At 30.2% G+C, this 72,089-nt stretch overlaps 3 protein-coding genes and 1 long non-coding RNA gene across 4 annotated transcripts; 3 read left to right on the forward strand and 1 right to left on the reverse strand.

Annotated features, from left to right (window-relative positions):
* Nucleotides 1-743: 743 nt before the first annotated feature.
* LOC107445293 (U20-hexatoxin-Hi1a) lies at nucleotides 744-10,521 on the reverse strand. The gene is made up of 5 exons (XM_016059657.5): nucleotides 10,422-10,521; nucleotides 6,915-6,951; nucleotides 5,917-5,959; nucleotides 2,878-3,111; nucleotides 744-927 (listed from the first exon to the last, which is right to left on the reverse strand). Exons 2-5 carry the CDS (start codon nucleotides 6,939-6,941, stop codon nucleotides 794-796), a joined length of 438 nt encoding a protein of 145 aa, XP_015915143.1. The 5' UTR covers nucleotides 6,942-6,951; nucleotides 10,422-10,521; the 3' UTR covers nucleotides 744-793.
* Nucleotides 10,522-13,613: 3,092 nt separating this feature from the next.
* On the forward strand, nucleotides 13,614-19,745 carry LOC147804264 (uncharacterized). Its single transcript, XR_015429367.1, has 3 exons — nucleotides 13,614-13,723; nucleotides 15,640-15,866; nucleotides 19,580-19,745. It is a non-coding gene; the product is annotated as an uncharacterized LOC147804264 (long non-coding RNA).
* A 12,824-nt stretch (nucleotides 19,746-32,569) lies between these two features.
* Nucleotides 32,570-49,271, forward strand: LOC107447137 (U20-hexatoxin-Hi1a). The gene is made up of 5 exons (XM_087152208.1): nucleotides 32,570-32,599; nucleotides 38,683-38,746; nucleotides 41,829-41,871; nucleotides 45,835-46,071; nucleotides 48,976-49,271. Exons 2-5 carry the CDS (start codon nucleotides 38,726-38,728, stop codon nucleotides 49,125-49,127), a joined length of 453 nt encoding a protein of 150 aa, XP_087008334.1. The 5' UTR covers nucleotides 32,570-32,599; nucleotides 38,683-38,725; the 3' UTR covers nucleotides 49,128-49,271.
* Nucleotides 49,272-55,301: 6,030 nt separating this feature from the next.
* On the forward strand, nucleotides 55,302-71,835 carry LOC107447135 (uncharacterized). The gene is made up of 5 exons (XM_043044571.3): nucleotides 55,302-55,578; nucleotides 63,320-65,401; nucleotides 67,040-67,207; nucleotides 69,101-69,218; nucleotides 71,633-71,835. The coding sequence occupies exons 2-5, from the start codon at nucleotides 63,348-63,350 to the stop codon at nucleotides 71,720-71,722; spliced, it is 2,430 nt and encodes an 809-aa protein (XP_042900505.2). The 5' UTR covers nucleotides 55,302-55,578; nucleotides 63,320-63,347; the 3' UTR covers nucleotides 71,723-71,835.
* Nucleotides 71,836-72,089: the final 254 nt, after the last annotated feature.

Here is a 72,089-nt window from a genome sequence, read left to right on the forward strand (position 1 = left end):
AGTATAACACGAAGACTAAGCTCTGCCTTCATCCTCGCAAAACATTTTGATATTATTTATTATATTTCTCTCTTTTGACTGAATAATTTACTCTTTTTAAGATATTATGCTGTGAAAACAGCAATTTTTAAATTAAAAATAGATTGAACTAGGAAATAACTAAAGGTATAATAGCAGATGATAAATCTAAGTAAGTGACAGGAGAAAAAAAATTCACTGTTTGTGTTTGACGTGCATAAAAGATTATCTCAAATTCCACGTTTTCTCCAATTACCCTCGCACTAAAATGAACTCTGGGTCTGAGGAGGTAGAGCAAAGTGCCAACTCTTAGTGAACGAACTATTCCATCTGTTTAGCGCTACATGGCTCTCAGCTAATCACCGAAGTCAAGCATCGCTGATGTGGTCAGTGTAAGGGTGGATGACAACTTTGATCAGCTTGTGATGAGAACGAGAGTGTGCGGTATTGTTACTCGTTAAACTGTTCTACCGCGAAGTACTCGATTTCGCGAGGAAGGAGTCGGGCTATTGCAGTGGGGGTGTCCTCCTGTCTTCCAAGGATCAAATTTGTGACTGCATGTCTTTGGATAATCCTCAGGGATGCTTCCCAGACCGTCGCCAATAGCCCATTGAACAGATCTAGTGCGACATAAATAAATAACAACGACAACAGGAACTACAAAATTAACTTAATTAGTGATAAAATAGATAAAACATACACATGCAGCATTAAAGAACAGAAACTATAAAAACTCAACAACTTTTATTTAAGCATAGTTTAAACATCCAAGAATTTAGCAGTCAACGCCTCCAGTCTTAGGATCGGTGAGAACCTTTCCGTTCTTATCAACGCACCAGCATTCATCGTTGGAGCACTGTTTGCTCTGGAAATATCCGTTCTTGTCACACTTGGGGATGTAAGTGTCTCCTGTAATGTAAAATAAATAACTACATTAATCGTGTCATGAAAATGATTTACTTTGAGCTTAATAAATTTTAAGACTTAGTTTCAAATTGTTCATGAGAGCCTCTTTGGTTGAAGTTAACACGATTTTACCTATAATATGTCTTATTTCCAAAATATCTATCGTCCCGCAGTGGACTGATTGTAAAGACACGGTGCATCACTGGTTGCGGTCAGTAAGTGGTGAGTGACCACTTTGATCAGCCTGCGTAGGGATCAAGGGTGTGCGGTTTCGGTCCTCATTAAACTGTTATACAGTAAAGTTCTCGACTCCGCTCGCAGGTCGTCGGGCTACCAAAGCAGGGGAGCCAATCAACACCTCCTACAAGTAGAAAGGCCTCAGCACAGATCAATTTAGTAGTCCGATGTGACGAAGTTAACTGCGCAGTAGACGAAAAATAAGAAAGATGTCATTACGTTAGGGTTACTAAGCTGCGCAGTGGTTGAAAATACAAAGTATGTCATTACGTTTGGACTACTAAGGGATATTTATGGTAACCCGTGCTGAGGCCTGTTCTTTCTAGGAGGTGTTGAGCCAACCCTTCTGCAGAGAATCAAAATTGCGATGGTATGTGTTCGGATCATCCTCAGGGATGTTTCCCTGGCCGTCGCCAATAGCCCGTTGTGAAGTTCTAATGCGACGTCAATAAAGTACCTACCTGTATACCAAAATATATATAATTATCTATCTATCGCCTTTCTATTTTTTCCGAAATAGTTCATCAGATTTTCTAATTTAGATTAATTTATTATTCAAATGTAGGGAAGAAATGAACAGAACCGGGAACACGGACAGAACTGGGACATAGTATTTTAGACTAAGCTACAGCTGCCATCTATCATGAATAACATGAAACTAGTAGCAGATGGTCGCCATGTTATTTAAAGGTGAATGGAAGCTAGCAATTTGTTTGTCAATGTTTCAAGGCATTTGATCAGAAAAGTTTTGATCTTATTCGGTTGTAAAAATGAAGTCGGTTCTGAAAGTTTTGATTTTATAATCGATTTTATTCTTTAGTTTCCAATTGCTTGGATTTAATTTCTGAAAGTTCAACATCTAATAACAAATTTTTTAGCTATTATATTAAATTATTAAAACATATTTTACAATCATTGAAACATATTTTGCAATTAGAAAACAAATTTAAACAAGTTGAAATTTTAGAGCATATTGAACCATAATATCACCTAAATTTGTTTCGATCTAAATTTAAAGCCAAGTTTAACTATATAATCGAGCAATTTGATTCGTAATTGAACTTCATGATATGATAATATTATTCCAGTATAATGGAATCCGGGTTCGCATTCCTAATTGAGCTTTTCGTAGGTGCAGATATTACCTGAAAATTGCATGGTACAGATATCACTGACAGATTTCGGTATTCAATTATTATCAAGAGGTTTTAAGATACAGTTATTACCGACAAATTTTAAGGTACAGATATTACCTATAGATTTTAAGGTACAGATATTACCTACATATTTCAAGGTACGGATATTATTTATAGATTTCAAGGTACAGACATTACCTACAAATTTAAAGGTACAGTTATTATAAGCCACGATGGCACAATGGTTAAGGCACTAAGCTGTCTTTGTATAAGGCGGAGATTCTATCACTGGTGGCGGCTTGAAGTATACCCAGTTTTATATCAATGGATACACAATAAATGTGTGAAAGTGTAAGATGCTTGAAAATGTGCACAAAGCTGACAGCAAAGCCATCATTCTATTGTTGGTCATTAAATTGCGGAGCCAACTCTGAAGCAATTTTTCTAAGAGTCTAGTTTTGTTACTTGAATGTAAAACGAGATGCAAGTTTCGAACAAAGTTTTGAAGTTAATTTTGTTATATTACTAAAACGATTAAAAAAATTATTAATCGGATTCTTGCAGAGATATGGTTGCTTACCGGCTGTGATGGCATCATCCTTCTGTCTGACGCAATCGCAGGCCTTGATGTTCTTGGATGGGGTGTTGATGTTGTCACCATTTCTTCTGTAGCAGACACACCAGTCGTTGGCAGTGAAGCACTGGAGAGCGGCGTAGTCACCATTTTCTTCACATTCTGGGATCAAGTGCAAGATACTCTCGGTGAGGGTAGCATTCAGACGACGGGCACGATCCAACTCGCAGGCTGAAGGCTCTGCATATGAAAAAATGTTTAGAAATTGCTACACAGATTCTATGATTTACATAAGAGATTTCTAGTTATTTCTTAGGCACATAGTGGTGTTCTCTAACTATTCGTAATACATATTTTAAGAACATTTGCTGAAACTAAAATTCTTTTGATCAACATCAATGAGTGAACATAAAAGAAAAAGTTCACAAGAGTCATTGACAAAGTTATTCTCAGAAAATATATGTTTTAAGAACATTTACCCAAAAAAGAAATAAATCGGATCTAATGCTATTGAGATAATAACTGAATTATCAAGCTCTAGATAATATAAAAACAAAAAGATGATATAATGGAGTGTTTTCTGTATCCTCAAATACATAATTTAAGGATAACTGCCAAAAATGAAATTCTTTGGAGTTGTAAATAAATATTCAAATCAGAAAACAACTGCATTATAAAAACTAGAAGCATGTAAAAAGTAAGAAGGAACAGCTGAACAATTTAGCACAAGTGGATAGCGCAAAAAAGTGGAAAACGGCCACAAAAGAAGTTTAATTGAATGTCAACTGATTTAATACTTAATAAAAAAGAATTTTAATTCAAGAATTTCGTTTCTAATATGAATTGAATAATTGTATTTTTAAATATAAATTAGAAATCGCAAAATGTTTTATATGTTATTTGGTCAACTAAACTCTTGTAATTCAGCCCAGAATTTGTGGTATCAATATATTTTAAATTCATACATAACGCTATAGATTTACGTTGATAAAAACAAGTCCTTCTTTGATATGCTTAGTGTTGGGTTGTTGTTTTTAAGATAGATATCTTTACAGTTCTTTGAAGAATCGGGAAAATGAATGATTCCTATTTGTTTACTAATCTAATAACGGAATAATGATGGATTATTTGACTGTGATTCGTCCGAGGCGCTCTAATCTAAAGAGTTATAGATTTTCATATAATAGCGATATACTGAATATTGGAAATATATTCTTAGAAGCAAAAACAATTCTTAGAAGGGTTTTCTTGAAAAGTGCTCGTTTGAAAAAGAAAATTCCAATAAAACTTTAAAGCCTTAAACAAATTACAAAAAAAAAATTGCAAAAAAGTAAACTAAACATGATTATTTTAAATTTGATTTTTAAATTGGCAGAGCAGCTTCTAGAATTTTTTTTTAACGAAAAATACTAAAACATTGCAAAAAGCTAAGACTTATTTGGACTACTTTCTCAATGAATTTTAACCATTTGTAAAATGACCATAAGCTCAACCAGAGATCAGAAAGCAATGTAATGGTATGGAATGATATTCAAAAAGCAATGTAATGCTATGGAGAACTGAGCTATATATATTTAAAGATATCATATATTGTTCTGTTCCAATATAATGTTCACACTAATTTCAATACGTTAAGCTAAATTTAGTGGATATGAGAGTATATCTTGGAAAAAGCTGTAAGGAATCTTTATTTTATATCAATTCACCTAACCGAATTGACATTTCAACTAGATAGCATAGTCTTCATGATTACATTAATTATGATGAGCATTGTTACTTCTAAACATAAGTTTACAAACTTTTTCTTCATTTTTTACTCATTCGATTTCATTTATTTTTCATGTTCATTTGAAATATTTTTACATTTTCTAATTATATTTTACTTTCTAAAGTAATTTTTTATTTACTTATTTTTCACATTTCTTTACTATTTACTACTTCATTCTAGGCATTATTTTATCACAGTTTTAGTTTGTTCTTTCTCTTCAAAAAATATTTAAATTAGCTAATGTTTCTAAGAATTAAAACCAAAATCTCAAGACCCTGGATTGCATTTAACATAATATATAAACAGAAAAGGCTTTGTGAATATATTTATGAATATACTTTTAGCATTTTTAAGGCTACGACAGCCTGTTCACACCACTTTCAAGCGGTTTTATCAAATAATTTTTTTATCACTCCGTTTGGCAACTTTTTAACATTTAAAACAATTCAAATTCAATTAGAATATAGCACTATTATTTAAGAATACTTAAATGTAAAACAAAATTCCCTATTATTCTGATTCGCAAGAAGCTGTATTTCTATAGGTTTTCCAGATGGAAGAGGAGTAAATTTATACACGGAAACAATATTCTACAATCAGGATTCGTAACATAACCATAAATTGAAAAAATAATGAAATTATAGCAGTATGATTCAGCTGTTACCAGCAACTTAAAAGTACTTAAAGATCAAAATAGGCAAAAAATAGTTTAGGATAGGTTATTAAACTACGAGAATTATAAGTTTTACTTAAGAGCGTACATTGACTATTATTTAAATAACGCGCCAATTTATAAAAATCATAAAACCATAAAAAAGAGAATCATTATTATTTTATCGTCTGCTACTAGATATTTGTGAAAAGGCTTAAGAATATTTTAATTCCTAATAATTATCCAAAATTTATGAGTGAAGCATTAAACTATGATAAAATTTCCGGTAGTTTTCAAATGTATAAAAAAATATTGTATCTTTAAGGAATAAAAAGATAGAAATTTGAATTACGCAATAAAAAAAAATTCCATAGGCTTACAACAAAAATGTCCAAAAGCAACATATCAATAGTTTACCCTTACTGGTTTTTCTTTTAATTTTAACCAACTTTAATTTTAAAAAAAATTTATGATGCAAATTATTTAGCCCCTTTCTGGTTAGTTTCTCTTAAGAATAGGTTATAGAGACAATATCAATGCGAACAATTCCATAGCGACGAACTTAACATATCGTGCCGAGAATATAGTTTAGTTAGAAAAAATAACAAATATGCATTTTCCATACCTTTTTCATCATCAGCTGCAAAAGCAGTGGCGAAAAGGCAAAGCTAAAAAAATACAATAAAATATCTTAGTTATTTTGTGCACATAAACAAACTTATAGCAGAGAAAACTAAGATTCTAAAACTCCAGGGTGCGCCATCTAGAGAGACGTGATAAAACTAAATGGGAACGCGAGTTTTTGAGAAGAATTAGAAAAAATATATATGAGAATAAGGTATAGAAAAAAACTGTTAGGAAATAATAATTAAAAAAATATTTTTCATTTACCTAAAGAATATCAATAAAATACATTCTGAGATAATAAATAATAATAGACACCTTTGCTCTGATAAAGTATATCTATTGATTGTAACAGTACTGCTCAATGTATTTAATATCAATATAAAATTAAAAATAAGAATAATACTTATTTGCGAATTTCTTGGGCTTGTTTTGCAGAGCAAAGTTTTTCAAAAGAAGGTTTAATATCGGATACTACTAGGTTTAGTATATTAATTATGTTAAACCCTATAAATATATAATATTAATAGATTTTTATATAATTATTGAATCTAATAATGATTATATTAATAGTATTACAGGCTTAGAAATAGGTTTAACACGCTTTAAAGTTGCACTTAATATTAAATTTAGGGTTTGAAAAGATGCAAAATAAATATTAAAACAATTCATTAATAAATGTAACATGTAATACAAACATTTCCCCTGTGAATAAACATGTTCAAAGTTCAAAAAGAAATTTTAAAACAATTTGTTTACATTCCCTTTTTTTTTAAGAAAAGGAAAATAACCCTTTGAGACAATCAATGCTAAAATAAATGACTAAACTTTAAGCTTTGTAATACTGAGATGTCTTTGAGATGAGATTTACTTAAAGTAAACAAACTATGGAAATAAATAAACTAGTATATAAATAAATTAAAATTTGAGGTGTTTGCATTTAAATATACAAATAAATATTTTACATGTATTAATTTAATTTTTTGAAACCATACTTACAGCGAGAATTCCTACAATCTTCAACATGATGGCTTATCTGGAAAAAAAAAATTTCCTTTAATAAAATAATGGTTTACTGTTAATTTCTTTCTTAAGATTTTTAAGTTATGCATAGTTACTAAAGCATTCTTCCTTGTAATCTTTTAATTTTTATTAAAATTTCGATACAATGTTGTATTTAATTTTTTTATTTTAATTTATGAAATTTCGTTACAATTTAACTCAAAAATAAAAAATCGCTATAAAGCGTATTTTAATTTTAGAGCATTTATATAAGGAATGCCAGCCAGCCAGCCAACCAACTAACATAAAAAAACTTAAACTACTTTACAATTCAGTTATTAACGATTATAGGTTCGAAAAATATTTATTTGTGATATCTGAAAACTTAACTGCTTACTAACTGAATTGAATAAAGATTGGGAAATATTTATTTGTGAAAATACTTCTGGAGTTTATATTAAAGAGTAACACCAATTTTATCTTAAACAGAACATTATTTTAAAAATGCTTTAACATGAAGTTACACTCTACAAAATTCTGGATCAAATTCCGGTATTAAGTACCGGCATCAACCGTAAAATCTATTTTACTGCAAAATTAATTTTTTACTATAAAATACTATACCGGAATTCATCAGTTTTGCAGTAATATTGATTTAATTAGTGCGATTCGATTGTTTGATGGCAATCATTACAGTAAAAACTGCGGTATATCAGATTTTTGTTCTGTAACATGTTTCGAAAAAAAAAAATGATTTTAAGGTAGAAAATACCGGCATCCCGAGTGCCGGTATTTTTTTACCATAATTTGATTCAGAGTTTCTTACGGTCTAGATCAATAATACATTTGATGCGATTATAATACATTTTTGTTTACTTTTTAGATAAATAACACCTGAATGAAAAATAGGGCAAAGATATAAGAAAAAATTTAAAATAAACCGGATTTTCTTTTTAAACTCCAAAAAATATTTAATCTCAACATTAATATTTAATTTAATAATAACTTTTAAAAAGACTTCGCCTTATCTAAATTTTAAGCTTTAAAGTTAACTCGATGGTCTTAATTTATCAGCACTTATACATTGTTGTTCAAAATACGTTCAGAAATTTAATTAAAAATGCTTTTCTTAACACATACTGCTATCTGAAATAACTCGGTGCACTAAAAGTTCAACAGAAATTATAAATTTATTAAATTGCTTCTTTAAAAGACATTTCCTTAAAAAATATGAAATTAGTTATGAAATCATTTAATTATATAAAAGAATATTTGACATAATTTAATTATACAGAATTATTATAATGGAGAACTACGCATAGGTTGTAGTTAAAAATGGCTTTTATAATAAAAAAATAATTTTAAAATTGTCCTATTTCTAACCGTGAACAAATAATTTTCTTAAAAAATTTAATATTTTACTTTTTAGTACGTCGTGATGGTCAGATATATTTCATTAAAGAATTTTTTCTGAATTTAATGATAAAAGTATCTTTTGTATTTGTATATGAATGGAAATTTTTTTCGTTATGAAAAGTTGTGTTATGTAAGTTATTAGAAAGTTTTATTACTTTAAAAACAAATTAGAGAATTTTAAAAAAATTATACAGGCAATAGAACTATTTTTAGACAATTATCAGTATTTATTAATTTAAATTTTGTAAATGCATAATTGTAATACGCTTTTTTAAATTGTGATATTTCCACGCCTCGCAATGATTAATTAAATAGTTTAAGATAAAAGTGCAAGAATAAAAAAAAATGATAACAAATGAAAGGTAATTTACCGAACCCTATTAACTTCAGTAAAAGTTAGATTTAATGTAGGGATTAATGGCCTGGAAGTCGGAATCAGTTACACTGCTCTAAGCTCAAATGGTAGAATATTATTCGTATTAAATGAATGACACTTAGTACAGATTTACTTAAAAACAAATGGGAATAAGAGAAATCAAATTAAAAAAAAATACTAGTGTAATTTGGGATAGTGAAGCACGCTTTAGCTGGTTAAAAAAATATTAATGTGTTTAAAATAGAATATTCAGAAAAACAAAAAAAAAGTTGCGTATTTAGCAAATTAATTAATTTTCTTTAAAAAATATTTTAATTTGTTTTACACTGTTTTCTTAATCTGTTTCAGATTATAAAACATTAAATGTTTTTAAATACTTTTATATTAAAATTCTTTTAAGAATTGTTTCAAACCCCTTAGCCAAAAGGAAAATAGATCTGTTAATAAGATCTTAGAAGAGTGTTTTTTTTAAACATTTATAAACTTTAAATAAAACATTTCAAAACCTTAAAAACAGTCCAGCAATAAGATTTTAGAAGAGTACTAAAAACATTTATAAACTTTAAATAAAACATTTCAAACCTTAAATAATAGTCCTGTTCATAGGATATTAGAGGAGTTTTAAAAACATTTTAAATATTTAAATCAGACGATTCAAATCTTAAATAATAGTATCTCTATACAATGTAAAAATAAAATGTTCTAACAGTTTTTCATTGCTGTTAAGGAATTTTCATTTACCGGAAAATCACATGGTAGGATTCAGTTTTCCCATATTATTATCCGTATTTTTTATTGTCATCAGAATAGAATTAATAAAAGTTCTAAAGGCATTGTTTTCCCACAAAATAATTTAGTATCCCTAATTAAAAGGTATTTGCCAGCAATATTTATTGTTTATTTTATTTTGCACTGTTATTATAATGTTTTTGATTGTTTTCTAAATGAAGTGTACATAGCTAAAAAGTTGTTTCGTTGTTATAACGTAGTTCTACGACATTACCTTATTACGCTACATTTTAAGAAACACTCATTTGAACCAGTGTATAATTTTTTTTATCGTATTACAATTATTATTTTTTGGTGCAAATTACATAAAGATACTATTACAAATTACAGTTAAAGGAATTCGTTAAGAGATTACGAACTTAGCGATCAGCTTCATGCTCAATTCGATGCACAAATAAATTGAGTCCAGTCTATTTGGAGAACGAAAATATTAAATTACTGTTGAGAACTCACTAAATTTGTCAAAACAATGTACTTTTAATTTTGAATGTTATTAAAAAAAATATTATCGAGTAAAAGTATTTATATTCATTAATCTTAATCGAATCAAAAGGGAAATGTTTAAAAGTGAGACGGGGAGCAAAGGCGTAAGCAAATAGGATTAGTTTAGAACATAAAATTTATGCGCATAATTTTAAATTTTGCAGAAGAAACTATTTTATGCCAAAAACAAACAATCATGACTGGGTTGCGAACTTGAAACTTTGCCCCTAGATATACCTACAAAATGCTTCTACTTACAAAACTTACTTACGTTTACTTACAAAATACTTCTACATAGAACCAAATGGAAAATAACAGCTTCAAATTAAATTAAGACAACTTTATATTAAAATAAATGTAAATATGAAAATTATATTTTTTCAAAGAACTAACCCTAACTAATAATAATCTGTGAAAAGATTGTTAAAGAGATTTCTTACCTGAAACTTCTGAAAAGGTTTCTAAGTATGATAGCACCTTTTCCATCCATATATATTCAGATTCTTGCTGCACCATGTGTGAAATTTCTCACAAATGTTGAACCACATGCAGGTGTATTTAATTTTAAAATCTCGGCGTATCTCAGCCTTAGAATTAATATCCATGAAAAAGAGAAAGCATTTTGATAAAATTTAAAGATAGCTCATTCTTTGTAACATAATTATTATCTTTAGCATAAAATTTATGCAAATTAACAAAAAACAATACATTAAACCGTTTTACTTAAAGAAAGCGTTAAAAAAAATCTCTGACCTTTAAATGGTATAAAATTGCGGATAAAATTACGCTAAAAAGTACCGGCATTCATGGTACCTGTACTCCTTAATCCATTTTTATCAAAAATTTTTACGGAAAAAACTGATATACCGTACTTTTTACAGTAATATTTACTGCAGAGCTATTGAATCACTGTAATTAAAAAATATGACTGCAAAAATTACGTGACAATATTTTACGGTTAAAACCAATTTTACGGTAAGATGGGTTTTACGGATGACTCAATAATTCTGCAGTAAAAATAACTGTAAAAACTACAGTGTATCAGATTTATTTGGTAAACTTTTTCCGTAAAATTGATTTTACGGCAAAGAGTACTGGCACCATGAGTGCCGGTACTTTATACAGTAATTTGATCCGAAATTTTCTTTCAGTGTTCTTCATATTTCATGAATGACTTCGTATTAATTTACTTAACTATAATATTAATTTAAATCGGTTTGATTCTTTCATTATTGATTTTCCGTAATCAATTTTACACGCATAGTAAATGACACGCATAGTAAAAAATTCCGTATCAAATTATGGTAAAAAGTACCGGCACTCAGTATAGTAAAATGCGATAACGAAAAAGTGGATTTTATGGATCAGAGTAACAGTACTTTTTACCATAATTTGATTCCGATTTTTTTTTGCAGGTAAGATTTTTTTTTAAAGTAAAATATACCGTACTTTTTACCTTTTTTCAGTCCTTTTTTTCAGTGTTTTTTTCTTTTTGTTTGGATCCGTATCGAGATGTATTTTTTAAAAATCTTTTTGTTACAAATTAGATTTATGAAATTCTTTTTTAATTTTTCAAGCTCCACATCTAGCTGCATAGAGAAATTATTTGGTTACTCCTTTTTTTGTGAAATTTAAATTTTATGTCAAATATATTCGGCTATCTATTTAAGTACCGGCCCTTTGGCTGGTGGTACTTTTTACCGTAAAATTTATTCTTACTAAACTTCTACAGAACAAAAAATTTGATATACTGTAGTTTTTATATATACCATATTATTTGATATAAAATCACTGAATAATTGTAGTTAAATAAATATTGCTGTTAAAACTATGGTATGAAACTTTACAGTAAAAACAAATTTTACGAGTGAATTGATTTTACGGATGATGCACCCAAGGTGTCAATACATTTTCCCTCAAATTAGCCCGGAATTCCCCGACAATGTAAAAACCTTGAACATAAATATGTTTCAAAGTCACAACTAAGTGTTGTGTAATTATTATTTATTAAAGCTAAAAATAAAGATTAAAAATCATTTTCCAATCACAAAAATGTATTAACTCCGATGCCCTCTAAATGGATCATCTTTGTGCAAAACGTAAAGCAGTTTAATAAAACAGTTAATAGTTACAATTGATAAAATTAAAATGTGGGCTTTACATAACTTGTTTAGATTAAGTTTTTTCTTTCTAGGTGCAATTTAGAGCCATATGCATAAGGTTTGAAACTAAAACTAGTTGTTAACTCTCATAATTTCAGAAACGTTTTTATCATTTTAAATAAAATTTATTTTGAAATTTTTGTTTGATACCTTACGTTTTCTTGTCAATTACGATAAACTTCGAGATTTAGTTCATTAAATATTCCTTTTTATTTGTTCAAAGCAATTTGAATTGTTTTTGCAATTAAAGAAGATGCTATATAAAATAAAGTAAAAAATAAACAAATAATAAAAGAACGACTCATAATAAACGTTCTCAACATCTCTACACATGTGACTTTACTACGCACTAGCTGAAAACTACTGTTTTATATTTTACACGTGAGAACAAATTTATGCGCTCAAAAATTGGCGACCATTTTCAAGACTTGCCAGACGAGAAGAAGAAACAGAAGTGATGAAGAAGACGTTGTAAAGTATCGGCACTTTGGGGGTATCGTCTGTAAAATCCACTTTAACGTAAATCCATTTTACCGTAAAATCCATTTTTCCCATTTGTTCATCCATTATTTACCATTTACCGTTTTTCATCCGTTATAATCCATCTATTTTTACAGTAAAATCCTCTTTACTTAAAAATATTATATAGTAATTTTTACGCTAATATTTATTTAATTAGTGATACGTTAATTTTACGGTAAATATTATGGTAAAAATTATGGTAAATATTACGGTATATCAAATTTTTTTATTCCGTAGCATGTTTCGGAAAAATTAGACATTAAAAAAAATTTTACATTAAAAAGTCCGGCACCCTGAGAGTCTTTATTTTTTCCGTAAATGATTTCGAAATTTTGTGTAGAAAACTTTAATCATATCATAAAAATTATTTATAAGACCAGATAGAAAACTTGATTTCTGAAGATAATAGAAAAACATTTCAATTAATTCCCTTTCAAATCTTTTCTTTAGCATCTTTAATTTCAAATTCAAACAAGTGATTTTTATTTACATCTATTCCGATAAAGATTTACAAGTTTTTGATTATGTATGCATTTTTTTTTCATTTCAGTAGTAATTTACGATCATTGGTATAAATATTTTTATAAATTAATACTAGACAAGGATTTTAAAAATTTAAATTAAGTAAATGGCATTAAAAAAGATTATTTAGTTTTTTTTAAATTTCATTAAATATAAAACAGCTTTAATAGTTGTGTTAAAAGGGTGGCAACAAAATGTAGTGTTTTTTAGTCCAATTAACAAAAAACGCCTTCAAATATTATAAAATTCATTAATACATGATCACCATGAATTTTTGCTTAGAATAAATTAAGTAGCTCAAAACTTGAAATCAGAAAATTAATAAAATTATCTAATCTAATAATAAAATTATCTATTTTAATGTGAAAAGGGGGATTTTAATTCATGCCAAACTTTAAGCACTGACGAAAGCAACATCTGTAACTTTCAGATAAAAACTTATATTGGCTTATCTAATTTTTTTCAAGTATTTCTTCGTATGATACAGTTAAAAACAACGTATCTACTTTCAAGATGAACTTTGGCTAAATATTAAAGTAAGAAAGTTTTTTCATGTGCGACTTTTTAGAACTATTATTTAAAAAAGAACTAAATTTTTAGTGAGCAATTTTATTTTCCTTTCGTCACTGTTGAAGTTTCAACCAACGATATTGAGTTAGATATAAATTTAACTCTCATTCACGTTTATAAAATTTAATTAGTTAAAAAGGTTTATTTCCTTAACTTTAGGGAAATTTATTAGTCGAGAAAACATTAATTTATCGTATTAAAGTTATCAAACATGTTTCCACTTTAACGTTTTAAAACGTTCAACTTTACGTTATTTTTTGAAATTGCAGAGCTGAAACTATAAGACTAGGAAACTAGAAATTAAGAAGCTGTGTAGAAAATTTAATGGGAATATGATACAATAAAAATTTAACAATCCAACAATTGTCGTTCGAAAATTATTGACTGTTAAAGTTGTAAAAAATGCCATATGAGAAACTGTGCGAGCCGTATGAAATCATCTACAAAGTTGAAATTTGGCATGCGTGAAAGGACCTTTTTTGATTATGACAAAAACATGAGTTTTTTTAAAAAAAATTCCAATTTGCTTGAAAGTTAACGAAATTTTAAATGTTTTTTATGAATTTTATTTATTTTACTTTACGTTACATTTTGTTTTACTGCGAACGAGCTAGTATAAAATTTAGAAACTTGAAATTCCTATGATGGTGTGTAGAAAACTGTACTAAGAGCAAGATAAATTAAAAAAATTTCTGAAGTAAAAATGATATGCAAGCTGATCAAAAGTCTGCTACAATGCAATTACAGAGTTGAAATTTGACTTGCTGAAAGGTCACTACCTTTCAGAGAACTACCGATTTTCATTGAGAATTATTTTTCAAAATTTCTATTCGCTAAGTCTTAAGTGTTTTTTTCCTGCGATTTTTTTTCATTTAATAATGATTATTAATCCTTCGTCGTAGAAAGTTTTCTTTCTTTCTCTTCAGATTTTTTTTTATAAGCTGCTACTTTCCTTGATGCCAAAAAAAAACAACAACAAAAAAAAGTCATAAAATTGAAAATAATAGAAAGTGATTAGATGCTACCAGATAAAAAATTTGTCGAAATTTCAGAATTAATATTATTTTTAATAAAGATCCAAGATCGTTTCAAACTGTTTCTAAGTTGTGAGGGTTCATGTTAGAAGGTTAACTTAATATATTGTTAACAAGTAAAATTACTTCTCTTTCATTATTTTTTATTATATCACTCGTTCTGTATTCCCAGAATTAAATATGCAGTAAGACCTCCACTATTTAGGACCACTTTTGGATGGTACGGAATTTTTTACGTAGACTTTGTGTTGAAGAAAATATTTAGGATTGTGTTGAAGAAAATATTTAGGATGGAGACCATCTCTGAAAGAGATGGTCTCCATCCTAAATATTTCTCTGAAATCCTAATATTCCTCTAATCCTAAATATTCCTCTGAAATCCATCAAACGGAAAAGGTCAAACGAGGAAACAAGAAAAAGTATCAAAACAAAAATAATTGACAAAACGAAAAAGTAGATTAAAATATATTTAAAATATTTGTAAGAGACTGTTATTTAGAGAGCCCTTTGTGGCAATCTCTGAAAGAGATCGTCAAAACCTTATGATGCAATCAGAGTGCATTAAAGACGATGCTATCAATGATTAATTTGTATAGTTCAAAGTGAAATTTGAAAAAAAAAGTCATTTAAGAAAGAAAAAAAATTCAGCATCTTAAACAAACTAATCTCTTTTTATCTTTTAGAGCTAAATAATTTTTATGATATAAAATTAAATGCAAACTTAAAAAGCATGATTTTTTTATTTATTTAAAATAGTTTTATCATTTATAATTAGTAAATTTGTTTTAATGCATAATTATATCAGTAGGGATCATTTTTATTGACTCTAAAATTTACTTATCGATCAGGTTCTCAAGACGCCAACACAAGTAGCATATCCGCTTCAAAAAAATCACACTGATTAAAATCATTTGCGAAAACCATACCACGTACCTTCCATAACATTTTGAAGCCAATGGAGAGAGAACCTTTAAGAACGACCAACCTCCATTGTGGGCCATTTTACTGAGAGAGGTTGCTTCAGAGAGGTTTCACTGTAATGTAATTTATCCAATTATATTGTTCAATTATATAAGTAAGCATTCAGTTATATAATTAGTAAGTAGGAATATAAGTATACATTTATATAAGTAAGTGATTTATTATAAATAAATCTATTTAAGTTAACAAACATGTCGTTGTAAAAAAAACACATAATTCTAAATAATTATTGCGGAGTAGTTATTGCTTCGTCAACAAAACAAATAACATTCTATGTACGGATAGTTCAAAATAGATTTGGGAAAACGGTTAATTTTTTTTAATTTTTAAAAAAATGAATTTTTGCAACAAGTTCATATAACAGGGAACAAATTTTATTACCTGAATTTAAAGTTTTATTTCACAATGTTTTCTATTCCTATGGTGCAGCAAGTTTTTTACTTTTTTTTCGGTTGCTTTTGGTAATTTCGTTAACTGATTACAGAAAGGTGATTGCTGCAATATTTAAGCAACAAAAAATGGTAATTTTATTTTCATTCATGCTAGATTCCGAAATATTTTGATGTAAACTTTCAGTTTTTCTGTTTTGATTTACAAATTTTATTTCTTTAAAAAATTAAAATAAAATTTAAAACAATAACTAAAATTTAAAAAAAAAATTATTCTGACAATTGAACGTATGTTTTACAGATTGCTGCACGTTTCTCCCCCCCCCCCTTTAATTTACACAATTGTCCAATAATAAGTATTTGAAAACCGTCATTCTGAGTGAAGACACTGAGTAGCTAATTACGTTTGTTTCCTTACTAATCTTCACTGGTAAAAAAGTTTTTTTTTACTATTTTTTAAGTGATAAAGAGAGGATTAAATGCACTGTACCGCGTCGCCTTAACCCTAAATTGAATAAATAGTTAAAAAGCTTATAAAATATTGTTTTGAGGAAATAAAGTTTAAATTGAGCTTTTGAGGAAGGGTTAGAGGTGGGAAAAAGCATTCTGCCAAATGGGCATCTAATCAACGGTTAAGAACACAGAAATTTTAGGTATTATTACTTTATTCATTACGGAACAAAATTTTTTTATCGGGTAAATAGTTGACTTTGAGAATTTGATGTGTTTTACAACCTTTGGCTTGAACACGTAGATTAATAATAGAGAATTTGATGACAATTGTTGAAATTGAAATTGTTAGGTTTGTAAATGTATATTCAAATGAGAATAAAATAAAAACATTATAAAAAAACCAGACGCTTATAAAAATAGTAGAGAATCAATAAAGATTTTAACAAAAAAAGTGGAAATGGTTGAAAAAATTTAATTTAGCTTCAATTGATTAAACGTTTTATAAAAAAAAGTCAGTTTTTTATCAAAATGAACGAAAGGTGGGGATTAAAAACTGTGCAAGATAGTATAATCCAGTAAACTTTTCTTTTTTGTTTGGTTAATTTAATACCTGTATTTTGTGATATCAATTTCAATGTATTTAAATTCATATACACTTTTTTCATGTACTTTTGTAGAAATATGGTTTATAATGATTATAGTTAGTGTTGTGTTGTTGTTCATAAAAGGGCTATCTTTTCAGGTCATTCAAGGAGCAGGAAAATGAATGATTTCTATCTGTTTACTAATCTAATGACGGAATATTTGGCCTTGATTCGTTTGAGACACTCTAATCTAAAGAGTTTTAGATTAGACTTTTATAATAGCAATAGGAAACGCTGAAATTTGGAAATGTATTCTTAGAAGCAAAAAACATTTCTTAGAAGGGTTTTCTAATGAATGTTCACATTAAAAACAAAATTCCAATAAAAAATTTAAAGCGCATATAAGATAACTAAAAAAAGCACAATAAATTCGAATATTTGAAAACTCTAATTGTTATATCTATTAACTAAACAGTTTTTTTTTATAATTTTCTTTCAATTTACTAAATGAATTTTTAAAAATTGTTTTGCAAGACATGAAAAGGAAATCTCTAACAAATAACCTAAATTGTAAAATTCGATATCAAATTACCATAGAAAGAACCAGAACTCAGGGTGTCAGTACTTTTTTGGCAAAATGCATTTTTATAGTTAAATTTTATGTTTAAAACATCTGATGTACCATAATTTTTGCAGTAATATTTACTGTAAAATCACTGAAAAACTGTAATTAAATAGGTATTATTGTAAAAATTACAGCATAAAATCTTACAGCAAATTTTTTTTTTTCATGGATGCTGCACTCGGGGTACCAGTACTTTTTACCGTTATTTGATCCGAAATTTTTTGCAGTGCAACAAAACTACATTCCTAGAAAAATAGGTTCAGCGTTGACTCTATAATTTTATGATGATGAATGATAGCAATGTGGTCAACGTTATATCAACTTCATTTCCCAGATTAATATAGAACAAATTATCAACTTCATTTCCCAGACAACCTGGTACCCACCAATATAAAACAGCGTAGGATAAAAGCCACCACCAGGGATGGAACCCCAGTCTGACATAAAGCAGCTCAGTGCTTTAACCATCGTGCAATCGTGGCTCTTAATATCTGCTTCGTGAAATGCAATAACACGCAATTTTGTAGCTATCTCAGTCCAATGCTAATTTGAACCAGGATTCCGTTACATTTTAATCATATTATCGTATCATCATGTTCAAATTCACGGAACAAATTTTCTCTAGTACATGGTTCAAACTGTCAGTGTATTTAGATTGCAGCAAATCTGGACGATATTATGGTTCAACGTGTTCTAAGAATTTTTATCTGTTTCAATCACAACAAAATCTATTTTAGCAATGGTAAAATCTATTTCGATCATTTAAAATAATATTTGAAAGAGGTGCTATTAGATGTTGAACATAGCAAAAACGAATCTTCAAGCAATTAGAAGCTGAATAAAATTAGGGATCTAAAAACCAGAATTTTGTTAAACAGATTTTTCAAAACATCGGCGTTGACTAGCAAATAGCCTACACTGGTTTTCATTAACCTCTAAGGAACATGGTGACTATCTGCAACTAGTTTCATGTAATTTATAATAGATGGCAACAGTAGTTTTGCCAATATTGCAGGGTCCTTCATCTATCCGGCTATATTCAACTCTTCTCTATATAGGAATAAAAATATAACAGAAAATGTGATAAAATATCAAGGAAAATGGAAGAAAAACAGAAACAAAAAGCGAAAGTTACACTTACACAAATTTCAATAATAAAGTTATTCATGTTTTTTTCTTATTTTGAATAAATCAGAGAAGACAAATGTGTTTTGCCCTTGATTAAATATCTTCATTTCATTTTAATATACTTGAAGGACATCGAGCAATAAAGTAATAAGTGGCACTTTTCTAAAAGTTGACACTTTCACATCAAAGCGCTCTTAATTGCCTAATTGTTGTTTTCAGATTAGAACTTAACTAATTTCCGATTTAGCTGCGCAGTACGAAATGTCTGCACAATACATAGAAAGTACTTGCTTATGCAGAAACCATTGTACAGGGTTATTCATAATTCCCTCCGCTGTAAACGCCATTTTTCTTTACTACAACTGGCTTCAGTGGTACATTTTACTGCCATCTACCGGCAACTGCTTAAATTAAAACTTGAATACTTTCGGAATCATTTCATATGTTCTTTTTTGCCATATTCGTCTTCGTTTTTTTACTATAACGCTTTGAAACCCCGGAGGGAATTATGAATAACCCTGTATTTTAAATGGTTGACATGAACAATAAAAAAGAAATCTTCTAATTTATTTAGCCCCAAATCATTCATTTGCATGAAATCTTTAATGTTTTAATTTATTTTACATAGCAAGAGAAGTCCCTAAGTGTGACAAAGAAGCGGATGTTTTCTGAGCAGACAATGCTCCAATGATGAATACCGATGCGTTGATAAAAACGGAAATGTCTTCGCCATTCCTAAGACTGACGTTGCTTGCTAATTTCAGGGATTTTTAAAATGTGAATAAAATTTGCTGAATTTTTATAGTTCCTGTTCATTTCTACTAAATGTGAATGTATAAAAAAAAATCTGGAAAATCTTCACGAATTAAAAAAAAATAATCTCTTGAAATTTCCCGAAACGAAAATTTAGTTTTAGAAGAACAAATGTGACAAAACTGAAATGCGAATAGAAAAAAAAGATAAAATTATGATATACAGCACTTTTTTTTAAATATATACTGTAACCAGAGTTGAACAATCGATCCAACTTCGAGTTTATGATTTACAAAGTTCAATTGGGTATAATATGAAAAAAACACAACTACTTCGACTTGGTAGGAACAACATATGACGCAATGCTAAACGAATGGAATTTAGTTGTTGTTTATTTAGTTATTGTTATTAGTAGTTGTTATTATTTGTTTTAGTTGTTGTTGTTTATTTAGTTGTATTTAGTTTCTATAACTTTTCTTTATAATGCAATAAAATCTGGCGAGCAGCTATTTAAACGATCGAACACTTCGTTTGTTTATTTGTGGCTTGAAGTTAGGCTCGCAGAAAATGCCGTTCATGGGTAAAATTTAGTAGGAACAACACAACCTGTCACGTAGGCTATATTATACCCAATTCCGAAGCATTTCTAATTTTGAAACCCTAACCGGAAGAGAAGGGAACACCTGGATTACGCATTGGGACAATCAAAAGGTTCGTGGAAAAACTTTTGAGGGGACTAATCCACATTGCATTATATACAGACAAAAAAAAAAAAAAAAAAAACACGAAAACTACCCACGGTTAGACCGATTCCAAAGTGATCTAAATCCATGATCAATGAGGATATTTTACGTCTACACAGTCGTCCGTGCGAGCCGTGAGCAGAACTCGTATCCACCAGCCACCACTGGGATTCGAACCTGAGTCACCTCACTGAAAGGTGAACGTTCTCTCCTCTACTCTAAGTCACCGCTGTTCATGATATACAGTATTTTATTTTACTTTATTTTATAACCATCGTTGAACAGCCGACCCAATTTTATGGGTTTACGACTACTAATGTTCAACCCCGTAACCTAGTAATTTTGAACCCAATCCAGAAGACAACGGAACTTCTGGATCGAGTATTGGGAGAAATTTGCCTTCGTGGAGGATTTTTTGATGGAGTTAACCCGCATTTGCGTTACATGGAGAGAAAGACCACGAGAGCCTCCCCCGGTTAGCCTGACGGCAAGAGGGGAGGGGACTCTAAGCCATGATCTGTCTACCACTGAGGATATTTCACGTCAGCACTGTAGTCGGTGCAAGCCGGATGAGGAATTCGTATCATTTGGGATTCGAATCAAATTTCTTTTAAATGGGAAAATTTCTTTGAAAAAATTTTTTGCATACTGAATATCATGAGCCGCGATGACTCAGGAGATAGAGCATTCGCCTTACAATAAGTCGAACAGGAATTCGTATCAACTGGGATTCGAATCAAATTTCTTTTAAATGGGAAAATTTCTTTTAAAAAATTTTTGTATACTGAATATCATGAGCCGCGATGACTCAGGAGATAGAGCATTCGCCTTACAATAAGTCGAACAGGAATTCGTATCAACTGGGATTCGAATCAAATTTCTTTTAAATGGGAAAATTTCTTTTAAAAATGTTTTGCATACTGAATATCATGAGTCGCGATGACTCAGGAGATAGAGCATTCGCCTTCCAATAAGACTTATTGTAAGGCGAATGCTCTATCTCCTGAGTCATCGCGGCTCATAATATTCAGTATGCAAAAAATTTTTAAAAGAAATTTTTGATTTATGTGCTTTTGCCCTAGTGATTCTTTCTTTTGAAATTTTGAGCTGGTGTAAAAAGCATTACAATAATTGGAAAAAAAGCTGTAAGTACTAAATTGCAAATTCTTAGCCCATGACTTATTTATATAACTGATCGTCAAGATAGCCGAGACGCCAATGGTTTTCAAGTAAAATTTTCATCTTTAATGTTCCATAGGGCAGTAGCATCTTAGACATAAATGAATTTCTCGTTAACAAAGTTATTGTATAAAATAGCTATTTTTCTTACCATTTGGTGAGGTGATAAAATTTTTCTTGTATCAAGGCACCATTAAATTAGTAACGAAAGCTACCCACAAATTAAATAAAGTAGAAAGTTTAGTAATAAATTTAATTGTTACAAGGGTTACAAACTAAATCAATTACATAGATTGCCAATAATTTATATCAGATGCAAAAGTTGCAAACAAATTAAATCAGTTACGTAGGTTTCCAGTAAAGTTGGCAACCCAAAAAATAGCAACAGAAGTTGATAAAAAATAAGAAAAGTAGTCAGCAAATTATAAAATATTATTAAATTTTAATTTCGAAAACAAGAGTAACATTTTTACGGCTTTCACTATATCGTTCGGTTTACTTTTTTTTAAATCTCCAAGAGAGTTAATTTTTAAATTAACTACTGTATCACTGTAAAAAATTCAAAGCACTTTTGCAATAAATACAGGGAAAAACATTTTATACCGTTTAATTGAACTTTTACGTAATATGGGGGAAAAAACCTAGATTAATAGCAAAATAGATAATATCTTCTCATTAGATATGAACACCATGACTAAGTTCTTCATACATTTTATCAGATTTTTAAAACTACCTATATTACACCTGCCAGAGTGATTAAGGGACTAGTGTGTCAAAGGGATTAGTGTGTTAACTTCTTAAACAGGTTCCCCGGTTTTACATCCTGTGTTGAGGACTATGTTTCTTTACTCTTCCTTATTCATTTTTTTTCCTACCATAAATTTGTTCAGCAGACATTAAATTTACAAAAAAAAAATGCTGAAGCACTAAGTCCCCGTAGCTCTTATGGAAAGTTTCCAGTTATACTTTTTTACAGTGTATATTAGTATATAATGCAAAATATATAAGAGATTCCGTAATAATTTTTAACCTTTCATCTCACATGATATTTTTTAGAAATACAGTACAGCACCGATTAACCGAATGTGCATTTACCGGATTGTCCAATTATCCGGATCTATTAAGGATCGTGTGTTCTTCCCACCATCAAAATAAATAAATAAATAATCGCGAAAGTGTGTCTTTATTTTCAAAATGTCTGAAAGAGATAAAAAAAAAAGGCTTATTTTATCCCTCGGTGATCTTGAAAATAAACTCATGCTTTTTCCTCCCAGTTTCAATGTGGGTGGCAAGTAGTTTTTAATAACGGAACAAGTTCCCAATAAAATTTTTAAAAATTAAACTTTTAAGCACGTTATTTGTAATATGCTATATATAGGCACTATTGCAATTACTAATACTAAGTCGGAAAAAAGCACGGAAGGAAGTTACTTAAAAACATTCTCATAGCCGTTATTTAAAGTTGCCTAATTATCCGGATTTTCCGTTATCCGGATCGGGTTTGGTCTCGATTGGTCCGGATAATCGGAGCAATACTCTATTATTGAAATTTTAAAACTAAACACATTATTAAAACTTTAAACTAAGAGGAAGCTACTTAAAAACATTCTCATAGTCGTTATTTAAAGTTGCTTAATTATCCGGATTTTCCATTATCCGGATCGGCTTTGGTTCCGATTGCTCTGGATAATCAGCTCTCTAATGTATTATTAAAACTTTGCACAACATAATGCTCAGTAATATTTTAAGACATGCTATTTGAATACGATAGGAATTTTATTTTTTTCTTTAATCGATATTGTGAACAAAATCTATAAAGAAATAGAATAAATAATTTTACATGAACAAACTATTGCTATAAAGAAAAATTGCTTCCCGCATCCCAATAAAACAAATTCGTGAGTAGACACGATGAAAGGACATTAATAAATATTAAGTTCCGATAGTAGTAGCATCATAAAAATAAATGATGATCATCATTTTACGAACGTTTATACTTATGGAATCATAGCAGTTACTATGTTTCGAGCTATCTGAGTAGAATAATAAAACATGCGTTTCTTGGGGAAAGAATTACATCTGCAATTAGACAAAAACGTGCTTGAAAATGTTAAGTACTCTACACGTTCCACAATACGCGAGGTGTGATAATAAAAATATTCTTATTGAAAAAAAAGGTTTGCTCCAAAAATTCCTCCAGAAAACAGTGTCCCATAAAATATCTCCGGCCTAAAATTAATATTTGGGTGAAAGCTTATGGGTATGCGTGACTGTGGTAATGGTAGTACTCAAATAAATTACGATGATAAAACAGGAAGAGATTCCTGTAATATTATATGCTTTTAGTATTATCCAGATACTCTTTAAGAATTTTTATTAGATGTAATGAAAAAAAAGTGAAATACTTGAACTTTAAAATTCTTGATAAAAATAGTAATGATTGATATTAATGCGCTAAGGATTTCGACTTTTTTCATTTTTACTTTATTACTTGTATTTGAATTTAATGATTTTAATTTCTTAATGGGCGAATTTAGTTTCGGAAATATTTTAAAAGGTACACGATATGTAAAAAAAATGGTATATGATATAATTGTAAAATATTCATCAAATGAAAGTAAATAAATAAAGCATATTAAATTCAGGTAATCACTATTAGGTACGAATATAAAGATATTTTTTCCATGTGTTTTTAAATATTTTCTTTCGTGTATTTAATGTGTGATATTTTTTATAACGCAATTTCGTTTGTAAATGTGGTTTAAAAAGAGCATCCTTACAATTTATATATTGAGAGTACAAATTAGTTCGATCCGTTTCTAAAAGATGGCTCTGCTGTTATGAATGTTATATAGTGACAGCTTGTTTCGGTGGTTTAAGAGAGGTTAAACATCTGTCAATAATATTCAGTTTATATCGCTTTGAGTTTCATACAAAAACCCTGTTTTTTACTTTGCTGAATATGTCAAATTTTGTGGTAACGAAGCACCATTTGCAGGAGGCTTTATGTTGTTATGTTAATTGGAAGAAAAGTGCAGCTGAAGCGCATCGAATGCTTGTAGAGGTTTATGGTGACAATGCTCCAACTGATAAATCATGTAGGGAATGGTTGCGACGTTTGAAGAATGGTGAATAGTTTTGTATACTATGAGCTGCTACAACCTGGTGATTCCATTACGGGCGATCGGTATAGGCTACAATTGATTAATTTGAGCAGTGCATTACGAGAAAAAAGACTGGTATACGAGCAAAGACATGACAAAGTTATTCTTCTCAGTCTGCCTGATGTCTCAAAAGTCGTAAGAAATTATTTCGAAACGCTCAAGTGGGATATTTTACCCCACCCACTGTATTAGCTGGACATTGCTCCTTCTGATTACTGGTTATTTCGATGGAAACAGCATGATTTGGCAGGTCACCAGTTCACTTCTTCCGCAGAAATTGAAAATTGGCTCCTAACCTGGATCGCCTCAAAAGACGAGAAATTTTTTCGAGATGGAATTCGAAAATTGCCTGAGAGGTGGGAAAAAGTAGTAGCCAGCGATGAAAATACTTTTATTAATCTGTTCATTCATTTTGTTCTGAATTAAATGCATTTTTGACCACACAAAAAATGACTGAACTAATTTGTACTCCCAATAGTTATACTGAAATGTGGGGAAAATAAATGTTCTTTAGTAAAATATGTATCCTTCAGGACACTGCACACAGATTTATATATAAACTCACGATTAAAATTTTCATTCCAAAATTACGGTAAAGTCACCGGCAACGGTCTGTCCATCCAATTAACTATATAGTCTATAGTTAGGAGAATTTCCTCAACTTCTTAGGTTCCAAACCGTTAACAACTTGTATGGTTAAAAAACCGTGGATACAAAACTTGATGGTTTTGTAACCATTTACAACTGGCATGGTTTCAAAACTGTAAAAATAGTTTTACTAGTTTTTGGAGTTAGGCTATGTTTGCATGGCTTTTCGTTGGTTAGTGGACAGTGAAGTTAGTTTGTGGTTGAGTTGACTTGTGTTTTGCCAAGAGAATTACGGAATGTGATTTAACAATCTATTGGTGCCATCTGGAGAGAGGAAAAAACCAGATTTTGTTTTGTTTTGCTAAGCAGCCCAGCCGTGCTGCCATCTAGGCTAGAATGAGAGTTTCGTATTCCAAAAGAGCAGAGTCATCAATTGAGGAAAGCAGGACACTGGAAAATCCTCATGCATTGAATGAAGTAAAGAAATATTGCGGTGTCAACGTTGGGATTTGAATCTCCGTTCAGGCGGTAATGCGATTATCTGATTAGCTCTTTCGGCTAAAGTATGTATAGTAGGTGAAAAAAAATCATTGAAACTCCTTGAATAACTTTTGATCTAATGATTGGATTCTCTTCTGCTAGGATTTAATCTTAATGGTTCGAGGGGGCTACTGAATTGACAGTTTCGAATTCAAGTCTAATCAATCGACAATCAAAGTTTTGCAAAAAATTATATAATTCGTCTAGAAAAAATGAATTCAATGCTAAAAATATTTTTAAATAATCATTTATTATTTTTTATTATTTTATTTAGTAATAACTGAATAATTTGTGAATTGCATGGTATACAAACTTTTACATAATTTCAAAAAATGTAATTTTATATGGAAAAATACGAAATTTAAACGGAATTGGTCTAATAGTTCCTGAGAAATCGAATTTCAAAAATCTGACTTTGACAGAATTCCATATTTTTGGAACTATTATACGAATTCTGTAAAAAATTGGTATTTTCCTATGTAAATTACATTCTTTAAAATGATGTAAAAATTTGTTTACCCTTCAACTGAAAAATGTTTTCGACTGTTACTAAAAAATTATTAAAAAAAATAGCAAAAAAAAATATGCTGCAAATTATTTTCTGGCTTAAATTATTTTTGGATAAACGATATTTATAATTGCGTGCAAAATTTCTTCAATTCGCTTAAAAAAATTCTCGTGACATGGCAAAATACGCATTAAGTAAAATTAACATTAAGAGGTCCAAACTTTCAACCGCTCTCTTGACCAAACTATTAGATCCATCTTTCCCAGTAGGGGAAAAAAGAGCGCTGCACCATACTTTAACGCTTAGTGACCTCCCTTACTATAGTTCTATGGGATGAGCGATTCATCCCACTACGGATCGACCACCTCTCGTCTATAGGATGAGTGCTACACCCCACTTCCTCAGTATGGTTGAGAGTTCAACCACACTGATAAACTCTTAGTAGTGATGATGTAGCATGGATTGAACTAAACAAATTCTTTTTAAAAGTATTTTAGTATTTACTTCGTTACAAATATGGGTATATTTGAAAAATTTGACGCTTTGCTTGTAATCTAAAGCGAGTTCAAAGTGAATTTTTCATTTGAAAAAATTACCAAAAATTCGAGAAATGCCCTCTATTTTTAGTTGCATGCTCTTAACGTAGTATTGTTTGGAATGAAAATTACTTCTTAAAAATTCTGAGTTCATATTTTTTGATATTCATTAAAATGGATATTTCTTCCTAAAATGTGTAAGATTTTAGTAAAAGAAATAAAAATATCAGATTTTACCTTCGCAAAAAAATACATATTTTAATACATATTTGAATGCATTTTATCGCATATGCTAGCTTTATGACAGTGGTTCTCAATTAGTTGTCCAAAGTGGTTCCAAGTGTTCCCCTCTCCAAAAGCATATTATTAGTAAAAATATCAAAAATTTGTTTAGTTCCAATTTTGAATTTCAGTTTGAACACTAAGTTTTTAAAAGAAAGATAGAAAAAAAAGAGTTTTTTCTGTAATAAAAAATGTTACAATCTGGCGTGCAAAATAGCAACAAATAGTGTATTTATCAACAAATAGTGTATAATAGTATATCAAGCTTTTCTTTTAAAACATCAGTTTGGTGAGAGTGAGCAGTCGCCGAAGAGCAGGGAAATATTTTTCCCACACATAAATATCAAATAGGGTTATATTTTGAATGAAAACCAATGATTTTTGTAATTTTATGCAATTCTGTCCAACTCGGAATTGGGTTGACTGTTCAAAGCCGGTTAAAAAATAAAATACATTCAACAAATTGATAATACATGCAGCTCTAGATAGTTGAAAATTCTAACTATGGTACTAACGGAATTGTATCCTGAATGCGGATCACGAAGCATTAAACACGGAATTGAACATTAAAAGCCGTTAACTCGGAATTGGGTTGACTGTTCAACGCCGGTTACAAAATAAAATACATTCAACAAACTGATAATACATGCAGCTCTAGATGGCTGAAATTTCTAACTATGGTACTAACGGAATTGTATCCTGAATGCGGAACACGAAGCATTAAACACGGAATTGAACATTAAAAGCCGTTAACTCGGAATTGGGTTGACTGTTCAACGCCGGTTAAAAAATAAAATACATTCAACAAATTGATAATACATGCAGCTCTAGATGGTTGAAAATTCTAACTATGGTACTAACGGAATTGTATCCTGAAAGCGGAGCACGAAACATTAAACACGGAATTGAACATTAAAAGCCGTTAACTCGGAATTGGGTTGACTGTTCAACGCCGGTTACAAAATAAAATACATTCAACAAACTGATAATACATGCAGCTCCAGATGGTTGAAATTTCTAACTATGGTACTAACGGAATTGTATCCTGAATGCGGAACACGAAGCATTAAACACGGAATTGAACATTAAAAGCCGTTAACTCGGAATTGGGTTGACTGTTCAACGCCGGTTAAAAAATAAAATACATTCAACAAATTGATAATACATGCAGCTCTAGATGGCTGAAAATTCTAACTATGGTACTAACGGAATTGTATCCTGAATGCGGAACACGAAGCATTAAACACGGAATTGAACATTAAAAGCCGTTAACTCGGAATTTGGTTGACTCTTCAACGCCGGTTACAAAATAAAATACATTCTACAAATTGATAATACATGCAGCTCTAGATGGCTGAAAATTCTAACTATGGTACTAACGGAATTGTATCCTGAATGCGGAACACGAAGCATTAAACACGGAATTGAACATTAAAAGCCGTTAACTCGGAATTTGGTTGACTCTTCAACGCCGGTTACAAAATAAAATACATTCTACAAATTGATAATACATGCAGCTCTAGATGGCTGAAAATTCTAACTATGGTACTAACGGAATTGTATCCTGAATGCGGAACACGAAGCATTAAACACGGAATTGAACATTAAAAGCCGTTAACTCGGAATTGGGTTGACTGTTCAACGCCGGTTAAAAAATAAAATACATTCAACAAATTGATAATACATGCAGCTCTAGATGGTTGAAAATTCTAACTATGGTACTAACGGAATTGTATCCTGAAAGCGGAGCACGAAACATTAAACACGGAATTGAACATTAAAAGCCGTTAACTCGGAATTGGGTTGACTGTTCAACGCCGGTTACAAAATAAAATACATTCAACAAACTGATAATACATGCAGCTCCAGATGGTTGAAATTTCTAACTATGGTACTAACGGAATTGTATCCTGAATGCGGAACACGAAGCATTAAACACGGAATTGAACATTAAAAGCCGTTAACTCGGAATTGGGTTGACTGTTCAACGCCGGTTAAAAAATAAAATACATTCAACAAATTGATAATACATGCAGCTCTAGATGGCTGAAAATTCTAACTATGGTACTAACGGAATTGTATCCTGAATGCGGAACACGAAGCATTAAACACGGAATTGAACATTAAAAGCCGTTAACTCGGAATTTGGTTGACTCTTCAACGCCGGTTACAAAATAAAATACATTCTACAAATTGATAATACATGCAGCTCTAGATGGCTGAAAATTCTAGCTATGGTACTGTTGTGTCACAACAACCAGAAATAAGACGTGAGTTGTATCAAACAATTTATTTAAACATTCACACGAAAAATCACAAAATATTACCCAAACGAAATATCTCTTCTCAGAAAAAAACTCTCTTCTTCAACAACAAAAAAAAGAACATCACTTCTCGTGTGTGTCTCTCAAGCAACATCATTTTAGCATTACCTCTCGAGGAATTGATTCCTTTAGCTCAGTTGTCACACTGTTACGTTACAGTCTAACTCCTCCCTTCCACAGAGTTTTCTTTGCAAAAGTAGGAAATGGCAAAAAAACATACATAAAATTTTGTCAAAACTGATCTATATAGGTTGACATAAAACTGTTTTGTTTATCGGTATATAGGAAAATAAAACAGTAAAGGAAAATAAACAGGAAAATTGGAGTCACGAATCTTTTCAGTGAGTAAGTCATCGTTTTTCGCCGTTTGATCAGAAGTAACGATGTGTTCATTGGAATCGACTATACCGAGCTGTACATTATCTTTATTTTCTACTTCCCTCATTTCATTCATATTTTCTTGTTTTCGAGTCATTACAGCACTTATCATTGGGACTTCAAACGAATTTTCCAATAGAGCAGCCGTTTTGTTACCCAATAAATAATACCCTTTATCAAGAGAATCACCTAATACAGCTGCCTTAGTAACCACTTTTCCTAACTTACAGTTTAATTCAACTACGGCTAATGGAAAACAAAATGATTCTTCCTGTATTGGAGTTTTTATCCAAACAGATTCATCCGTGTACATTTCAGGTTTTACAAATCTCCTAGGAATTAAATCCAAGGTTGCGCCAGTGTCTCGTAGTATTGAAATGCCAACGCCATTTACCACGCCAATGCTCGTATATGGTGTCATTATATCAGGAAACCTTGATTCCGAAACGTGAAGCGAAGCCACAGTTTCTGAATTTGTTTTCGCCTTGGGACATTGAGGGCGTAGATGATCATACGAACCACATTCATAGCATCTAAGATGTCTTTTTCTTTCAAATTCTCTTTCGCGAACATTTTCTTTAACATTATTTTTCTGCCAAGTCAACTTTTCTTCAGTTCTGGTATCACTTTGGTTTAGAGATCGCCAAGAATCATCTTGGTTACTTCGATTATAAGACACAGACTTTTCCTTGAAACTGTTTTTTAAACTTTCATAGTCGTCCAATTTTCTGGCTAATTTGGAATAAGAATTCAATTCCATCCAATCTTCAAGAAAATGATCTCTCATGTCATTTGGTACATGACGTTTCATTTGCTCGGTAACCATCAAACTCTTAAGATCATCGAAAGTGGTAATTTTTACTTCAGAAACCCATTCGCTAAAATAGCAATTTAATTCTTGTGCAAAATTTCGCCAAGATTTTTCAGGTGATTTAAAATGTCGATAAAAATTTTGTTTGAGTTCCTCTGCATTAAGCTTATATTGTTTAAGAATCAATTCTTTTACAAAGTCGTAGTTATTGGCATCATTAGGAGACTCTCTCGCCAACATATTTGAAATGTCGGGTGGTACTACGCTCAATAGGTAAGGCACCCATTCATCTTTAGGAATTTGTGCAATTTCTGCTCGACGTTCAAAATTTATCAGATACAACGACATTTCATCTTTACCTTCATTAAATTTTGGTGTTATTTGTAAAATCTGTATTTTATGAATTGTTTCACCTGATACCGGTCTGTTTTGGTGCTGAATTTGAGAATTTGCTTCTAATTCGAGTTTAAGCAATTCCAATTGATGTTGCCGTTCAAGTTCTTCCCGCCGTTCTTGTCTTTCAAGTTCTTCTCGCCGTTCTTGTTTTTCAAGTTCTTCTCGCCTAATTCTCTCCTCCGTTATACGAGTCAAACACATCTTTACATCCTCAACCTCATAATGTTTACTAGACATTATTTTTTTAATTTCACAAACATTTGCTTGAGGTGGAACAGATTCACCTAATTCGTCGGCCAATTCTATCAAATCCACTTTTTTCGCTTTATTAAGAGAAGCCATAATTTACAACTGATAAAAAACTACATATACAATCACTGACTACCTTAAATCAACTACTCTTACCATATCCCGCCGCTGCCACCAGTAAAATTCTGTTGTGTCACAACAACCAGAAATAAGACGTGAGTTGTATCAAACAATTTATTTAAACATTCACACGAAAAATCACAAAATATTACCCAAACGAAATATCTCTTCTCAGAAAAAAACTCTCTTCTTCAACAACAAAAAAAAGAACATCACTTCTCGTGTGTGTCTCTCAAGCAACATCATTTTAGCATTACCTCTCGAGGAATTGATGCTTTTAGCTCAGTTGTCACACTGTTACGTTACAGTACTAACGGAATTGTATCCTGAATGCGGAACACGAAGCATTAAACACGGAATTGAACATTAAAAGCCGTTAACTCGGAATTGGGTTGACTGTTCAACGCCGGTTACAAAATAAATTACATTTAACAAATTGATAATACATGCAGCTCTAGATGGCTGAAAATTCGAACTATGGTACTAACGGAATTGTATCCTGAATGCGGAACACGAAGCATTAAATACGGAATTGAACATTAAAAGCCGTTAGCTCGGAATTGGGTTGACTGTTCAACGCCGGTTACAAAATAAAATACATTCAACAAGCTGATAATACATGCAGCTCTAGATGGTTGAAATTTCTAACTATGTGCTTGAAACTTTAATTAGGGTTTTAGAACAATAACTTCAATAATAAAATATTTGAGTATTACGTAAAAGTCGTTTAAGCTTTAACCTGAATTTACAATAGATATTAAAAGAATGGTGTATTACATGCGTCTGACGTAAATGCGGATTTTTGTTTACAAATTATTAATGGAAAAACCAAATCTCTCTTCCTTAACATACAGGCGTAAAATGTTGTTATGAATTCGTTAGATTCTCCAAAGGTCAAAGCTACATGCATTGACGAAGTGCTGATCAAAAAATGGTCTCTTTTTCTCTATAAACACTCGAATAAATTATCTTATCGAAAATCGTGTCAAAGGTGAAATATTCAGGTTGGCAACAGAATTGGCTTTAAAGTCAGACAGAACACGTTATACGCCAACACTGGAACGGAATTAAGAATTTGTAAGTGTATCTTTATTTACTATATCTTTTTTTCTACGATCAAAGCATAAAAATTTTAAACCTTTAAATATTATTGAATTCAATAATATTTTAAAAGCAGTTTATTTATAATATTTAAAAAAAATGCTTTTAACGTTTTCAAAAGTTTTAGCATTATATTACTAAAAAACTACGATATACCGATCAATATATCTATTTTTACTTTATAGATCTGTACAAATTTCGTTGTTCACTTAATTCTTTGTTTAACTGGATAATAATTTATTTGCATAGCTTTTGATTTACCATCTATTCAATTAGTGGATTTTAAGCAATAGCCTTAACCTTCAACTTTAGTAGTATTTAACTGAACATAAAAGTACATGCAACAACTCATAAGTACTGTAGGTAACAATGTAGGTAACAACTGATAAGTACTGAAAGGAACAAGTGTTAAATGAACATGTGCAACTGAACGTATAGGGTATATTTTGGGCCGCCTAACAGAGCAAACTTGCTTTCGCGATTTATATTTAAAATAAAACTAAATACTAATCTTTCAAAGTGGCTCTAAAAGATTAGTTTATTCTAGTTTCACACTTTGGCAGAGTTAATCAAATTTTTGACCTTCCCATCTATACGAAATAGTGAAGTTGCACTGATTGGATGTTATTACTCTTTCTGTAACTGTTTAGTAAACTTTAATTTTCATCTATTTACTTTTTTTTTTCTCAACCTTGATCATCATGTTAAAGAAAAATTTCATTTGAAATGTACAGAGTGATTATTTGAAAACTGGCCATCTTGAATAACTTTTTAATTAAATCAAATTTAAAAAAAACATTTATCAATTTTGTTTTGCTTGGAGATATTTTAGACACTACACTAATCAATTGGGGAACTTTTCTCCTCTTTCCAAAAAAAGAGGTGATGGTCCATGAGATAGAATTTCTTCGGCTTGGTGGTCCGTAAGGATCAAGATTGATGATTGCTGTTATGGAATGAAACTATAAAATAAATTATAGAGTGAAGCTAAAATAAAATCAATTGAGGAACTTTTCTCCTCCTTCTGAAAATAGGGGCTGTGGTCCACGAGATAGAATTATTCCAGCTTGGTGGTCCGTGGGGATCAAAAGATTGGTGATTGCTGTTATAGAGTGAAACCAAAATAAAATTAATTGAAGAATTTTTCTCCTCCTTCTGAAAAAAGAGGCTGTGGTCCACGAGATAGAATTATTCCAGCTTGGTGGGCAGTGCGAATCAAAAGATTGGTGATTGCTGTTATGGAGTGAGACTATAAAATAAATTACAGAGTGAAACTAAAATAAAATCAATTGAGGAACTTTTCTCCTCCTTCTGAAAAAAGAGGCGGTGGTTCACGAGATAGAGAATTTTTTCGGCTTGGTGGTCCGTATGGATCAATAGTTTGGTGATTGCTGTAATAGAGTGAAACTAAAATAAATTTAAATTACATAAAACGTAATCCCTGAAATCCTGCCGCATTTAGCCTGACGTCAATGGGTCTCAAACTAACGAAAATTTTTACTGCTGTAAATAATTTATGTATGCGCTACTAGCAGAAAGTAGCATAAAAAAGCAGCAGTCGCTTAGACACCAGCTTGTGTCACAGTAGACGTCAGAAATCAGTTATCTATTCTTCGAACCCTGACAAATCCTTTTAAAGTTAAGCTTTCATCATAATCAGATTAAAAACGAGTAAAAAGCGAAATTCAGTTTAAATTGAAACTAAATGAATGCTTTTTCCACCTTTTAGCTGCCTTCCATTGAAAAGTAGGTTTAAAATACAATGATATTAGATCGAAATATAAGCCTGGAAATTTAATACTATATTCCGATAAAAGCAAAAACTTTAGAATGCGAATGAATAATAAATTTGTTTTGCTACAGCCTGCTGCGTTTTGAGCATTTTTATACTTCTGTATAATGGTATTTTCATTCAAAGGAACCAAAATAGGAAAATTTAGGAGTCAGGGTGCTTAAAAGATTATTTTTTACTTAAGCTCCTAACTTTAAAAATTATGAAAGGAAGCAGTAAAAATAAAACTAAATCTTCTATTCTATCTTTAGATTCTATTAAAGTTTTATTGTCATATTGACATATTAAAAAACAGGTATATAAAGACAGACTTTAAAATTGCAAATTTTTTTATAAAACTAAGTTTTTTTTTAAAAAAAAATATAAAAAACGGATATTTTTAAAAAAAATATCTAACTTAGAAAAATATTTTTCTTATAATATGGATGCCACTGGTGACTAACAATCTCAGAAGTGGTGAAATAAAAAGCAAAAATCTATTAAAAGAGATTAAAATTAGCTTCTTTTTCTTCACATTTCTTTCAGTTTACTATTAAAAGTGAATGCAAGGAATCTTTTCGTTCTAAATATGTATAATTTGCAGTGTAAGTCATGGTGGTAGTTACAATGGAATAATTAAAGAGATTAAAGAAATAAAAGGGACTTTAGTTTCTACCTAATCACTTTCAGTAACTTTTATAATGATGAAAAAAAATTACTTACTATTTACATATTTTAATTCATATAAATGATCTTATTTTTCAGAAAAATTCTTCAAATTTTAAAGTTAATTATTAAAATAGCGAATGTTTGCTATTATTTCAATGCAATATAATAACAGAGTTAAATATTGAAATTATTGATACATTTGTAAGGGAAGGTTTTCTATCTTCCTACTATGTGCGATTTTGGATAAATAAAAACGAAGTAAATTGGAGACATCACAACATTTAATATACACAGTTATTTACAAGTTAATATAAAATATATAAATCCATTAATACTTTTACATCCCAATGTCTGGAACGTCAATATAGTAATTATTATTATTGAGTTGTCTTAGCAACGTTGTTTTTATTTTTCATAAAACTAAAATATAAATGCTTGTTATGTTATTGCTCTTGCGCACCACAACCGTCATCTATGAAAAGGTACCCCTGGTGTCAATAAGATAGTGCCTTTTGCTTGACTTGTCAAAAAGAAAGAGGCGGCAATTTGGATGGCCGTAGTCGTTGGCCTCTTCAATCGACTGGCCCGTTAGTTTTCCGAAATATTTGTTGGTTTTTGAAATTGGCAAGGTTTAACACAGCGATGTGCCTTGTTTCCAAATTTAAAATGGTACCAACATAACTTATAACGAGAAGATTGGGATCTCGAACGGCTACGGTCTCGAGCTCTTACAGATTTATCTTGAGATCTACTCCTTGTAATGAATGTATCAAATTTCTTAGTTAATTCTGCAATATTAATCTCCAATGAATTAAATTTTTCGTTACTAATGTTACTATGCTTAAAATTTTTACTGGATACTTTATCAACTGTACATAACTCTGTTGAGCTAAATATGCCAATAATTTTGTCTGCCATCTCTGCCATTTTATCCAAAGAATCAGAGCTAATAGATAATATAGCTTGAACCTGTTGTGGTAGACTCTGTAGCCAAAGTGATTTTAGCAATTCCTCAGAAATGGAATTTTCAGCCAAACCTTTCATTTGTCGCAACAAGTCAGATGGACGCTTATCGCCAAGATTAAGTGTAGTCAACACCTTTTTTAACCTGGCTTCTTCAGAATCTGTCAATCTACTTAACAATGCATTTTTTAAGGCGTCGTATTTTCCATTCATTGGCGGGTTTAACAAAATATCCTCAACGAAATCTAAGCTATTTTCGTCCAATGAGGCAACGACAATGTTATACTTAGTTAAATCACGAGTAATATTGCCGTTAGCAAACTGTGCTTCAAGTTGTAAGAACCATAACTTAGGTTTATGTCGCCAAAAAATTGGTGGTTTAACTGCCACTTTGTTTACTTCTAAATTCACATTATCTTGAGTTGATGAATTTAAATTATCGTTTGTGCTTTCCTCCATGCTTAATATAAAGATAATTATAAAATAATGGTAATGCACAAACCTTTCTTTTATCCAAAATAAAATCTTCGCACTGTTAAACTAATCACGTCCTGAGGTCACCAGTTGTAAGGGAAGGTTTTCTATCTTCCTACTATGTGCGATTTTGGATAAATAAAAACGAAGTAAATTGGAGACATCACAACATTTAATATACACAGTTATTTACAAGTTAATATAAAATATATAAATCCATTAATACTTTTACATCCCAATGTCTGGAACGTCAATATAGTAATTATTATTATTGAGTTGTCTTAGCAACGTTGTTTTTATTTTTCATAAAACTAAAATATAAATGCTTGTTATGTTATTGCTCTTGCGCACCACACATTATTTTAATGGAAATATCAGGATTCTTAATTTTAAAGGAAATGTGTATATTTTCCAATAAGTTCATAGCTGACAGATTTATTCTTCTATCTTCGAAAAAACTAATTTTGTGTTTATGTTGTTAGAAACTTACAAATTGAGTGTTTCGGGTCATTTAAGCCACAGTCATTTTTATATATGTCTGTTAAAAAATCTTCTTAACTATTTTAAAAACAAAGAAATTACTCAAACACTTTGTACTCTTATTCAAAAAGCTTTCAGATTTTTTTTGTACACTGTAAAGTAGTAAAAAAAATAACTGCAAACACCTGTTTAAGTAGATAATTACTCGTATTTGAACAAACAAATTCTGTAAATTTTAACTCCTTCCTTCTCGCTCCCTTGAAAATGACGGGGGGAGGTTTCGCCCTCCATTTCTCCCTCCCGTGATATTTCCGGGCAGGAGTGTTCAGTGGTAACGTGCCTATAAGAATAAAATAATTCATTTCTTTTGTCCAGAAAACACTTTATTTCTCATTTTACACACCTGATGGCAGTACCAGGATATTTTTAAGGTAATTGTTGATAGTTAAGTTATTTTAAACTAGATGTCAGCACCAATCAAGGATGCGGGGATAAAAAAAACACACTTTTATGACAGTTTTCTTGGAAATTAACCGATCGTTAAGGGTTAACAGACAATTCTATAAAATAAATTTCTCAGCATTATGATCGATGCAGCAGCATTCGTTCGATCAATCGACGTTGGAATTCAAATATGGGTCAGCTCATTGTGAAGTTGAGTGCTTTGTCTTTTTGAGCTACCTACTCCGTTTAAAGAAAAATCTTAAACATTTTTTATCTTTAAAGTCTTACTTAATTGAAATAATATTTAAGTGTAAAAACGCTTAGAACTATACTGGGGCACCGTATGATAATGTCTGGCAAGTTGAGCTAAACTTAACTAAAAAAAGTATATCTAAAGAAATGTAATCATCATGTACAGTATCAGTTTAAAAATAAAATCGATGCGTAGTTTCATATGTACGATGTTCAAAATCATAAATTTTAGATGGAAAATAGGAGCAAGTATAGTAAATAATCGTAAAATGATTTTAAAAAAAAATAGAGTTATTGTACGGTAAGCGAAGCTGCATGGCAAAAATTAGAATTTGAACTGATTGTTTTAATCCGTCTATGATAAGGAAGAAAAAACAGAGAAAAACCGTTTTCTCAACAAAACAGCTTTAGACCGTCAAACATACTAAATCTGCAAAAAGAAGGGACATTTTTTACAGTGCTCAAATACCAGATAAAAACAGAAAAAGTTTCTGTTTCTCCTTAAACAGTTTTTTTTCTGAGGAAAATGTATTTTTCTTCTGTAAAATTTAAAATTATTTATTAAAGTGTAATTTGATCGAGATCAAGAATGAGATTTTTTGCTGCTTAAAAGAGCATTCTATCTCTCACTTATTAATAAAAACTGATAGCATCGCAATATGTTTTACTTCATGTCACTTTCAACCATTTAAAACGTTTTCGTTGTTACGTTCAAGTTATGAAAATTAGCCCTTCCAGTTAGCATTTGATTTTTAATATGCTGATATAATATTATAAGATAATTATAATTATTATATTACTCTAACTAGATATTATATATTTCTTTTTGTTTTTTTCTGAGTCAATTTACTATTTAAGACATTGTGAAAGTTTAGAAAGTTTTAATATTTCTATTTTGTTTAAAGATTTCTTTTGTTTTTTTAAAGAGCCAAAATAAATATATTTATCACTGAATTAATGTAGCTCCACTTTTATTTGAAATATTGTAAAAATATTTTCCTTCTAGAACATATATACTACCAACGTACCGCAACATATATACTACGAAAATGCAACAAAACATGTTCTTAGTAAGTATGCTATTATATTATTTATACATTTTATTTAACTGTTTTAAAATGTTTTAATTTCAAAAATGAAAATTATCCTAAATAATAATAATCTTTTTGTGCTAATTTAATGATAGAGATAAAAATGTAAAGCTATAGTCAAAGATTAAGTACGATTGTGCTAATGCGTCCTTATTGTGATAATGCGTATATTTTTTTGAATACAAAAAAATACCGTGGCTTAGACTTTATATTTCTAATCCTAGACACTGTTCTGTATAATTCTTCTTCTTCGCGGCACTACAGATCAGATCAGGCTCATGCCGTTCCAACGAATATCTTTTTTTATGCAGCGAGATGCATGTTTGGTTGGTTGGTTCTAATGCCACTTGCACACACGGGCAAGCCTGTTTGGTAACACCGACCAAATTTAAGGCAAAGTGTTCGTTTGTTGTTTATCAGTGGGGCCATCTATGGCCAAGAATACGATTTCTGCCACACCAAACGTCACACTCGTTTTTTATAGGGCGGACCCATTAATACATCCATTCATTCATTCACAGATCGTAATTTTGACCTGAATCAGAGAACGATCGATCTCCAATCCAGTAACCCCAGAGGTATTGATTTGTTATGGGAACATGGAGTACTTTTGAGACTCGACAGATTTAACGTGCATCAGTCACTTTACTACACGGGGAGTCTTCGATTGGCTGTGTTCGAACCCACGAACTCTCGGACATGGGCCCAGCGACCTACCGACCAGGCTATCTCAGGCTGCATGCTTTTTCCAATTGACCACCTTTGATATTTTAAAACTTTTCTCGGTGAGCTGCGATGGTTGAGGGAATCGAGCACTTGCCTCCCAATGCGGTGGTCCAGGTTCGAATCCTAGCGGTGGTTGGTTGATACGAATTCTGCTCCAGGCTCGTACCGATTGGTTGCAGAATTCGTATCAACCAGTCACCACCCCTCACCGAGTTAACTAATCACTGAGGAAAACGCAAAATATGCTCAATAGGTGAGGGATCATCGGTTAGAATCCCCTTGACGTCGAACAAACCGATCATAGGAGGTAGTCGTTGTTTTCCTCTCAATAAAACGCAAGAGTGGGTTAGTTCCATCAAGAAAAAGGAAAAAAGTCCTCGAGGAAAGTCAGTTTATCCTAATGCTTGATCCACGAATTATCTTGTCCTTTGGATTGGGTTTACAGAATTGAACATTGCTAGTCGCAAACTCAGAATTGGGTGACTGTTCAACACCGGTTAATAAAATAAAATTTTTCTCTGTGTCTTCAAGCTATGGGAGTACTTTTCTAACCCAGCTGCTTAGTTTATACTTAGTCGGGCTGTTATCTTTTAATCTAAATAAGTGCCCATGATTCGCCAATATAGTGCCACGTTTGGTTCGATTTGATGACTTTTACTGCATCTGGTGACTTTCATCGACTATAAATTTCGTTATTGTAAAGGTTTCGCCAAAAGTTATTGTCTAGGACAACAACGATAATTTTTCGTAGCATTTTTTCACAAATTAGTAGTCTGTTTTATATATGCTTGCTCATGCCAGTTATTGCTGAGTTAGAGGATTACTGGTCTCGTTAGTGTCTTATTTCTCCAAAATTGGAAAACTGAAATATATTTACATTACTTTTGTGTATTACTGGATACTGATGTTTCATAAAACTAGCTAGAATTCCACTCCTTTTTCATACTTTGAATTCAATGAATATGTGTGTTACAGTTCTTCAAAACGTTTCTTTGTTTTCAAGATAAAGAAGGGTGAAAATGACTTAAGATTTTTAGACCAATTCATTAACTGATATTTTTTTTTCTTCTTTCGCTTTTTAAACTCCAATACGATTTTATATAGTTTCAAAAGGAAGAAAAATTTCAAAAAAATCAAATTTTTTCTGGTGAAAAAGAGGTGAAACCCGAGATGAAACAACAAAGACAAAGCTTTTACTCGCAACTCCAGAGAAGCTCTCTTAAATTAACATTGCTTGGAAAATAATATCAATTTTAAAAGGCAATTTATTACATTAACAACCTTCCATAATTTCTTTTCTTGTGGTACACAAAATTTTCCTTTCTGTTTCGGTTCAGGATGCTATTCGTTTTATTAAAAATACCTCAAATAACTGAAACTAATATCAATCTTTACTATATTAACAATCTCGGTTGGGGGCACTAATGCAGATTGTCTCGTAGAAATATCTCGTGAAATCTTGATGTAGTGGTTTTGAACTTTAGTTGGATCACCTTTATTATTGTAATCTCCTAGCTTTGTACCATTTATTATTTATTGCAACATTTATTGCAACATTTATTATCAGCATTCATCATTTTATGTTATTTCTTTATCTAAATTCTCAATCTTAATTTATTATTCAAAATTAAACACTTTCTCACATTTTATTATTTACATCCACCTTTTGGTTTTATTTTTAGATTGAAATAGTCAAGAATTAACATTTTAAGTTTTTCCCTTAACCAATCCGTGAGAACCGAAGAAATCCCTCAATCTATTTAATAAATTACACTAAATAGTAATTCCCTTAAGAGTCCATCGGAGCTTGTTTGCCAGATTTTCCCTAGTTTTTGAGAGTGAAGCACTTCAATTTTCGATTAATCGGCTCACATTTACACATTATACACATTTGCACATTATACACACATATATATACACGCACATTATTTTAAGGGAAATGTATACAGTTCCAAATAAGTTTACACCTTACAGATTTATTCCTATATCATCTAAAAAATTAATGTTGTGTTTGTTTCGTAAAAATCTACACATAGAGTGTTTTGGATCATTAAAGCCACAGTCATTTTGATAAATGCCTGTTAAAAAATCAGTGTAACTATTTTAGAAACAAAGAAATTGCAGTAGCATTTCGTACTTTGCAGTAACATTTTTTTTTGTACACTGCAAATTTTTTTTCAATTTACGTAAAAAACTGTCAGCTGGTTTGTCAGTATAAAGCCGTTTATTTCATCGAAACTGTTATTTAAATGTTTAAGTATAAAATTACTCTTATTTGAAATATATATATATATATATATATATATATATATACCTGTTTTTTTTTAATCTGTAGGTACTCTTCCTAGCTCTTTTCTCCTACGCTTTTGCTGGAGCAAGTAAGTTTTAAATTATGTCAGTTACTTTAAGATTTTCTATTTTGCTTTAATATACTTTGTGAAAGAAAGTATTTTCTGAAAGGGATTCAAATAATTTTTCAAAAACAAAAATTTTCGAAACTGTTAAGCATAATACTGGTAATTAAAGTTTTGTCTGTTTTGTAACTGCGTGGAAATTACGGCAACCGTTTGCAAGCGTTAACAAATACAAGTGATCCTCTTTTAACTTTAATACATGTTAATGTTAATGCATATTGAATCATAATTTTGAGTATTTTTTTTTGAAGTTAGAAGCAAGTATAAAAAAGAAACATGTTTCTGAAACTTTTTCCGTTTTTACACTTCATTATGTAATCATAAGGTAAAATTTGACTGAAACACAGTTTTTCATAACTCTTAAATTGGAAACTAAATCGAACCAGATTGTGGTTTAAAGTACCGGAGTAAACTGAATAAGGTATCCATATTGGGCCTAAGCCGCACCTTTCGAAACTATTTCTAGCTTTCCTTTAACTACAGTAGGGAACAAATGTTTTGTTGCATTTATACAAACACTTGATCAGTCCTGATTCCGGGTGATTTCCGGATCCCGTTCATGATTCCCTGATTTCAATTCTGAAATTAGTTTTGCTCCTAAAGTTTTTTAAATGACATTTATAGTCGACATTTTGTCGAAATGTGGAAGTTTAAATAAAGCGTTATATACAACAAGGAGTAGTGTAAATGCTACGGCAAATTTTTAGGCGAGTTAGGGCACATCGTCCGGATTAAAATTACATAGGTACCCATGACAGAAATGTCGTCATATGTGTCTAGGCAAGCTTCTTTATTATGAAGAAGAAGCATACATGTTCAGAAGCATACGAAGAAACATAACAGGGAAGCCCCTTAGCTACATATGACGACATTTCGGGCATAAATTTCTGTGTAATTTTTATCCTGATATTGTGTTCTAACACCCATAAATGTTTGTTGCAACATTTACCCGACCACCAGTCACATATAACATTTTTTAACTTGTACATTTCAACAAAATATAAACTAAAAACGTCATTTATTAAAATAAAATAAAAATTTGTTGCTTGGAGAGAGAAACTGATTGCAAATTTGAATTCAGCAATATGAAAACTTACAAGAACAGTTAAAAAATCTCTTGCAACAGAAAAAAAATTTCCTTATTTGTGTTATTCTTAGCGTTATTCTTTCTTAGTGCACTCAACTACTTTGGTGCTAGCCTAGTGCAACAGTGAACTGATTTTTTTAAACTAGAATGTGTTAAAAATTTTCAATTTTATATTTTCAAAAGCATTAATTGCCGACGAAAAATGGAGATGTTCGATTCTAACACGCAATGAAAATTACCCTTAAATCCCAGGAAAGTGTTAAATAAATGTTCATTTCGAACTGTATATTTCCAGCTATGTATAATAGTGCAATTAGAGGAAAAGATAATTAATGAAAAATTACATTTCATGTATAATACAACTGTTGAGGAAACAAATTTTAAAAAATATATTTGTTCAAAATATTGAAATAGATTATTATAAGAAAACCATTATATTCAAACTTATTATGATAAAAGAACACGATATCTAGGCATTAACAACTGAAGGGTGGAAGCATCAACAGAACATTTTGTTATCAAGCCTTCTTAGAAAGCTATCAACATTTTTTCCCTGTTTCGCTGTTATATACTAGGAAAAATTTAGGGAAATGCGTTGCAAAAATCTTTATTTGCAGATTTGGTTTACAGGGAAGATTTAACGATTTTAAAAGGTCTTCCAAGTGTAGTCAGATGGAAACTCTTTTATAATATCTATTTCCAAGAACTATTGCCATTTAATATAAAAATAATGTTTTCAATATGAAATTGAATATTTATGGTTCTTAGTAAAAGTGAAAGCATGTGGTTTGTAATTAATAAGATATAGATAGTTAAAACTAAGTCTTAAACGGCATTTATATATGTTCTCGATAATATGCATTTGTGTGCTTTGTTTCAAATATTTTGAATTTCAACTATTCTCAATCGAAGGGAAATTTTTATTTTGAGAAACAGAACACTTTTATATTGTGTATTAAATAATAAAAAAAAACTTTTTTGATTTTTATTTTTACAGCGAAGTTTAAAACAAAATGAGAAATATATAAAAAAATATCCTATGACTTTTTTTTTATTTCAATGTTTCAATTACCTCACGCTCAGGACTTTCATTTAATAGTGCAAACTTTTTATAAAGAAATTTATTAAAATTATTTTCAAAGTAATTTATTAGAAAGCGATCTACTCTTTTTCCTTCACGTCTCACTGTTATATATAAGGAAAAATTTAAGGAAACAGGCTGCAAATGTACCCATTTAGAAAACAACGATTGGTTTAAAGGGAAAATTTAACGATTTTAAAACATCTCCCATGTGGAGCCAGACGTATTTGGGAAAATTCTTTTATAATAACTATTTCAGAGAACTATTGCAATTTAATATAAAAATAATGTTTTTAACAGGAAATTGAATATTTTTGGTTCTTACAAGGGAGACTAGGGAAGTGTGACTCGCCAATTTTGAAATAAACTAGTAGGATGTATTCCTTATGAGGAATAATTTTAGGGGGCAACATTCGTTTCGGCCCATAGAAGGTCCTATGAGAGATAAAAAATAATTCAATATATAGAAAAATCGGTATTTTATTACTTCAATGCAGACTATTAGTTATTGTAATTATCTCATACTCCAATTAATTTTGTGGTACTTTCACGTACTATAAAATGCATATTTATTGACAAAATTGATTTCGAAAATTTTATACATCTGTAGTTTTCAGAAAAACCTGTTAGGTTTTTCTAAAAAAAAAATTGGCATAAATTTTTTTCCAGAAAATTTACCAAATCAATTGGAGTATGTAATTGCAAATTAATTAATAATTAATTAATAATTAATTAATAATTAATTAATAATTAATTAATAATTAATTAATAATTAATTCATAATTAATTAATAATTAATTAATAATTAATTAATAATTAATTAATTAACCAATTAATTGTAATATGAGATAATTACAATAACTAATAGTCTGCACTGAAGTAATAAAATATCGGTTTTTCTACATATAGAATTATTTTTTAACTCTCATAGGACCTTCTGTGGGCCGAAACGAATGTTGCTCCCTAAAATTATTCCTCGTAAGGCATACATCCCACTAGTTTATTTCAAAATTGGCGAGTCACACTTCCCTAGTCTTCCTTGTTAGTGAAAGTGCATGTAGTTCGGAATTAATAAGATATCGATATTTAAAGCTAAATCTTAAAAGGTGTTCAATTCCATAAATTATTGTCCTATGACAAAGAAATTGTATAATGAATATTTACGAATTAGAAAATAATTTCAAATGATACATCAAACTCATTTACGTGTTTTTCTGAAAATTAACTTTACTAAAATTAGCTAATTAAAAATCAGCCAAATAAATTTGGTTTAAAAATTTATGATTTAAAGGATAACTTAATAGTAACTCATTTATTAATAATAATCTTTCATTAGTTTTTATGGCTCGCTGTGTTTTTTTCTTATTAGTTCAGTCCTACATAGTCTCAGAAAAGTTTAAGTGTGATTAAATCAGTTTAATCTTTTCCTTACTGCTGGTACAACATGAGACAGTAGAGCATGGTACACCGTAAGCAAAGGGTTAAGATAAGTTACAATTTAAATAATTGTCTTAATATTTCTTCGAGTAATATTCTTAATAGATAGTCACAAATATTTCTAAATCGTTTTCATAAGACCAAAAACTTCTTTTAGCCATTAACCATTACAGGACCTAACTTTTAACTGAACGACTAACTTTAAATTCGACTGCTGGAAAAATTTCCGTCAACTTCGAATTCGTTGCCTTTTATTTAAAAAAAATATTTATTTTGAACTTATAGAAGCTAAAAAATAAATTAACACTAAATATATTTCTAGTTGATACACGAAGAGAAACTACCTGCCAAACTCACAAACGAAATTCTGGAGGGAACAGAGCTTTGATGAGATGGGACATTAGGTGTGATGCTCAAGGTTTGTATATGCCTCTTCAGTGCACTGAAGATACACCCAAATGGTGCGCCTGCTACAACAAAGAAGAAGCTATCACCCAACCATCGAGAGGAACAAAATCTTGCGAATGCCATCTGGCTAGAGATATAGCCATGAAAAACTGTAAGTAAACATTCATTCATAATTAATCAGTAAATTGTTTATGTTCTCGATAATATTGGTTTGTTTGTTTTGTTTTAACTACGTTGAATTTTACTTTTTCGCAGTCGAATAGAACCTTTAATTTTAAAGAATAGAACACTTTTATAATGTGCATTAACCCCTTAATGATCATTTAATTTTTAAGAAAACGTTCATAAAAGTGCCTATTTTGCCAAATATACGTGTTTGATTAGTGCTGACATCTAGTTTAAAATAAACTAACTATCTACAATTACCTTAAAAATATCCTGGTACTGCCATCTGGTGTGTAAAATGAGAAATAAAATGTTTTCTGGACGAAAGAAATGAATTATTTTATTCTTATAGGCGCGTTATTACTGAACACTCCTGTCCGGAAAATTCACGGAAGCGAGAAATAGAGGGCGAAACCTCTCCCCGTCATTTTCACGGGAGAGAGAAGGATAATAAATAAAGCTTTTTTTTTATTTTTACAACAAATTTTAAAATTAAATGAGACAAATATTTAAAAAAATATAGGAATTTTTCCAATTAAATGCTTCAATTATCACCCGCCTAGGACTTTCATTCTAAATCACAGAGTTTTTATAAAGAAATTAATTTCTACTACACAATCCAACTTATAAAAGCTTATTTGAAAATCTAATAAATAAATAAAAAAGAGCGAGGATGAGATCACTTTTAGGCAATTAACTTTAAATGCAGGGATAAAGTACAATTTATTCCTTTAATGTGCAAAAAAAATCATCCTAATTTAAAAAAAAGGCCTAGTTTGCTTTTAAACAAAACTCCACTAAAAGATAGAATAATAAAGTTTACCTTTGGTTTTGAGTTGTAACTGTTAATAAAGCTACCGAAATATCTTCGATGATAAAATTTTTAAATTTTAACCTGACAGCCTGAATCTCATAAACCACAGTAAGTATTAGATCGATACATTTCAGCATAGTAGTCAACAGAAATATTAAAATTATTTCTATTTCTGTCGTGAGATAAGATAGAACACTCATAAAATGTTCCATCACTTGCTGTACTTCTTCCTCACGCACCTTTTCGAACCATAACTTGAGAATCATATAATTTTCATGCTTTTGCTCGATAAGAAAGCCCCATCACCAGTAAACAGTATAACAGTATGTGGCACAATAGCACTGTTTATGCTTAAAATTTCAACAGCCAGATCAGAAAGGATCAAAAATAAATCTAAATAAATCTAAATAATTAATTAGTAACAAAGTTTTTATTTCTATAAAAATACAAAATTATTTTGACTAATCATTTAACATACAATTCAACAATAGTTAAATTTTTACTTAAAAGAACTTAACAAAATGAATCTTTTTTTTTAATGGCAGACGCTTGGAACTATTGTCCATTGGCTTCAGAAAGTGCCAGAACTGCTACCCTCTTCTCGTTACCCAGTGGGCACCTGTGGCTGCTCCATGGCTGTGGAGCAGCGTCGCCCATGTCACCCAACCACAAGCCCGTTTATTGGGCGGGTCACACATAAAGAAGAAAGGACATAGAACACAAAGAGAGAGAAAGAACATCCGTGCCCAGAGCGGGATTCGAACCCGCAGCCACTGGCTCCGCAGTCAGGCACGCTAATCGCTCGGCCACCTGGCCGGCTACAAAATGAATCTAAATAAATATTTAATGTATAATAAATTTTTTAACATTACTTAAATTATTGCTTGAGACAACCTAACAAAATTAATAAATAGCTATAGCGCTGCCAATGGATTGAATAATACAAGTTTATGGCGCCACATAAGAGAATAATCTGTACGGAGAGATTATAATAATTGGGTACCTGCAACTCGAGAAAAAGACGATCACTGATACACTGACACGTGACCTATGACCTCAGCACCAGATGATAATTTGTAAACAAGATGACGTGTTAAAGTCAAGGCATGTTTGCCCACATCTGTTAGAATGTTAATTCACGTGAAGTTAATTAAATACAACAGCGCATCGCTCATCGAATTTGTTAAAATATACTTTTTTTTCTTCTACATCTTTTTTCTCTTAGATTTATTATTGGTTTATGTATTTTATAGTAACCGAGATATATTTTTGTTTTTTGTGCTTGGTAACTTCGAGCTATAATTAGATTGTTTATGCTCTGCATGGATTTGTGCCTGTTCTTGTGTTAAGTAAGAAATATATAGTGAAAGAAATGAAATCTTTGTAAAAGAATATAGAATGTGTCTCTCAAGAGAATCGTGACTTGACTGACTTGGCTTACTCAAAATGGAATGGGAAACATAGTTTCAAATGGCCCCGTTTCAACAACCCATCAGAATCGAGATACACACATTAAGTCCCTTGCAAGTATCCCATTGCATTCAGACAAATTCACACTTTTTCTTCTTCAAAAAGGATCATATTTTCTTTAGTATGTTCGTCCAACAAAGATTAATTCCTACCAGTATGAGATCTATATGCACATATTTAACAAGATCGAAAGGATTTTTTTATCGTATCCATGGACAATTAAATGGCCACGTGTGCCTTCAGAACTGTATCCACAAGCTCCAATACATCATTACTGTTGAGGATCTCACGAAGTTCTGAAGTCAGTGGCACCATACATATGGATTGTAAAACATATGGGGTAAGGGCTGGGCACACGAGAATGTGATCCGGGGTAAGTTGGATAATTTGATACACTAAAATACGCATTAAGCAACTGTAAATGCAGAACCAACCACCAGGGCAAAGGTTGTTTTGGGGAAAAAGCTTTCATTTTTGTCTATTTGTACTTTTGTACATTGTTGTACATTTTGCATATTTATTCATTTTGATAAAGGAGCACTGTACTTTACTCTCAATACCAGATGGAAAAAAAATATTGTAATTTTGTTTACTTCTCTTTTTCAGCTGCTTTGCCATGTGATGTTCCCAAATGTGACCGATCAGGCAAATACGACAAGAAGCAATGCTGTGAGACAACCAGAAAATGCCACTGTGTGGATGCAGTTACTGGGCAAAAGAAAACTCAGCCGACATCTGACACAAACCTTGTCTGTTAATTAATTACCATTCCGTGGCAGGAATGGTCTTTTCGACCTGCATCGCTTACAACTGAAATGTTAATACCTGTTATTGTATCGAAAAATAGTTTTAAACAATCAATTTAAAATTAAAATGTTTTATGAATAAACATTTCTAATGTATGTTTGTGCATTTCATTTCTTCAACTACTTTGTTTGAGTCCACTATTCAAGAATGAGTCTGAGATATGATTAAGCTTCAGTGTGTAACAAAAAAACAAACAAACAAATTGGTTTTAATAGCAAGCAAAGCAAGCTTTGTGGTCACAAAGCTACCGATGAATGAGAAGGAAAAGAAAGGAACTTATGAGTTAAAGACCTCTTTTAGAATGTTGAAAAAAGAATTTTTTTTATCTTGTTTTGCTTTGGTTAAAATGGTTCGCCGAAAGTCCTAAGATCAGGAAAATAGCTAAGTACATTGAGGGAAAAAAATGGTCAAAACTGCCAAAATATTAGAGATAATGACAACATTTATCGTTTTTCTGGCTCTTTTGGCAGAACAAAATCATTTAAAAAAAGCTAAGGAATTAAAAAGAAAAAAAAACGAATTAGGAATTAATTAAGAAAAAAAGAATTTAAGAAAAAGAAGTTTTCAAAATTAGACTAAAGGAATTTGAAAACTAACAACTAATGCGTATGTAGAATATTTTCGGGGAAAGATCAGATCAAACGGATTGAGAATTGCATAGCAATGTACCGTGCATCGCTAGAGGCAACTCACCATTATGGGCTGGCTGCTCGAGAGCATTTGAAACGATATTTTTATTTTTCTAACCTATTTTAATTTTATGTTTTCTAGTAATAATTGGCTAACATGAAATTCAAACTGGCCCAGATATGTTTTCTTACAGCAATTTAAGGATTTAACAACCATTATTTTGAACTCGGCAAATTGATCAAATATTTAATATAAAGCTATCGTGAGTTATCCTTACAACCTAAAGAGTATATATATATATATATATATATATATATATATATATATATATATATATATATATATATATATATATATATATATATATACAACACAACACTGTAAAAATTACGGAATGAATTACGGTAAAAAATATTGGCACCCTAAGCGCATTATTTGTAAATTTCATTTTACCGTAAAATCCATTTTCACCCTAAAATTTTATCCCGTCATTTTTACTGTAATATTTAGTGAATCACAGTTGTTTAGCAATATTACAATGAAAATAACTGTAAAAATTATGGTAAAAATGGAGTTTACGGTAAAATAAATTTTAGTAATGCTGCATTCAGAATGCCATGAATTTTTTATAGTGAACGGGTTTTAATATATTTTTGTGATAAGAAATATTACTCCGAAATAGTTGTTATGCTAAAGAAAAATCAAGTTTTTAAAAATTAAGGGGCCGTCTCTAAAATATATCTGCTGATAAGAAATTTACGGACCATTCAAGGTTTTTACAAAGCATAAATAAAGCTAATTCACGTAATAAAATTTTTCAATGTTTGGGAGAAAAAAATTCTTTGTACTTACTTTTGCAGTTCATACTTTTAAGAACTCAATTTACGTAAATAAAGCATTTTTAAGTCTACGATATTAATATTTAGTCATGTTTTAAGGACTATGAAGTAAGATAATAAAAGAGAAATTATTCAAAATGATGGGCATATTTTTATTCATTCAAAAATTTTAACAGATTTTTTTCTGTAAAGATGAACCTAAAGAGTTTTGTAGTCAGAATTTCATAAAAGTATTTTAGCATCAAACGTTTCATTCATTTGAGATTTTTTATAAATAGCTTAGCTTTTGGGTAATTTACGCTTAGGTAATTATTCAGCATCGTCGATCTTAATTGTATTCGACAATTGAACAAAAGCAAAAAATTAAGATTTGAAAAGTGAATCTAACTATCCAAGGCTGATAATCACATAATTTTGTTTCGCCTTCTTGTGAAAAATCCTTAAGAGCTCAGCAAGGAGAAAAAAATTCTAGTGAAATTACCGTACTGTATCTTATTGACATTTCTGATAAAAAAAAAGCTACATTTCTGGTATTAAAAACCAAAATATACCGTATTTGTATCTTTTATTTGATTATTTTTCCGTTCAAAACACAACGGTTCAAAAGAAATTCTGGTTTTGAAAATCATAATTTCTATTATCACAGATTTAGTAAAATATACAGAACTGAAAAGTAAATTTAACAGAATAAATGATTTCTTATGCCACGCTCTAAGGTATCAGAATAAATTTATAAAATTTTACATTATTTATCATATATTGTAAAATCATATTTTATTGTTAATTTTTCTAAAATTATTACCAATTATAATAAAGAACCTTACATTCATATTTCCGTTTTTAAACTTTTATGCATTGACATCATCTTTTTCACCGACATCTTAGATTATTCAAATATAGCGTAATATTCATAATCAGTGTTTCTCCAAGCCCGTAACAATTACTTAATACAGTGCTCGAAAAAAAGAGAGAAAAAAATGACCATCCAGAATAACTTTTGATTCAAAGATCTTTGCGTTCTAGTACACAATCTTAATAGTTCGAGGAAGTGACCTCAAATATGCTAATTAATTTATGCAGGCGATATTTTAAATTATAAAATTATACACAAAAACGTATCTTCTTTGAATAAACGTACCTTTCTCCCACGGATTCCAAAATATAGGGAAATATGGCTTTAATATGGCTTTAATAAGATATGATCCCAATGGTTTTGTCAGGAATTCGGTCCAAAGTTTGGACCCCTTAATGCTAATGACCCCTTGATTTTGCTTTATCTCGAAAACTTTTCAAGCGAAATGAAAATGTTTGCACGCAATTATAAAATTCATTTATCCAAGTTTTTGCAAATATTTATTATTCTTTTATAAGATAATAGTCGAAAATATCTTGAATTGTAAGGAATACAATTTTTACATCATTTCAACGAATGAAATTTTACATGGCAAAATACAAATTTGAGCGAAATCGGTTGGATAGTTTTAATATTTGAGAATTCAAATATTGAACATGTGACTACTTTAAAATTCGATTTCTCAGGAAGTATTCAACCGATTTCGCTCACATTGTGCATTTTGCCATGTAAAATTACATGCTTTAAAATTATGTAAAAAATTGTACACCTTACAACTTTTTTGAACTATTATTTATTAAAATAGTAAAAAGTAATAAATACTTACAAAACATTATTTTTTGCTTGAAATTATCTTTGGATATACGAATTTTATAAGTGTGTGCAAAATCAAATTCAATGTTTAAATTCGCATAAAAACTTCTCGAGCTATATTGAAGTACAAAAAAATTAAAATTAATATTAAGGGGTTCAAACCTTGGGTCGTTCTCCAGACCAAACTATTGGGATCTTATTTTCCAGCTTGCAACTGCTCCCTATATTTAGGGGGTCAGAAATCTGAATCCGTCGAAATAAAGTGACGCTTATTCAAAGAAAGTATGTTTTGTGTCGAACTTCGTAACCTAATATATCTTCTTCACTAATTAAATAATATTTGAGATCACCCTCTCGAATCATAAGGAATGAGACCCAAAACTTGAAGATCCGATCATTGGATCAAAAGTTATTAAGGGTGATCTGTTTCTTTTGGCGCACTGTACAATTTATCGTTTTACTTTTTGGGCAGCTTTTTTTCGATTCAGATTTCTATACGCCCCCGCTGTGTTATTTTAAAACTCAGAATCACAAACCAAATCAAAAATTCCGAATAATAAGTAAATAGTTAATCAATGAAAAGAATGATTTTGAAGTAAAATAATTTTTCATACACGTTACACATTGAATTTCCTCAAAGCAACTAGTTTTATTTATGCATATAAATATTTATTTATTTTAGCAAATTAAAGAGGAAATGGAACAAAAAAATTATTTTCCGCACTCCTAAATTATTTATGTATTTGGGGGGGGGGGATAGTATTGCTTTATTACTGTTGAAGTTTCACAACAGTTGTTTATTTTATTTTTTTTATTTTAATACAGCTTTTACTACATCTGCTGAAACTGCTGAGATTTTAGATTTTTTCAAATATCTTACATATTCAAATAAATTTAACTGGTGAAATTATAAAGTTCTTTCTACAAATCAAACTTATCGCCATATAATCTGACCTGACCCTGAACCGAAGAATATAGAATGGAGAAGAAGTACAATTCTTCGAATACGTAACTAACGCGAGAAACTTCTCAGCGCTGTATGCTATAACAGAAAAACCTCTTACAGGGTGAACAACATACTTAAATATAGCTTAAATATAATAATAAGTAAATAGTTAATCAATATAAAGAATGATTTTGAAGTAAAAAATTTTTTCATACACGTTACACGTTGAATTTCCTCAAAGCAATTAGTTTTATTTATGTATATAAATATTTATTTATTTTAGCAAATTAAAGAGGAAATGGAACAAAAAAATTATTTTCTGCACTCCTAAATTATTTATGTATTTAGGGGGGGGATAGTATTGCTTTATTACTGCTAAAGTTTCACAACAGTTGTTTATTTTATTTTTTAATTTTAATACACCTTTTACTACATCTGCTGAAACTGCTCAGATTTTAGAAGTTTTCAAATATCTTACATATTCAAATAAATTTAACTGGTAAAATTATAAAGTCCTTTCTACAAATCAAACTTATCGCCATATAATCTGACCTGACCCTGAACCGAAGAATATAGAAAGGAGAAGAAGTACAATTCTTTGAATACGTAACTAACGCGAGAGACTTCAGCACTGTATGCTATAACAGAAAAACAACTTACAGCGTGAACAACATACTTAAATATAGCAGAATATCATATGTCCTATAATCCAGGGCATACGCATAAGAAGCAGAGTGACAGTCAGGAGGTACGTCACCTGTGAACCGGTTGTTGTATGACGTATATACACGGTATCTGCATGTATAGTTTGTCTGAAGTAAGAACTCCCCTTGCCATTCGTCTGGACCCATGACGGTGACTATGGTAACGAAGTATAACTATTCCAAATTATTGTTTCGGACGGATTTTGACTCGGGTCGGTGAGCGAAAGGGGATCTTTTTCATCAGTCTATTGTGTTGGCCCTAGAATGAGGAGAAGCTACCCTTCCTGAAATGTGCCATTCTTATTTTCATAGCTAGACGGAATGAAAAAATGCAGAGCACACCAACAATAAATCAAACGAAAAAACTTTTCATCTCCTCCCCAACCACAGCAGTGATTGGGAGGAGAGGGTGAAAATACGTTTCAAAAACATCTGCTGCTGTGCCCTTAAATGTTGCTTATTCCTTTATACACAGAGACCACACCAAGCATTGGAGAACCGGTTTACATTATGTCTATCTAAGCTAGCCTTCTTCTCCTATGTATATTCTTTGTCTGAGCGTAGGTAAGAGGCAAAAAATGAGTCTTAGAAAATATATTTTTCAAAGAAGAATTACTACTTTACTACATTAACAAAACGTAAGCAATATGTTTTTATTTTATTTTATAACCGTCGTTGAACAGCCGACCCAATTTCATGGGTTTACGACTACTTACGTTCAACTCCGTAGCCTTGTAATTTTGAACCAATCCAGAAGACAAGGAAACTCCTGGATCAGTACCCCCAGAGGTATTGATTTGTTGTGGGAACATGGAGGACTTTGAGACTCGACAGATTTAACGTGCATCAGTCACCATTTACTACACGGGAAGTCTTCGGCCGGCGAGGATCGAATTTTTCAAAGACATTGATATATTATGTTTGCATGCCTTTAACATTTTTGAATCTATATGCATGGGTAGATGTGGGGTCGCGCAGTGTTTTCAATGGTTATTTCTTCATTTTATTTAATTTTTTATTTGTCAAAAATGTCGACTGGGAAGGACTGCCGAACAAGTACGTAATCGCTACGTATCTATGGAAATGAGAATTTATTTTTCAAAATTTTAATATCTCCTCGAAAATCCTTACCAGAATGATCAATACGTGTTCGATTAAAGGAAACTTGGAGTATAAGTTAAACTATAACTTTAAGAACGAACTGCCGTTTCTTACACTGTTACTAGAAACTAGAGTCACGTATAATCAAATCAAGAACACTTGTAACATTCGCTGATAAAAAAAACTTATAAAAAACTTATCTTTTAAAAATGTCCTTGAAAAAAAAAATTTTGAATACCATATTTTAGAGCGGCGTTGTAAGGAAGTTCTCAGCTTCCTGTTCTCAGCTTTTCTTGAAGATTTGTTAATATTTATGAATGTTTAAAAATAAGGTTTTATGAGTATAACTAACGATATGAACTAAACAATTTTAATATGAAGGCGTTATCTCAACGCGTGAACATAATAGAAGGCAGATATTTCTCTTATCAAAAACTATGTTTACTAGATTGAAGGGTTAGGTAGAAATTAAGAGATTATATTTAATATCAACTTGGCTTCACGTTGGGTAAGAATGTAAGTCAAATTTAAATGTTTTATTTATACAGTTGCGATATTAAACAATTATGGTTATTTGCGAATAAATAAAATTTGACTATAGTTATAGATAAAATCATACTCATAAAAACAGTAATTTAAATGCACTCATTGAACTTTCTGTTTGTTTTATAACCTGTGGATATTTTCTGACTGAAAAGCATCTTTTAAAATGTATTTTAAAAAATTAACAAAATTAGTATTATTTTTTTTCCAATTTTTGTTCATTTTAAAGCAATTAAAATCTCCTTTTTCAGCTTAACAGTTTAATTAGAATGAAAAATTACAATTTTCTCAGATAATATACAATAAGTTTACAATTTTGTATTAGTTACTTTAGATTATTGAAATATATACAGCTCTGGTCAGTTGCAAATAAATTAGTTTTGACTATAATTATAACAAAGTCATTCTCCTAAAAACAGTCCTTTTAATGTCGCTAGTTTACTTTATGCTTGTTTTATGACATATGTATATTTTTTGGCTATAAAGTGTGTTTTAAAATGTATTCTAAAAAACTAATTAAACTAGTATTATTATTTCTCAATTTTTTATCTAGTATAAGGGATTAAAATACACTTTAGCTTAACAGTTAAATTGAAATATGTGAAACAATCTTCTCTTAAAATAAGCAATAAGTTTGCAACTGTGTAAAAGTTATTTTAGAACATTGAAATATATGCAATTATGATATTATTTTTGTATTATCTATTAATTATAGTAATATTTTTGTTCAGTTTACGAAATTAAAATCTCTTATTTTAGCTTAACAGATCAATTAGAATAAGAAACAGAATTTTCTCAGATAATATACAATAAGTTTACAATTTTGTATTAGCTATTTTAGACCATTGAAATATATGCAATTATGGTCAGTTGCGAATTCATTTAATTTTGACTATAATTATAAAAATGTCATTCTCATAAAAAGAGTCATTTTAATACCCCCAGTGTACTTAATGCTTGTTTTATGACTTATGCTTATTTTTCAGCTGGAAAGTGTGTTTTAAAATGTTATTCAAAAACAAATAAAATTAGTATTATTATTTTTCAACTTTTGTTTAGTATTCAAGATGAGAATTTTACATTTTAGCTTAACAGTTCAATTATAATATGAAAAGCAAAAATCAAAATCAAACAAAAATTTTTCAATTTTTGTTTATTTTACGTAATTAAAATCTCCAATTTTAGCTGAAAAATTCAATTAAAGGAGAAAAAGCTAATAAGTTTAAAATTCTGTATTAGATATTTTGGAACAATGAAATTTTTACAGTTATGGTTAGTTGCGAATGAATTAGTTTTGACTATAATCATAGGCATTGGTCATTAACATAAAAACAGTCATTTTAAAATGCACCCAGTGTACTTTATGCTTGCTTTATGGTTTATAAAGAAGAAGCATTATTTTTTTTAAATTTTTTTTTATTTTTTTTTTAAAACTGCTAATATTACTTTTCAATTTTTGTTTATTTTACGTAATTAAGATGACTTACTATAGCTTAACAGTTTAAATAAAATAGAAAAACAATCTCCCATAAAATAAACAAAAAGTTCACAATTTTGTATTAAATATTGTTGAGCGTTGAAGTATATACAGTTATAGTTAGTTGCAAATAAATTAGTTTTGATAATAATTATAGATAAGTGTCATTCTCGTAAAAACAGCTATTTTTATGTTACCAGTGTACTTTATGCTTGCTTTGTGACTTAAGCATAGTTTTTAGATGGAAAATGTCTCTTAAAATGTATTTTAGGAACTAAAATACTATTATTGTTATTTTTCGATTTTTGCTTATTCAACATAATTAAGATCTCCTACTTTATTCTAATAGTTCAATTAAAATAAAAAAAATAACAATCTTCCTATAAAATAAGCAACAAGCAACAATTTTATATTTGCCATTTTAGAGAAGTGAAATATATACAGGTATGGTTAATTTCAGATAAATTAGTTTTGACAATAAGTATAGATAAGGGTTATTTTCATATAAACAATAATTTCTATGTCCCCAGTCTACTTTATGGTCGTTTTACGTCATATGTATATTTTTTGGTAGGAAAACATATTTTAAACAGTATCTTAAAATGTATTTTCAGAAACTAATTGAACCATTATTATTATTTTTCAATTTTTGTTTATTTTACGTAATTATGACCTCCTATTTCATTCTAACAGTTCAATTAAAAACAACCCTCGCAGAAAATAAACAATAAGTTTGCAATTTTGTACCTGTTATTGCAGAATATTGAAATATATAATTCAGAAAACCAATTTAATATTCACTTTTTTATTTATACAAATATTTGTAAAGCATTTCTTAAAAACTTTATAGTGTGTTGCATCATTTCTTTCTATGAACATATTAACATTCTTAATAAAAAAATAGAACAGAATGTTTCAATAAAAATATTAATGATTTACAACTAGAAATGCAGAATAATTGCTGCCTGTTTTAATATTAACTTGTAAAAACTAAACTTGCAGAAGCCATTTGAATACATCAAATCACGTGACATATTTTGCGTCTACCTTTGTCTCATTTCTAAAATAAAACAAAATTTAAAAAAAAAACCAAAAAAGTGAATCATTTTAAGAAGTTTTACTTTATGAATGAAGTTTTTAAAAATGATTTTAAAATGTTTTTTTTTCTCCTCCAAATGATAGTAATATAGTTTCCAAATGATTTTTTATTTAAAAATAGCCAAATTAAGATTTTCTGTTTTAGTCACAGTTTTTTTTTAAATAATATTTCTAAATTTTATTTTTTACTATTTATGTAAATAGTTTTATTTCAAATAACACCAAATTAAAAAATATCGCATTATTTTCTCTTTAAAATTTTCCTCGTTTAAGTTTAAATACTAATGGGAGAATCTGCATTTCTTTAAAAAAAATTCATGTATAATTTTTAAATGCTTAGATATCATAACTCTATTGTAAAAATATGTGCAAAATAAATTGATATAACAAAATATTTTAAAAATGCTTAATATAAAATACAGAATTACCTATCCCATTCTCTGATTACTTTTAAAATTAATTATTAATTTAATTATTATTAACTAATTATAGTTAGTTGCAAATAATAGTTTTCATGACAAAAACTCATAATCACTTTTAATTAAAACTTTCTAGTAATCCAAGTAATAACTTTTTATAAAAATTCTAATCAAGATAAATTTTTTATCAATTAGTAATATCATATTTGATCAAGCAGTAATTTAATTTGTACATTGCTCATAGTAGTTATTCCTTTTTGATAGAGTGATCACATTATTTAAAACACTAATTGTCGTATTGTGTTAAAGTTTTTAATTAAAAACTTTTATGGGATAATTGGTAACTTCATCTGTTGCCATTGTCACTTAAAGTTTTTATGGATCAAATTCTTATTTAAAAACTTTAATTGTTATTCACTAAATGACTGCATTGTTTTAAAACTTCAATTGAAATCTTTCATTGATTAATTGGGAACTTTTTTTTTAATTATAATTAAAACTCTCTTTTGATTGAGGGGAAATTTCATTTTAACATCGAAATTATTATTTGGATAGCGTGATCACATTACTTTAAAAATTTTAATTAAAAATGTATATTATAGATCAAATAGTAACTTTTCGTCATTGTTGTTTTCAATTGATCAAATGGTAACTTAAACGTTGCATTTGCAATTTCTTGCAGATAGAGTAATCACATTGATTTAAGATTTTTAACCAAAACCCTTTTTGTGGCACTTTGTTACATCATTTTTGGCATTATTGTTTAAGGTTTCTATTGATTAAGTAAAGACTTTAACTGCATTCCAATATTTCCATAGTGATTCATTGCTGATAGCATGATTACATTGTTTTAAGAATTTCAATAAGAAATCTTTAATAATCAATTCGCAGCTTTATTATTGTTATTGTTTTTAACAGTCTCTATTGATTTCGCAATAGTTTTATTTTTATAATTTTATGCCCTACTGATAGTGTGATAATACTGCTTATCTAATTTCAATTTGAAATCCGTATTGAGCTATCGATTGCATCATCATTTTTTTCCCATTGTAGTTGCAACTCACAGTAGATGTAAGATTTGTTCTAATCATTTCTTTCTAATCATCATTTTGAAAATTTTGCTTGTTTTTCATATCTTCACTTAGTATTTATCAATTATTGAGATGCGTGGGAGCTTTTACTCTTTTTTTACAAAAAATTATCTTTCATTTTTTTTCTCAAACGTGGTAAAATTTTTTTAATTAACATTGCTTAAAAGTTTATAATGCTGAACATCTGTTTTCATTATTATTTTTTCTAAAATTATGAATTACCATTTCTGTATGAATTACACTGGAGAGCACTATTTTTCTTTTGCATGAGATTTTTGCTACAAATATTAGATACTTTTAGATCTCTTATTCCAAATCTGTAATCGGTTTCTTTCTCCAAGCTACCATTTTTTTAATTACATTTTTTTAAATCTATTTTTTGTCGAAGTGTACAAATTTAAACACGTTATTTAAACCTGGGGTTGCGACAAACTTCTAAGGGAGTTAAGGCACGTCATCAGGATTAAAATTTCATAAGAGCTTATGCCCAAAAATGCCATAGTAAAGTCTAAGGGCGCTTCCCTATTATTAACTGTTTTTGCGAGTTTCTCTGAACAGGTCAAAATGGGGATAGTACGACTAAACTTTCAGGCATGGGTTACCACGCAATTTTCCTGATGATGGGTTCTAACTTCCCTAGAAATTTCCTGCAACATTTACTCTGTCTTCTTTTATTTATAACATTTTTAAACTTGTACATTTTGACAAAAAATAGAGTAAAAATATCATTGGAAAAAACAACAACCGTAGCTTTAGAAAGCAAAACTGATTCCAGATTTAAAATTTCCTCATCTGAATTAGACAAGATAAACTGGCATAGACAAGATATACTTGCCGAAATCCGAATTAGACAAGATATACTTGAGCAAATGAAGCAAAACATTTGTTTCCCTGTGTTAACTGGGTCAAACCTTTAGAAAAACTGTGTCAAACCTTTTACCCTTGAGAGTGGTATGGGATAAAGTTTGACCAACAGGAATTAAAAACGTAATAAAATATATTTAGCAATAATTAAATGTGTAAAGAATTGGTTCAGGCAACAATTTTGTTTCCAGTATCATCAAATTTAACTCATGAAAATAATAAATTTTAACTTATGAATTTAGTTAAGATTCAATAAATTGACCGTAATGAAGACAAATCTGTTATTTGCATTTTTATTTGTTTCGTGGCCTTATTAGTATTTTGAGGAACTTTATTTAATTTTATGCTGTGATTTTTTAGATTTCCTATCAGACAGGAACGTCTGTCAAAATTCTCGATTTTATACGATGGATCAAAATTTCAATAACAGCCATTTCGTAAAAAGAGAAGAAAAAAATGAAAACATAAATAAATAAAAAACATATTAAATTAGGAAAATTCAGCACTGAGTAAACTATCTTTTAGTAAATTAAACTAAGTAAATAAAATATTCAGTTGTCTTTATATGAATACACGAGACAAAACTCGCAACAAGGAAAAATTACTTTCCTGACGAAAACTTTCACTTGATTTTACTTGATTAAAATAATTCATTCGCTTAAAAAATATACAGATTGAAAATAGCAGTCAACATGTTTCCAGTTCCCAAAAATAGGTGCCCATTTTCAAGACTAGCCAGAAGAGAATGAGAAAAAAAAAGTGATTTGAAATATGAAACGTAGCGTTGCCAACGAACAATGGAAAATAGAGAGGAAAAACAAAACTGGAGAAATCTCAGTAGCCGAAAAAGAATAAAAATAAACATGGAAAAGCAAAACAAGAAAAACCACTTGGACTGAGAGGGTCGAATCTGGGTAAAATACATTTCCACGCGCTATAGAGGGGTTGTGAGAAACTGTAGTCGTTAACAAGAAAATCAGCATTTATATGTTCATGTCTGGCAAGTCTTGAAAATGGACGCTTATTTTTGAGAGTTTGAAACATGTCGGCTGTTAATTCTAATCTGAATATTTTTGAAACGAATGAAGTTTTTTAATCATTTAATGTATTTTGAATAATTTCGAAATTCAGCCCTTATAACAGTACCTAGAGAATAGGTTTACAGTTTCTTACGCTGTTCTGGAATACATATTAAAACCTTCAGACCAAATTTTAATCCATTATCTCAAAAGTTATGCTTGTCAAATACGCGTTTGCAAAGTTATTTTTTAAATGATTTATTAATCAAGATTTAATAATTCTATAGGAAGATATGTTTTTTCTGATCAATTTTTTAAACTCTTCTCTATGCATACTACGGACATAATTAAAATGATTCAGAACTAAGTAACATATATTTAGAAAGAGGTCCTTTATGAAAACATTGTAACATATATTTAAAAAGGGGTTTGAAAAACTCCTGTTGTTAATTTAATTCCTGTGTTCAAAAAAATATAACAAATTTATTTGAGCAAAAAAAAAATTTAATGCACAGTGGACCAAAAAAAATAAAAAAAATGGTGCACCCTGAATAACTTTTGATCTACTGATTGGATCTTCACGTTTTAGGACTCAATCTTAATGGCTCGAGGGGTTGACCTCAAATATGTTAATTAATTAGTGCAAACGATATTTTAAAATACGAAATCAGGCACTAAGGCGTACTTTCTCTGAATAAACATACCTTTTTTTCAACGGATTTTGACTTTTAACCCCCAAACGGGGGAAGCAGCAATCTGGGAAATATGGTCCCCATAGTTTTATCAGGAGAGTGATCCAAAGCTTGGAACCCATATTGTTAATTTTACTTCTTGCCAATTTCTCCATATTTTGAGAACTTTTTAAGAAAATTAAATTTTTACACACAATTATAAAATTTGCTTACCAAAAAGTCATTCCACGCCAAAAATTAATTTCAGTAAATATTTATTACCTTTTATTATTTTATTTAATAATGAAAAAAAAGTTTGAATTATAAGGTGTAAAATTTTTTGCATCATTGTAAAGAATTAAATTTTGCTTGGTAAAATGCAAACTTTGAGCATAATTGGTTAAATAGTTCCTGATAAATTGAATTTCAAAAAAGTTAGATATTTATATAACTATTCGACAGATGGATATAATAGATATAACTATTCGACTGACTTTATTTAAATTTCGTATTTTGCCGTGTAAAATTATATTCTCTAAAATCGTGCAAAAAATTTTGTACCTTACAATTCAAAACTTTTTGGGCCATTATTAAGTAAAATAATAAAAAATAATAAATGCTTACTAAAAATCAATTTTTGCATGGAATTATCTTTGGATGAGGGAATTTTATAAATGTATCATTTCAATTCGAAAAAACAATTTCAGTTTGCTTAAAAAGTTTTCGAGATATAGCAAAATACGCAAAAAGTAAAATTACCATTAAAGGGTCCAAACTTTGGAGCTCTCTCTTGACCAAATTATTGGGACCATATTTCCAAGATTGTGGATAACCCCTATATTTTGGGGGTAAGAAATCTGAATCCATCAAGAAAAAGAATATTTATTCAGAGAAAGTACGTTTTTGTGTCTGATCAAAAGTTATTCATCGTGGTCAATTTTTTTGGGCGCACTTTACATAGTAGTTGTTTTTATATACTCATTATCTGATTTTGTTTAAACATGATTTTACTTTTTGTATTTAATTGCCTTTGTAAAATTTTCCTTGTAGTGACAGATTTTTATTTTTTTTCTAGGTGTAATTAAGCGTATTTTTAAAACAAAATGAATAAAGATTCTGACTTGGATCTAGACAAGTTAACCGAAATAATTCAGGAATTAAGCATAAATTCCAATTCTGATCCTGATGCATCACGAAATTTAGAATATAAATCTGAAAAAAATCATTTAGTTGAAACTGATTTTGAAAATTGTGATAAAGAAAGTATTTCATGTAAAAATAACTTACAAAAGTTTGACTTAAATAAAAACATTGAAAATGATTTTAATAAAAATGCAATTATTGAAGATGACAAAAGTATTTCTTTACAAAAAGCTTCAACTGAAGTATCGCTGACTGAAAATAATTTTCCCTTAGCGTGCATCAAAAATGTAATTGAAAATGAAGATCAATTCTTCAAATTGGTATCATATACGAATTCTTCTTCATCGGATGATGAAAGATTTGATGATGACTTCAATAAAAAAGAAATAGGGGATGAAGATCATTTCATCAAGTTTGAACCATTCACGGATTCTTCTTTATCAAATGATGAGAGTTTAGATGAGGGTGTTATTAAAAAGGAAATAAAAGATGAAGATCATTTCATCGAATTAGAATCCTTAACGGATTGTTCGTCATCGGATGATGATGACGTAATAGAAAGGGGAGGACCAGAAAAAAATAAGACAAAGAAACACAAAGAAACATTTTACAAACCTGTAGTTCCTGTTCACTCTGCAGCATTTGGTAGACCGAAATTATGCCATCCCAGCAATTCTGTTCCAATTTTGAGAAATAACTACAGATCTTCCCAGCCGACCCAAATAAGATTGTCTCCTAAATTCGCCCTCAGTGCTCAGCAAATTCAATCAGGTTGCAATCCCCTTGAAATTTTGTATATCAATAGTCCTGATTCTGGATTCTGTTCCCCATCGTCACCAATTACGTCATCACAATATATGTTCCCGCTAACGCCTGCAGCTTTCCCAGCATCAGCATCACATCCTGCTTCCCTATCAACGCATATTACATCATCACAATATACTTTCCCGCTAACGCCGACAGCTTCCCCAGCATCAGCATCACATGCTGCTTCCCTATCAACACATATTACATCATCACAATATACTTTCCCGCTAACGCCTGCAGCTTCCCCAGCATCAGCATCACGTGCTGCTTCCCTATCAGCACATATTACATCATCACAATATACTTTCCCGCTAACGCCGATAGCTTCCCCAGCATCAGCATCACATGCTGCTTCCCTATCAACACATATTACATCATCACAATATACTTTCCCGCTAACGCCGACAGCTTCCCCAGCATCAGCATCACATGCTGGTTTCCTATCAATACCTACTGCTTCACCATCAGTAGATGTTTTTTCCCCATCAGCAGATATTTCTTCCCTACCATCGGATATTGGATCCCCATCACAACCTATTTTTCCCTCATCATCACATTACATTTCCCCGTTAACACCTAATGGCTTCCAATCGTCACATGCTGTTTCCCTACCAGCACCAACTTCTTTCCCATCTGTGGATGCAGTTTTACAATCTATTGTTTCCTCGTTACCACCCATTGCTTCCTCATCACCACATGTTGATTCCTCATCAGCATCCACTTTGGATTCTGTATTACCTTTTGGTAATGAAAGTGATGATAAGGAACGAGATATTTGTAAACTTGTTAATTCATTTATTGAGGCAGAAGAATATTTCAAAGAAAGAGGAGAGTTACAGCAAAATTCTCTCATTCCTGATTCAAATCGTGACGATATTGGGCAGCTTGCTGAGAAAAATTATGATCCTATAGATTCAGAGAAGACTAATACAGCTGAAAATCTTCAAAATGAGAAAACTTCATTGGAAGAAGTGCTCAGCCACCTTATAATCTCTGACTTATCTCAAGAGCCCGATGAAGTTTCTGATGAGTGGTGGAAGGATAATTTAAATGATCTTTATGACTCAGTATGCAATGCGAATAGAAGTAGAACAACTATATCCAGTTCGAAAAACTCTACACATATTGCAAGCAAAGTTCATGTGCAATGCTGCAGAGTTGATAGACAGGTGACCAGTGGTGAACAGAAAATAAGCTTCCAAATAAAGTAAGTTTTGGAACTTAAACTTAGTTTCAGTAATGCTTGTATTTTTTTTTTTTTTTTTAAATTTTAATAAACCATGTGATTTTTTTCCATTTACCATTATTTGCGGCAATAAAATTTATAATATTAAAATAAATATCCCAAATATAAATTTGTCTAAATTGATTAATTCTAATGTCTTTTGAGCCACCATGACATAGTGATTAAGGCCCTGATCTGTAATTGTGAAGAGCTGGGGTTCGCTCCCCAGTGGCGGTTTGAAGCCCATCCAGCCTCAAATTGATGGGCACCAGCTTGTGGGTGACGTAAAAGTGACCTGTGCACATGGCTGAGCACATTGCCTCAACCATGCCGTTGGTCACGATATTGTGGAGCCTTATCCTCCAGGACCCCTCTGTAGCGCTGTAGTGGGAATGCAAATGCTTTACTTTAATAGTGTCTTTTATTAATGCCTGTGGTAATATGCTTCTTAAGTACACAGTGTATAAGCATGAACGCTATGACGCGAACAATTTGAACGAGGGTTGGTGATTTATAGATTTCACCAATCTAGATTAAAATTAGCTGTATATCACTAAGCTATCACTTGAAATTTTCATCTATTCAGGTCTTCAAATATGCAAATACGTAATAGCTAATTATTATATTCCTCATACATTTCGAAGTATTACATCTGCGTTGAAATTACAACCTAATGTAGAGTTTTCCATAGTTGAATAAGTGGCAGTTTAAATATTTTGTTATTAATGAAATCTTAGTCAAAAGGACAACTAATTATTTTAATCGTTTAAGTTACATATTTTCATGTAACATTTGCAATGATCATACATAACTTTCCTCATTAAAAGAGTGGATTTGGGCTTAATGACACATGACGTCATGCTTGGCGGTTGGGAAGGGAGTTCTTTAAACTATGACAATTTGTGACATGCATTTCGAAATATATTATTTACATCTGCGTTGAAATTACAACTTAATGTAGAGTTTTCTATAGTTGGATAAGTGGTAGTTTAATTATTGTAATTAAAAAAATCTTAGTCAAAAAGACTACTAATTATTTTAATCGTTTAAGTTACATATTTTCATGTAACATTTGCAATGATCATACATAACTTTCCTCATTAAAAGAGTGGATTTGGGCTTAATGACACATGACGTCATGCTTGGCGGTTGGGAAGGGAGTTCTTTAAACTATGACAATTTGTGACATGCATTTCGAAATATATTATTTACATCTGCGTTGAAATTACAACTTATTGTAAAGTTTTCAGTAGTTTAATAAGAGGTTGTTTAAATTTTATTTCAATTAATGAAGTCTTAGTCAAACGAACCACAATTTTTTTCAATCGTATAAGTTACATATTTATGACCATATTTAACTTTCCTCAATAAGAGAGTGGACTTCAAGTAAATGACGTCAAGCTTGGAGGCAAGGAAGAGAGTTCTTCAAATTATGATATTTTGTGACAAAGGGGAGGTGAGGTTACCAAGAGGTGTGTCATCAAATATTTAGTAAAAATAATAATATTTAAAATCAGAAGATTAAATATCTTTACCTTTTTTCATCTTTTTCACTATCCTCAAAATAGGATTACAAACATAATCATTATTATTATGCTCACAGGTTTGGTTTTATTTTAGGGACAATGCTAAAATGGTTCTTCGAAACTCTGAAAGTTTTGATGTTACAAAGTATCTAGATGAAATTAAAAATGTACTGTTAAAAATCAAACATCAAGAGAAAAGTAAGAAAAAGATTAGAATAATTGATTATGATGAGAGAGAAAATTACAAGAACCTAGACCAAACGTAAGTAAAATAACTTACATAAAATATTTTATTTCCAGAGGTACATGAGTACATACCCACCGAGTACATGCGATATACGTTCTCATAAAATCTGTTGAATCAAAAGTTCAATGGTCGGTCGTTGAGCAGTACCATGAGTACAGAGATCCGGAGAAAATTTCCTTCCCCTTCATATCTATGACTAAACTGAAGAAGTGGCCTCACGAATGAGTGGTGTCGCCATCTATCCGTAGAATTCTGAGCTAAGAAGTACTTTCACCCTTGCGGTGCTCTCTTTTCCAATGAAAGGCGCACCTTCCTGTCTTAATTCAAGAAAAGCCAACGGCTAGCGAACTAGGCTTATCCAATGTGTCATTCGAAACAACAAAAGCAACATTTTATTTTCAATCAATAAAACAGTGTAGCAGAAAAAAATCAGTAATTATATAAGCTTTCGTTAATTTCGTGTTATTTTTTATTTATTCATAAAGTAGAGACTTAATGGTAGTAAATGGAATAGCATATCATTCGATACGTCTTTCTATTTATATCAACAGCAATCGTTAAATTTCTTGATCAGAGCGACCATTTCAGATGAATAAAACAGAAAAATATGCAACTAGACATAAGAATTGTTGTAAATAATGTTCAACGATGAAAATGCGTTATTTTTTGTGCAACATCCACTTTTTAATAATCCTGAACTGAAAGTTTTCCTGCTGTGTATTACACATTTTAATGTACTAAGTGTTCAATATTTCAATTATGAGTGAATTTCTCGTTGTTACATTTTATAATAAGTAGTGTGCAACAAAACTGTTGATAGCTCGCTCGTATAACAGTGTTACGCTGTGGGTTAAAACACAGAAGTCTTAAAAAAATATTGTTAGGTGTCGAACTAAATGCAAATATTCGAATATTAAAAATATTTAACTTAAAGATTGATTTAGACAAAGTAGTTTTATGAATTTAAAAGAGAAAATTTGTTTAAAACTCGAAACTTTTATACATAAATGAAATAAAGAGGAGTATATTTTATGCTCGGTTTTGTGTAAGGCCTTCTGGAACAATCATTCAACATTTTCTTTTTCTAATGACCTTGGTTTTTGAGAATTTTTCCATATTTTGAAAATTTTAACAACTTAGATAAATATCTTTTTGGTATATTTTCAAAAGGCTTGAAAATCTATTCTAATTTCATTTCTGCATCTTATACTTACGGAAATCTCACCCAACAAAACCTTTTTTCTTATTTTTTTTTGCTCGAGCTTGTTCTTCCTTCCTATCGGTAAAGCCATTTTTTTTTAAATTTTAATTCAACATGTCTGTCTCGTTATTTTTTTGTGTCATTTTGTGTTATCACATTGAGGGTGGTGCTTGTTTAATAGAACTAAACTATATCATGCCCGTTTCTGTAAAATTATACTTCATTTAAGTTGCTGTACTTTATTCGAAGCTTGAAACTTTTTAAAACACTCTAAACTTAGAAAGCGCCATCGTAGATGTAGCAAACAAACACTTTACTCCATCATAATTAATTATCTAACATTTGCACCAAGTCTACCTTACTTTACATTTCTAAAACTTGTCTACTACGTCGCTTTAAACTTGCGTTTTAACCCTATACTATCAAAATAGTACCAATCAAAAAAATTTGGTCATATAATCTATAGGAGATCTATACAAATTATGAAAACTATTAAACTGTGAGATATCTGAACCAAAAAAGTGGACAATTAGCATGAAATTTGAATTGAATTAATTTGAAAGAAGAACCTGGCTAGTACTATTAAACTATTTTTAATGTCTATATAAATTAGTGAGCAAAACACTTTTTAATTTTTTTACTAAGTAATTCTTGTAAGTCTTTAATTTATTTTGCTTATTTCATGGGAATTTTCTTTTGAAAAATAGGAACCTCCACTCTGCTGTAATTGAATCAAATGTAGAAAAAGTGTTATGCCTTGTTGAAACTCTAAAACGTTATGATCAGACTTTCTTTGATATCAATTGCAGAGATGCCAATAAAAAAGTAAGTATTTACTCTGTCATAAGAGTGTTTTTCATTGGAGTGTTAAAAATTGCATCTGATTCATTCATGGAGCATCTGATTTATCATTAGAGTGTTAAAAATTGCATCTGATTCAATCATTGGAGCATTCTTCTTGACTTAATTAAAAAGAGTTACGTTGCTTATCTATGATTTCATTTTTTAAATGATGTAAAAGTATGCGAAGTGTTTTGCAATCACCCCCTTAATATGCAGTTTCAGATCTTTTATCAAATATAAAATCTAAAGCGAATACGTTGGGGTTCGCAAATTAATATTTAAGCGTTTAAAAAGTAAGCGATTAAAAGCGATAAAATGCACCATATTGAATCTTTTTACAGTTTTATCTTATCTGATAGTTCTTTAATAACTGATAATAATCTAATAACTTGTATTTTTTGAACAAAATTATCGAGCAAGGCTCATTTACCGCTATCGCTCATTAACCAGAAAAAGTTTGGAAACAGATTAAAAAAAATCAAATAACTTTTATTGTGTGGAAAATTATAGAGAAATGTGCACCATATAAAAGTAAATACATCCCGTGATCCAGAAGAAATTTGGGAGAAAATAAATTTAAAACTATGTTATTAACAAGTATTGGGTGCAAACCAAATTGAGGAAGAATCGTGTGCCTTAAAATCTCGTAATAAGTCACGAGACGAAATTTGCACGCAAATTAATTTAAAACAGTTTTAAAATCGATAATTATAAGAAGAAATAGCAGATACACGTGTGATAAAGTTCAGAATAGTTTATCATAAAGAAGCAATGTTATATAAAAGAAATGTTGAACATGAAACAAAATTAATGCCGGATGTAATAGGCAAAATCTGCATAGAAAAAACAAGGCGTGTGGGTTATTAAATTCAAACTAGTTTATAAGCCAGAAGAAATTTGAAGCATTAAAATAAAATGAATTTAAAATATTAAAAATGCATAAAGAAATTAGTGAGTATATGTAAACTAATTTAAAACGATGTTGATTGTGATGCACAACATCACACACTATAAGGATTCAGAAATGCTGGTATCACGAAATCAAAAGAAAAAAATGGTAGAAATCAATAAAAAAAAATTTCAATGGATTTCATTTGAATTTCTTTATTTATTATCATCAAATGACCTCAGAAAATAATATTGGCTTGGGAGTTACAGCTTTAGAAATTCATCAAGTAGAATAAAAAGAAATCTCAAACCTGTTGTACTTTCATCAAAAACTGTGTTGCGTAACTACCACTACAATAATACAATTCCAATTTAATAGTATATAAGACGCGTTAACTCTCGATTCTGTCGTCCCTGTAGATGGATGACGGTTGACATTGCTGGTAGTTTTCGCCCGCATTGTTGATCAGAATTCGCCTACTTTGATGTATGGTACACATCGAACTTTTGTCTTGCTATTGGTGACTGTACCATTATCCTTGCATTGATGCTACTCAGTCTCGATCACACACCACTGGAGCTTGTACACACTCGACTGTCAATAGCAATATAGGAGAGACCACGTGCACAACCGTGAACTTAATACAGTTCTCATGACCAGCGCTCCGCGTCCGGTGAACTTAATTTAGCTCTCACCACCGGTGAACCGATACAGCTCTCCCGGTTTTTCCCAAAACGGCAATGAATCAACTAGTGATATTCATTCATCGAATTATATCCCAGATAAAGTTCTGGTGGGTGAGTAATGCAGTGTAACTACCGTTACAATAACACAATTTCAATTCACTAGTATATAAGACGTGTTAACTCGATTCTATTTAGTGGTACCTTTAAATGGATGATAGGTGACATTGTCGGTAGCTTTCGTCCACAATTGGAATTCATATACTTAGTTATGTGTGTTGTATTCTATTTCATAATCTTAATATCATTTAAACACAAATCATACTTCTATTTATAGGCAAAATTAAGAACGCAATACAAATAATTTTCTGCATATTTATGTTATTCCGTTTATTTCCGTTATTCCTGTCATTTCCGTTTTTTTACTCGCGAGCACAACGACCAACTGGGGGCGTTGTTATTTAAGACGAATGACTGCTAGCAGAACAACACGATCATCAGTTGGACTGGCGATGTCTTCAATGTAGCATCGTAACATTCCTTCTTTATCGTGGCTTATTAATTTTTAAAAGAAAAATGCTTGATATTCTTTTTTGTGCTAGTAAACACAAAATGGAATCTCCTTTTTTTTAGAAAAGGAAAATACAAAACTCATTGGAAAAATATAGTAAATAAACAGAAAAAATATGTATGTCTATTTAAACTTTTACATTCCATACTTTTCTGAATCATATTACTTCAAACATCGTGTGCAATCAAAATTTAGTAAAATATATCATAAATGTGCATGTGTGTGCATTGCTAATTTTTATGCTTTGTTTCAGACTGCCTTAGATTATGCTATCCAGAAAAAAATACCTTCGCTAGTTAACTACTTGAAGGAAAACAATGCTGTTCCAGCAGTAACTGTATAGTTTGCCTTTATCTTATGTATACCAAATCTACCTCTCTAACTGTCTATTTAGGCAGCTTTTGTTATCAACAATCTTATTAATTGTTTTCTACCAACGCTGTTTGAAATTGTTAATACATATTTTATTTAAAAAAATAATTCTTTTGTATTTTATAATAAAAATTAAATATGGGCTTTTCTATTTTTTGTTATACATCTCTTTGTTATTAAAAAAATTCGCATACTATTTATGTTATGAAAAGTATTATTTTGAATATTTTTTCTCTTTTTTCTTTGTAACGGAACGAATAATTTTATCTTTTTATTTCTGATCCAAAATTATAGAATGTTAATTTCCATTGATAAAACTATGAAACTTTTAATCTATT

This window comes from Parasteatoda tepidariorum, chromosome 9 (genome assembly GCF_982258835.1).
Source record: "Parasteatoda tepidariorum strain Cologne lab strain chromosome 9, Ptep-v5.0, whole genome shotgun sequence".
Taxonomy (NCBI): domain Eukaryota; kingdom Metazoa; phylum Arthropoda; class Arachnida; order Araneae; family Theridiidae; genus Parasteatoda; species Parasteatoda tepidariorum.

Bases quoted from the DNA above. Each gene is read 5' to 3' on its own strand.
- LOC107445293 (XM_016059657.5), bottom strand. From the start codon at position 6,941: ATGTTGAAGATTGTAGGAATTCTCGCT. The intron at 3,112-5,916 runs GTATGGAAAATG...TTTCATATGCAG, and splicing joins TGCAGCTGATGATGAAAAAG to AGCCTTCAGCCTGCGAGTTG. The intron at 928-2,877 runs GTAAGCAACCAT...TTTACATTACAG, and splicing joins GGATGATGCCATCACAGCCG to GAGACACTTACATCCCCAAG.
- LOC107447137 (XM_087152208.1), top strand. From the start codon at position 38,726: ATGCAACAAAACATGTTCTTA. The intron at 41,872-45,834 runs GTAAGTTTTAAA...ATATATTTCTAG, and splicing joins CTACGCTTTTGCTGGAGCAA to TTGATACACGAAGAGAAACT. The intron at 46,072-48,975 runs GTAAGTAAACAT...TCTCTTTTTCAG, and splicing joins AGATATAGCCATGAAAAACT to CTGCTTTGCCATGTGATGTT.
- LOC107447135 (XM_043044571.3), top strand. From the start codon at position 63,348: ATGAATAAAGATTCTGACTTGGATCTAGACAAGTTAACCGAAATAATT. The intron at 67,208-69,100 runs GTAAGTAAAATA...TTTGAAAAATAG, and splicing joins TACAAGAACCTAGACCAAAC to GAACCTCCACTCTGCTGTAA. The intron at 69,219-71,632 runs GTAAGTATTTAC...GCTTTGTTTCAG, and splicing joins GCAGAGATGCCAATAAAAAA to ACTGCCTTAGATTATGCTAT.